Source organism: Astatotilapia calliptera, chromosome 2 (genome assembly GCF_964374335.1).
Source record: "Astatotilapia calliptera chromosome 2, fAstCal68.1, whole genome shotgun sequence".
NCBI classification, from domain to species: Eukaryota; Metazoa; Chordata; class Actinopteri; order Cichliformes; family Cichlidae; genus Astatotilapia; species Astatotilapia calliptera.
In genome coordinates this window covers 8391709-8463797 of record NC_137423.1, presented here as the reverse complement: position 1 = coordinate 8463797, position 72089 = coordinate 8391709, and the positions used below count along the sequence as shown (strand labels likewise).

The following is a 72089-nucleotide window of genomic DNA, read 5'->3' as shown; positions in this document are numbered from 1 at the left end:
TATGCTGCTTGCAGAGTACATACGTGGCATGAGACGTGGAGCGCAGCACTTTTGGGATGAGGTGGCAAGGAGCTCACCCCCCACATTTCATATGATTAATTTTCAGTCATGTGTTGCTGATCATCTGAATTTTTCCACAGTACTGCAAAGACGAATTGTACCATGACTCAGATCTGCATGCAGCTGCATGATCAAACACATCAAGGAGAAAAAGGGGGGAATAAATGGCAAACTTAGAGGAATAGGTGACTTTCAGGATACCCAGCAGAGAGGCTGCAGCCACAAAGAATTACAGCCAGATCCCTTCATAATGGAAATTCTAAATTTCAGAGGAGTGAAGTTTGTGTCCAGATTTCCACTGATGCAGTTGTGACCCCAAAGCATGTAATGAGTCAGGAGAGAGGCTTGCTCAGATGTGTTATGGTCTACCGGCAGCTTCCAAGGCGAAAAAGTGTAACGTGGTTTCCTGGAACACAAGCTGCACCAACAAAGGATGGGCTTAATCCAGAGGTCAGTTTGTAATTAAAGAAATAGTTTCACAGTTTGGCAATAAGCTTATTTTCTTTCAGGCTCAAAGTTGGAGGGGAGGATCAATACCAGTCTTTAGGAAGTGTTGGCTGGTTGCCTGACTTCCTCATCGAGGACAGAAATCAACAGAGTCTCTGTCCCCAGTTAAGAAATAGTTCCACATCACAATGTGCCACTGAGTTTTAAATAGAGATTGTTACCTTTGGTCAGGCTAGTTGCTTTCTTCATTTTCCAGGTTTTTTTGCTAAGGCTTGATCATGATGATAGAAAATGACTTTTTTTTTTATTTAAATTTTTTAGATTATTATTGTAATGGTTATTTGTCATACATGGACTTGCACAAACATATAATTATAAATTAGAGACTTTCTGACAAGTGTATGGACACTTTGGTAATACACAGGCAGGCAGCCTGCCAGCTAAACACAAGTCAAAATATGAAATCTGCCTAAGATCTCTGACTGCCAAAAACATCTGTAGTATAAAGATGAAGGACAGATACGGTGATCATTAAACCTTCGGCCTGATGTCTGACTTGCAGGCTTTGCTGACTGTGTGTCAAGTTTTTTCTCATGCATCTCGTCTAGATTGTAACAGATTAAAACATTTCATTCTGTCTCAGCCACCATAGGATATGATAAATCACTGTTGCACTTTGATCTAAGACAAACGTGTCTAGTTGACATTGTTAAAAGGGGGAACCCTACGCATCCAGGTGCACTGCAAATGTGAAAACTACTGGATATGGGAAAAATGTGCACTGGGAACTGAAATCTGCAGATCAGCAACAATCAGATTTATTAGGCGTAAAAGAAAATGGACAAACTGGCAGTGCTCGGATAGAAATTAGACAACTTTGTCACACATCTGCATTTCCCCCATAAAGCAAGAAAGGACACCATTTCTTGTGATGGTAATGAGGGAAATCATTATTTCTGTCAAAGAATCTGCTGCAGGCCCTGAAAGCAAAAGGGTCAGAGTTACATAGAAGGCAGATTCCAAATGGTCACAACCAAAATGTGAATAAAACCCGATGCTTTGATACCGCTGAGGAAAAATTGTTGGGCTTTCTTTCCTTTTTTCTCACTGGAAAGTTTCAGCTCGCTAAGCTTAAGTGGATACTTTGAAAAGGGTAGCTTACATTATAAAAAGTTCAACTAAGCCTAAAGTTGCATATTTAATCAGAATAATGACGATGGATTTTGCTACAAATCACTTCCACTGAACATTAAAGAAAAATATCTGAAATTTAGCAGGTAAAGCCAACATGTCATGCATTCATGCTAGTACATATTAGCATAGTTCACAGCTGATAATAGGTGTGTATTTTAGACTTTGTTTGCTATTGGCCATTTTATCTCACGTGTTTTTCTGGCCTTCCTCCAAAAGAAAAGAAAAAATGGATGTTGTGTTAAAGTCCCTCTGGTTGCAAAAAGACTGTATAGAAGTATATAAGAAAGCAATCCTGCTGCTCTGACATTAGCAAAGACTGAGTTTATCATCTAATCATTATTTTTTCAATATTATTTTACACAGAATGAGCCTTTCACTGGAGCGTTTCCAAGCTCTAAGTTCCTGAAAGAGGGTTAATGCAAACTCTGAGTTAGTCAGTTATAGGTAATAGGCGCTGTGAACCTAATCTGCTTGCTAGCAGGTTTTTTTGTACTAACTGTGTATCTCGCTGACTCCGCCCTCATACTGCTGAGCCTGTGGCAAAGTTGGACGTGTCGATTTAAAAACACAATTAATTAGCAACTCGTTACATCGTGAGAGGATTATGAGACCCCGATTAGAAGTTTTTTCATTCCCAGATGGGAACCTTATCTGGGAACATTGGTTACCGTTTCTCTTCACAACATTGTTGTTATTTCAGTTATACATTCAAGACTACCAAGACTATGTGAAGTACCCCCTGAAAGTTAACTAGACTATATGAATGCAGCATACTGGACAATCCCTACCGCGACCATCACTGAAACCAACCAGCTGATCTACACCACGGAAACAGTGACACTTGCCTACAATGAACAGCCACACGGAGTAGTACCCTACGTAAAGAAGGAGACTAGAGCCCAAGATCAAGGAGACATGGAGGGAACTGCAGAAAGATATGATGAAGAAAGGGGCACAACATCTGAGATCTCTGTCCAGCAGAACAAAGTTGTAGGAGCAGCATAGACTGTGTGAAGAACCATCAAGATCCCAGGCTTGAAGGAAAAAGATAATAAAAAGAAAGGATAAAGTGAGGAATAGTGTAAGTTTTATAATTGGGACAATTTACGACAGGTTTCTGACTTCATACCATAAACATGAACCTCTTAAGAAAACTTGACAACTTGTTGTTTAATTATACTTTTAACTTTAAAAGTGTTACACATGCAAATTTTGAGATACTGGAAATTTACACAGCTGGAAATGTGTCTGGATCTGTCTGGATACTGGAAACTTACACGTATTCATGTGGCTCTTCACTTAGCAATAGAGGGGAGTTACAACCACAGAAAAGTCTCCAACAATAACTTTTAAATCCCTGGTTTAATTACTTCTCTTTCAAATCATAGCTGAACCTCACAAAGTTATGAACCAACTTGTCAAAAATCCATGAAATTCTGTTCTTGTTTGAGCTAAACTCAAGTGCCCTCACACACACACACACTCCTGTATGTAGGAGGAAGGGCTCTGAATTACCATCCAACAAAATATACAAAAATTCTGTACATTCGCGAATTAATTTCTGAAATCTTTGGGGTCTTTCAGTCAGTACATCTCTCCTCCTTAATGTAAAATTCATTTTTGGAGTGTTTCTTATGCGGCTCCTGCGATTGATAGCAGCTGTTCAGCAATTCATACCATATGTGAGGAGTTTTGTGTAAATATTGTACCACGGGAAGCCTGCTTTACATTTCAATTACTACATTTATACAGTCAGCAAACATGATACCCAGGAAAAATGGCAGAAACCTGACTCTGACTGCCATGAGCGCAATTCATCAGGAATATTTCATCAGATGTTGCCGCGTTGGAGGTCACCACAGTGCCCTGGCACACTTTCAAACAATGAATGGCTATGATTCTGCTCAATGTCCTGCTTCATGTGAGTTCCTCCGCAGACATGGGAGGCTGATGAATTAGATTATTATAGGAAAATCTAGAGGTATGTGTAGCAGAGATAAATATTTCAGTCGATGTACAAAAATGTTTATATGTACTCACTTTTGTTTAAGTCTTTGTCATGGCTAACAGAGTCAAGAAGGACTTGAATGTTATCGGATTTTGCTTCGGAATATAATTCAAGTATCTTTAATTTATCTCTCTTCATTTATATATAGCTTCTATGCACGTGAAACTCACTACTTCCCTGCAGCTTGTGCTAAAACATAACTCATGCCACATTGACTCATGCCCAGCGAATTACAAGCCAGAGTACTCTGAAACACCAGAGCACCTCGAGACATTTGGTGTTCAAATGACTGAGTTTCTTGGAGAGCATTAACTGGATCTACAGTATGCGTTGTGATTCTTGGTTTTGGCTGTTCTTTGCACAAGCTGCCATTTTAAAAACATGGTTTTGTTGTAACTTAGCCTCTTGTTTTTTTAAGAACTGTGTAGTGCTGTAAGAGCTGTGGCAGCAAAACATCAATGACATCATCCTTCAGTTGGTGATAGGTCTGGACTGCTGGCAGGCCAGTGCTGCATCCTGGAGCGTATCTGAGCTACCATAGGGCCAAAGGCAAGGCACACCCTGGACAGGTCACCAATCTGATGCAGTCCATAATCTGTAAATGAAGTTATTTGCTTTTTTTGGGTAGATTGATGAACTTCTGCCCATCTTTATTTCGGAGAAACTCTGCCTTTCAAAGATGCTCTTTTTATACCCAGTTGTGGTACTGTGCTGTGTTGCCATCAAATTAAAAACACGCTATGTCATGAAATGGTAAAATGTCTAGAATGATTTAACAATTGGTATACATGTTCTACTGTGAATAAAATCAGGTTTTATAAGATTTGCAACAGAGACCATTCAGTTTTACTTACATTGTATTCAGTGTCAACTTTTTTTTGGACTTGGGGTTGATAAAGGCGGTAGCCTACTCAATGCACATTTCATGAAGTTGTGGTACTTTGGAACAAAAAAAGCAACATTTTAACTCTTTGTCCATAAATGTACATTAGATCGAGATGGAAAATTATTTTGTAATAAGATACTGGAGCTGTTAAAATAATTTGGGTGGAATATACTGTCTCCCTCTTAAAGTCTAACCAGAGCAGTGAAGGGAAGCCATGTGCACTGCAGCACGACTCTAACATAAACTCCACAGCTCATATCACTTATCAGCTCATTGGTAGGAGCATGTTCCTCCACAGGGGTTGCCCACGTTTTTGTGCAGCCCAGACAATGCTTCCTTGTTGAGCTGCTCGTGCCTGTCAAAATGACTGAAAGCTTTATGAACGCAATCATAATATTTTTAAGTTGCTTTGCAGAAATGTCGTTTTGGCCCTCTTTCAACTTGTGTGGCATAGTTGCCTTTTTTTCATTGCTGTGGAGCTGCTCACTGGTATGGGAAGCCCTTTGGTTGCCTGCGGAGAACATACTGTATCTGCCTGGGTCACAGTGAGGCTGCACTCAGGTCTGGGATATTTTCTGAGGCCACTGGTGATGCAGGGGATAAACATAAAGTTTTTCAAGGCAAAGGAATCTCAAAGCAAGGCTGAAATTTCCATAAAAGCAATAAATTGCAACAGCAAAACAGAGGAATTCCATTATTAATATGTCCACATGCTGGCTTTGGTGCCCATGTTAAATGATTTGTTGTAATGGGATAAACATGACTCGGTGCTGTTTTATGCACAAGACTTGATTCAGAAACAGTCTGTTGTCGTGAACCTCTCAGTAAAGGTTAGCCTGTCTTGCTCGCAGCTTTGATTGATACACCTGCAACTTTATGACCAGCAGACGGATACCGTTTAAAATGCGTATCACTCAGGTTTTGTGTTGTTTTTGTGTTGTTTCCTGAGAGGATTGTGTGTGTCAAAAACGTCAAGAAAAACATGTTTTCATCTCGCAGTTTTGATGGATTAGCTGCACAACGTGTTGCTCTAGTAAGCCATAAAACATACTGTAATGTATTACCACATCCAAAATAAAACACCTGCAACATCTTTTTTTCTGTACTTGCAACATTATTCATATGTGGAAAAAAAGCTCTTATCTGAAGTTGTTGTGTTTTTTAACCTCTCCCTTGAATATAAAACATCCATGGCTGATTATGTGTTAAATGTATTTCAGGGCTTTGAGGCCAGACCACCTCTGAATGATTTCAAACAGCCGGTCTTTTTTAAAATTTTATTTTTACATCCATGAAGCCATCAAGTTCTGTGAGGCTGCATGGCTTTCTCCTGTCGACAGCAAATTCATATTTTGCCTTGTGGATCCTTTGTAGCGATAACGTCAACTCCTCCATTCTGCTATGGGTTTGAGAACTTAACTCGAATCACAGAGGTTTGAAACAGATGATAAAGGGAATGAAGAACAATAAGTTTTGGATCCTTATCAGATTTGCAAGTCAGGGATAGTCCCAGTCCTTCCAAAAGGTGTGTGGGGTACTTCTGGCTCAGTTTTTATTCTAGATGCACAAAAATGTCCACTTCAATAGTCAGGATTTTTTTTTGTTCATATCTGAACTGACAGATATGAAAGTTTGAAAACAAAGTTTACTTTGTACGCTGGTGGAGATGTAGGAAAAGTCAAACACTGGACTTTCACCCAGGAGACCTGGATTGTGCCAGTGTGTATTTTTTATGTTCAATTGTCAGTGAATTAGATTCATATAATACCAGAGCAACTTGTTTACATTTAGAAAGCATCATGGAATTAACAAAAATATGGTCTTTAACATAATTTATAATATGCCAAAAAAGTCTTGCTGGCAGAAAGCTCTAAAAGCATACATCCATATTCAACAAGCTTTTGTTCTTGTTGTCGAGTCCCAGGAAACAGAAACTCGTACTCTTTCTCAGTATTGCTACAATGTTGATGAGAAACCTGGGGTTGTTCATATTTTCTTTACTCAGTGATGTGATGAATAGTAAGATGGCTCAGCTTTTCTGAGCAACAGCAAACTCTTCTTCAAGGCTAAACGAAGTTAGTAATGAGTAAGATTTTCTCTCTAGGTTGCAGTTGCTTTAAGGTACACATTTGTGCGTTTTACCAGGGAGTCTTATTTGAGGCGCTCTTTTTCAGGTGAACAACAGTATCCAAAGTCATACACAATGAAAATGTAAAACTATCAACAAGACCTCTGTTCTGCACTGTGTTTGCATATGGCACTGAAGAAAATAACTGTGGAGGAATTATATGCTTAAATATAGTTACATCACTTTCAGAAAAAAACATCTACTGTAGTGAAATGTATTCCCCACTGCTGTATAATGCATTATTGAAAGTTTAGATTTTCCTGAAAATGATCAGAAAATAGTCTTTTTTTTCTGAGAATATTGCTAAATGTCCAGAGCAAGATACAGAGTGTGATTAAAGTAGTGAGTGAGCTCATTTACATTTTGAGAGAATCTAATAGATTAAATGACATGGTAAGGCCATCATTTTCAGCATCTACATGGATAAATAATAAGAGAGATACTCCAAAAAAGGGCCATGTGGATGATAGATAACAACTGATAAGGATATCTGCTTATTTTTTGTTTTTTAATATATAAAACTGGCATTTTAGTTTTCCAATTAGGGTTTACAAGGCCAAGGGTTAAACTTTCAAACACTAAATCTGTTTATCGCAAGCATGGGTCTTGTCCCTTAGCATCGACTCCTGCTCCCTGTAACAGGGTGACCTTTCACGGCTGGATTTACAGTGAGGCATACCAAGACATGTATAGTAGAACAAGAGGCATTTATTCACCAAAGCGCTTTCAGGACACGACAATCACTCACATGTCCAGCCTTCTCTCCTCACAAACAATCACTCCTTGCAGCCTTACATACTCTCAGCTGTCTCAGGCTAAACCTTTATTCCACTAACAGGTGAGTTCTCAAATCCCAAACTTCCACCACATTATACAATACATCACTTTCAATAAATAAATAAATATAGACGTACATTTTCCATTTTCATATTATTAAATATTTCACACTTTTTCCTTACACCATACCTTTATTATAACCCCCCCCCAAACTCCAAGCACGGAGATTCCCCTCTCTCCCTTAACCCATGGCCTCTCCCTGAACCTTTAAATGGTGTCTGGACTCCCATGTAAACATTTGTCCAAACACCTGGGAAAGGACACGGGAAAGACAGGTGAGCAATCACATCTCAGAGCCACGTCTTTGCACCATCTTTATTTCTAGACACACACATTTGCCCCAGCTCTCCTCAATGGTTAACCTTATTTGCTCTCACTAACAACCTTTCCTCTTCACAGACAACCACCACACTTCTTAATGAGGAGCAACTGTGCTGGACCTGGAACCAATAGGCTACCTACTGATTTTAAAATACACAATGAATATTCAATAAATAAACTCTTCTGTTCAAATGTTCTTCATGCGCAAATCTATGCTCAAGGTGTAATGCTGAATAAAGTGCTAGATAAGGTGCTTTTAATAAAGTACAATGATGCTCCTAGTGTGCTATACAAGTTATAATATAAATAATCCTTGTAAGCGAATCCTCTTCCTTACATTTTATGATGTAAAGCTCCACTTCAGTTATGTTTCCTTGTACTTGATTAACTTCTTCTTCAAATGTTTGTGTGTATCATGTTTGGGAATACACACAAACATTATAAGCATTATAATCTGCTATGCTGTTCTGAGGCATTTGGTAAAATGCCATTTGAACTGAATGCTGTCAACACAAATGTTAGTGAGTCCAATATGTTTGGATACAAGTTTCTTCCTTCATAATACGCCAATAACATGATGCGAATTCTTTTCTATATTTGTTTATGTAAAGAAGATTTTTTAAACCGCTTCATTTTTTTCCTTGATATTGTCAATTGACAGTGAACAAATTTGATGAAAACCAGATAAACTGTGGTGTAATTAAATAGCTAAAGAAGCAAATATGCTTTGTGTGATAAACTGTTGTAAGGCTGACCAGAATGGGAGCACATTTCCTCTGCTAGCCATCTCTCCTATTTTACAAAACTGTGAGCTGTCCTTACATCCCCTGTAATGAGGCCTGTTGCAAAGAGCTCTGAGACAAAAAAAAAAAAAAACTGGTGGGAAAAATTTTAAAAAGTGTTATTGAAGCTAGGAATTTTCACAATACCAACCATTTATGAGATGCAAAGCAATATGTGACAGACATAAGGTAACACAAGTTTTCCTTCCCACTGTCACCAAGAACTTTGTCACAGGGGGTCCTTTGACTGTTTAACTGACTATTGTTATATGGTCTTTAACTTATAATATAAAGAGCGTTGTGGCAACTGTTGTTGTGATTTGGTGCTATATAAATAAAATTGAACTGAACTGAACAGAAAGGTTAATTTCTATTGGTTTTTTTTTTTTTTGGTTTGTTTGTTTTTAGATCTGTGCTAGATGAACTGTTAACATTTGATTCGATTTTTTAAGGAGAATGGCGACTGTTTTTCATTTTTTCCAGAACTTTGGTCAACCTGTGCTACTTTTAAATGTGCTCATAAATAAATGGACTGGATTTGACTTGACTAACTATGCAGTAGCACATCGACTCACCCTAACCAAACCAACCTCCGTGAATTAGAACACTCTGAAATGCACTACTAGCCTCTGACCTGGAGAGGCTAGACACCACCATAAGCACTAATATTATTTACTTGCTGATTAAATATTTTGATCTGCATGAGGGTCTCTGTAGAATTTGACCTTTTGGTTGCTTTTAAAATCCCATCCAGTAATGATTGCAGCATGCAATATACTGCATTTATGTGTGGTCAAAGATGTGCACACTTAATCACAAAAACATTACTTTTGAAAAGCAGCTGTTGAGTGTTTTTCTAAGAATGTTTTTAAAAACTCAATCTGTCCCTTTCATTGATTGCATTTCCATTTACTCTATGACTACAGTTTGTGCCAATCCATCCACAACCTCTTATGTTTTAGTGCACCTCCTCTATCCTGTCTTCAACATGTGGCTGTTCTGTGTTTCTCCTATATTTCTCAATAATGTAACCTTGAACTATGTGTTTGGACATCAATAACAATTGCATTAAAAAAACTGCCAAAATAAAAGGAGCAATTTATCGTATCCAGAGGTCCAGACAAGGTTTTGGAGGCTATGAGTCGTCCTCATGAGAAGAACTTGTAAAACCCTTCAGCCTCCCAGCAACCTCGAGGACGTCAGCTCATAGAGACAACAGCCCACTCTGCACCGACTCGTCGTAACCCAATCGCCCAACAAGGAGAAATGTTTTTGCAGGCCTGCTATCACAGTTGACATTGGCCCCGATCAAAAACCAATTGCACCATGTTACGAGGTTCAAGTAAAGGAAGTGTGTCTCTATTGAACTTGACTTAGAAAACAGGCGCGGGCTGCACAGCAGTAAGTGGGCGGCTTTTTTTTTTTTTTTTTTTAAAAGAAAAGGTGTTGCTGGATCTTCCGACAGCACTTCCATCTTTCTGGTTAGGTTATAAAGTACATATGATGGATTGATCTAGCATGTGTTGCTGCCGTGATCACAAACACAGTTGCTTCGTGCGGCCGGTGAGAACCCTTCAAAATCATTTTTCCTTATCACTGTGTTTTACTTTCCCTGTGAATCCATTGGGAGCATTTGATGACAAGTGCCTGGGTTTTCTGCACACAGACTGCATGTCTTAATACAATGGTATCATGTTACAAATGTATTTATTGAAGCCATTTTCCCAAAGAAACTAGCACTGCAATCCAAAGAAAAGAGCCAAAAGCTACAAAACACATGCTGCGTCTGAACAATTGCTTCAATGTTTAAATAAGTAAAACCTCAAAAAATAAACTGGTCTCCATTAATTGTCATTTTTTTAAGTGCTAGTACAGAAATGACTGTTTTTCTCTTCCTTTACTTCCTTCCCTTCTGTGATGCAGAAAACAAGACCGCTGGGAAAGAAATATAATCGCCCACACCTTTTTGAAAGTCAGAGCTGTATATAACAACTTACAATCCCAGCAGTTTTTTTCTTTTAAATTTGCTGATTTATCCACCATGTGCACGTGCTAGTTCCTGAGACGGCTTTGCATAATATGGTATTTGACAGCCGGATGTGATATGAGGAAAAGGAAATAGGATAAAAAAAAATCCATTTCAGCACTGGACTCTGAACTTGGAGGAACTAATTCTTCTTTTTTTCATCTCCCAATTGCCAGGTGTAAATCTGTAATGGCTCAGGGCCTGACAGGATACGGGGAGGGATGGCAAAGTCTGCATAACTCAAAGTGAGCTCCATTGAGTTGGAGTCCTGAAGTGACTTTTGATATGAAGAGTGTCAGTTATATCTCTCAGCTGCAGATGGATGAGGTCTGCTTTGATAGATGGGACTGCACTGAGTATCTGGACTACTTTTCCAAAAACTCAGGAGAAATAAAGCTCAGGAGTTGAGCGCTATGTGCATTAAAGTCAAAAGTTTTTACTTCTGGCGTATGTTTTAATGTCCACCTGGATTCAATGTGCACCACAGTGAAACTTTTTCACAAAGGCTGCGCTATTGAGATGGTTTAAATAATTGGAGGGGTGGAGGGGAGCTCTGTGTGCGCGTAGATTTTCCAGAACATTTACTTTGACATTCACCCGTTGGAATTCTGATTTATAATCTCAAAATGTATCTCACCAAAGTCTCTTTATTGTATTCTTCATATGAAGCATAAGTATCATGACACATTTTCAATATGAGATGCAGATATTAGCAATTGTTTGTCTGTTGTGGCTGTTGAAATAGTAACTAATTTCTTCTACTACATAGAAAACTGAGCTAATTTAGTTGAATTCACATTGCAGGGGAAAAAGAATAAGGTTTAGTAGGTTTTCGGTACGTGGCTTTAATGAAGTATTCCCAGTGAGAGCCAAAAGTATTAAGGTAAATGCAAGACATTACTTAAGGGGAATCAAACACTGATTTCAAGGTCAGATGATATGCATAATATGCATTTTTCTTAAAGAAAATCTGAGCAGTAGTCCTAATTTATGAGACATTGTGTTCCGCTGGCAGTTGTTTAATACGTAACAGCTCTGTCTCCAATAAGTCAGCTGTCTGCTTTATGACAGCCAAAGTAAAACACATCAAGCCAGTCATGCTGCAGCAGTGACACAAGTGAGTTACTGTTGGGAAACAGCAACACACTTGTAGAGGTAAAACAGAGTTTTTTAAACTCATTCTTGGAGCAAAGCCACCAAACATTTTTAGTGTTTTTATGCAGTTATGGCTCATTTGTTTTCATTTAGATAGGAATCTAGTCTTGTTATTCTAAAATACATCCCCTCACATCTGCCTGTTTTTCTGAGCTTTGTTAGTCTTTAAAACAAATAACTTTAGAGGTGGAAAAATAAAACCCTCTCACTCAGATTTTATTTGAAAGAAGCCATTTTGCTCATTAGGTGGTCCAACACTTTTACAGATGCAGCAATCCGATTTTCTTTTTCCTTTAAAAAAAAAATCAAGTCACAACTGCAAACTCCCCTCATTGGTTGGTTCTGAAACAGCACTGGTCGCAGTAGCCATTCCTTTGAGACATTGGCATTTTCATTTATTTTAGGACAACAATGTATGTCAATTCATTCACAACCTCTTATGTTTTAGTGCAGCTCCTCTATCCAGTCATCAGTGTTTGGTTTTTCAGTGTTTTCCCTACATTTCTCACTAGTGTAACCTTAAACTATTGTATGGAATTACTGTATGGTTCTGAAATACCACTGCTTTCAGACATCTAATCAGAATATCTAGACCTCTCTCTATGAGTTTTGTAATTCTCAATTGTATGAAGTCCTACACCAAAGAATGTTTTTACTATATTTTATTTAGTCCTGTCAAAAAAGTTCACCCCATGATTAAATAGCTTGTAGAACCACCTTTACCAGAAGATTCAGCAACTTGAATCTTTTGTTTTTCATCCAATCTATTGTAGATTTGAATTGTAGAGTCTTTCTTCTCTCAACCTTCCATCACAAGCATTAGTTCTTCAGTCTTTTTCTAATTATACAATCATGTACTTTAACCTCCTAAGACTCGAACTTTTCTATGGCATGCATTTTAAATTTCTCTTTGACATTTGGGCTGATTGGGACCTGATGAATGTAAAAACAAAGAATTACCTGATTTTTTTAACCTAATTTTTGTTTCTAAGAAAAATGAGAGCCACATATAAGGATATTCATTTAAAATTTCGATAGAACAGTAGCAGTATAATGTCCTCGTAAGTGGATATCAGGCCCTTGTAGAGCAAGATTGAGTATTTTGGTCTAAATAATCAAAATGTGATGTCCAAATATGTGGACACCAGGTTCTAGGAGGTTAATATTAACATGCTAACTCTCACTTCTCACCCCAACTGGTCACGGCAGATGGCTGCCCCCTCCCTGAACCTGGTTCTGCTGGAGGTTTCTTCCTGTTAAAAGGGAGTTTTTCCTTCCCACTGTCGCCAAAGTGCTTGCTCATAGAGGGTTATATGATTGTTAGGTTTTTCTCTTTGTGTATTATTTTAGGGTCTACCTTACAATATAAAGTGCTGTTGTTTTGATTTGGAACTGTATAAATAAAACTGAATCGAACTGAATTAACTGAGGCCTGTAGAGGCTGAGATGTAGCTCTTGGATTTTTTGCAATTTCTCTGCAACTACACAGTCTGACGTTGGGGTCAATTTTCTGGGACTTCCGCTCCACGTAAAATTTTTCTTATTGTGTTAACACACACACTCAAATGCTCCAAACCAGCAAACTGTCAAACTCTTACAAGCCTTTAAAGTGAGGGGTGCATGTGATTAGCAGTACCTAGCTGCTACCTACCCTCCTAATTCCCATGAAAACAGGGAGGATCTACAGTACTTAGTTTTTCACACAACTGTGCATAAACCCTGAGGGCCAAATTACATATTGTACATACACATCATGGGTAATAAATGTAAGGGCTTCTTTGAAATGGGATGTGCCCATAAAGTGAAACAGTTTTCATCAGGACTGCCAAGAAAACCATGACAATACAGCAGAATGAGTAAACCTGCAGTCTTAAATAAGGCTAATTAAATGGAACGTAGTCATATGTTATTAAACACACGCCTTTCCTGTTTTGGTGGATGAATTAAGCTTTTCTTCTTAGAAGGTTTACATACAGTATTTAATCTGAGCACAGTTGGAATCTTTCAACCTGACCTTTGCCATGATAACATCCACACAGTAGCTGAAGATAAAATACCAAAAAAGATGGCCTTTAAATTGCCTTTTCTCCACAGCTAGAGTAATATTTCAACTCAGCACAAACATATTTTTGGTGACACAGCTGTTAATTTTTGTCATTTATACTGAAAAGGCTCATAGGAATTGCTACAGATTGCAACTTGTGCAAAAATGTCAAACATCATTGATTAATCGAACTTCTTCTATAACCCTGGACTACTAATGTCATTACCCCTATGATGAAATAATAATGGTGTTGCTATTAAGTGATCCAAGAAGCAAGGAAATCAATAGCAAAATAACTAGATTTCTTTTCCTGTTTTGGAAGCCACTTCGTAAACAAATTTCTGCAAAATGGCCCAGGTTTGTCTCCCAAGATGCAATGCTTTCAGCAATGTGTGATGGTATCATAGCCAAGCACTTTCACATGGCAGCTGCTGCAATTATTTCCAAATGGGTGTGGGGTTTTCCGGCTTTATCCCCCTTTTCCATACTTGTTTAACTGCACTTTTTTTCTAAAGGAAAACCAAACACTGATTATGAAGCCAGTTGAGGTCATTAGATAACAGGAGTTCCTCTCTTTCTAGTTTTTAATTTTACTCGGGTTGTATAGCTACACCCCTCTGCATGATCTTGCAGAGTTCAGCTGAGAAGTCAAGGCTGAGCCTGGAAGCAGAGCAGGAGTCTGGTAAAAATATCAAACAACCATTGAGCTGGAAAGAAGTGTTTTGTTCCCGACACCGGTGTGATGGTGTTTGCTTAATCTCCAATCAATGCACTACCAGAATGGACCCTTTTTATTGATGGCCAAACCCTTGTGAGGCACACGCAGGGGATCTGGCATACAGATGACATCATCAAAGCTGTGTGTGCATTTTTGTTCCTCTCTGAAAATAAATTTAACTGCTAAAGCTGGTTATTTCACAGCTGAACAGTGGAGCTCCTGGCTGTTTTGTTTTGGGTGGTTCTCAGAATCGCCTGCCAGATGTATCCGTATGTACAACAATCCAGAGGATATGTGGCCAATTCAGGCTGCCGTAGGGCTCCCAGCGAAATAACAAGAACCAAATGTTTATGAGATATTTCTATCTTTGACAAAGTTCCACTTGAACGTGTCTCGGTGATCAATTGATCGGCCATTTGTCACAGGGCAAAGACTATGGACAAAGTAAACAGCCTTTGTTGAAAGATATGTGCTCATTGCGGAACATCTGTGAAGCATTGCACTCGTGACCATCTTAACATCCCCACATTTTAACAAACTCCTTCTGAACTGCTTCATATGTTCAAACGTTCTCTCACTTTTTGTATTGTTCAGACCAAAAATAAACTGGCATAAATATCAAATCTGTGGGTTTCTACGAAGCAATTGCGTGTTTTCAGCTCAAATTTGTAGAAAAAAAATTAGCCCAGTGCTCCGTGAGGCATCTAAAGACTTCTATCAAGTCCAGTGCCATTCAGACGAGTGGAAGGGCAGCAGCTACAGTCTGTAGTCATCGGAGCTTTCCTTGTTCGACTGAAATTACGTTTCATCTCATTTTGTTTGCTCAGAGCTGCACAGGAACAGACTTGATGGTGTGGAGGAACACTTGGGAAATGTGGGTCAGTCCAACTCACTGAACACCACCCAGACAGCCCATGAAACAAATCCAAAATGAACAGCACTTTGCATGAGGCTGAAATGGATATACACAAGGCACTACCTATACGCTTCATAAAAATTTTTAAGAAAACAGGTCTGTGACCTTTCCTGTGAAACTGAATTCCTAAATGCTAAAATCTTCAGTCAGTTAATCTTTAGCAGTCTGCTGCATTCATCAAGTTTGATTAGAAATAAAACCCTGAAACGTTTAAATCCGTCTTCAGCAGAATCTGTGTTACAACTTGTATTTCCTGAAGTGATAACTTCTGCCATTTAAACATCTCTAACTCTGAGACTAGCAATGCTTTTCTCATATGAGGTAAATAGTGTATCTTTCAAGTTAGGTAATTTTTATGGTAAAACATCTGATTGACAAAACTTCTGCAGGTGTTACTAACCCAACTGTCTTGATGTAAAATCTAGTTGCAGAAGGCTACAAGACACTGTAAATGACAGATGCTAAACAACCACTCCTGTTGGTAATTTTATTCAAATTGTTATTAAAGGTGTAGTACGTAAAACTAGTATGTTTTAACATGACAGGAAAAGTGTTGAATCCACATCTGTCAGAAAAAACACGTCCTCCATCCTGTGGAATCCAAACAGATGGAGCAGGACACCCTGGTCTTTTTGGCATTGCTTGCTGCTCCCAATGCAGTTGCCGTTTTTAACTCACTCCTGGGAAGTCCCGTTCTGACCACTTTCCCCTTCTGCTTTTGTGATGGGTACTGGATCTCCTCCAGTGTCAAAACAGCAACCCAACAATTTGATTTTCTTTTTGGGAAAGAGGACAAAGCCCCAGGAAGACAAAATTGGCAGGTGGGGTCAGCTGGGTAGGAGAAACTTGTTGTGCTGTGTGTTCTTCCTCAGACACCTCAAAACAATACAACTGGGGGACAAGCTGACAGTGCACAATACCAAATGAAAGAAAAGAAAATGTTTACGAGCTGAAAACTTCTGTCAGTGGGTTGAATCCAGCAACACAGCTCTGATGGGAATGTCTTCTACATGAACGTTGGGTCAGTTTATCACTGCCTTTTAAGAACCATGACAAAATGCATATCTTCAAGTGATCAGAACAAGACTTTCAGGTAATGATTAAAAACCTGCAGCAGTGGTGAAGCGGTTCTTTGACTTTCATCAATAGGGCTTTTAGGTATTCGCGTTAAGTCGTGGCCAGGGCTCTTGGTGAGGCTGTAAAGCTAATAGGTGAGGCCAGCACCTGCAGAGAAGGGAAACAAAGTAGAGCAAGCCTAAATATACATTGATGGGATTGGCCATTTCGTGCCTTGGCTCCCCTGTGTTACTGTCTGCTTTTCTTCAGTAACTGTGGTTTTAGCTTTCAGCTATGTGCTCTCTCACGGTACACAACTGAGAGGCAACACTTTTGGGGAGAAGCATTGCGACCACTTTTATTATAATTTAGAGGATTTAAGAGGTCTGAGACACTTTTATATTGAATTAGTGTATGAGTTATATGTCCCCATGACAAAAATTAAATGTTTCAGGGCTTTGTTAGTGTGAATAGATTGTGCAAAATGTTTTAGGGCAATTCCCTTAACCCCTTGCCTTAAGCATTTACATCTGAACAATATTAATCACCACTTTTCCTCAGAAACTCATCAAACCTACCCAATTGGGTCGCATTAGTTTGACAGTCACTTAATCCTGTCAGCGCTCTCCAAACCTGCTATAATCCCTGTTTAATCAACTGATCTGTGCCCTTCCCCAGTCATCAGTGACAGGATTATCATTTAGGGAGACACATCTGTGGCCAATTCAACATGCTTGCTGTTATGAGAATGACCCTGTGAGATGATACGAGAGATAAAATCCGCCGCAATGAAGTCTCCTTCGAACATAATCCTCTCAGATCGGAACCACCAAGACGTATCACATATCCGCTAATCATTTTCTAAATTGTTTACTGAGAATACTTCTTGTCTGGAAGACAGCAAGCCTGCAGGGAGAAGCAGCTTTCTCTGCATTACAGTCTGGGGTTGGGGTCACGCGGGGCAAGCGATTCACGCTTTAAATACTGAATGTTATACCGTGAAAGGACACAAATGTATTAGGTTATGGGGTTGTTAATGGAAAGAATTATTGCATTGACGTTTTTGGTTCACTGAGCCAATGTCGTACAGAAAACCTGCCTTTTATCAAGTGTCTGTTGAAGTGCAGCTATACTGCGGCATATTCCTGCGAGTCCAGTACATTTGACGAATAAACAAACCATGACTGGAAAGATTCAGTCATCTCGGAGACACAACAGCTAAGGCAGCGATTCATCTCCCTCAATAATATTCATTACAAATCTGCCTCTCTCAAAATGTTTTCCTGGTTTTTCGGTATTTGTCACTTAGCAGCTTTAAGTACAAACAAATGACTGCAAGTTATGTGACGATAACATTCTCCTGAACAACCTTTCAGTTGGCAACTTGTACATTCTGTAGGTTTATTTTGGGTTTTGCTCAGAACTACTACAAACTGCAGAGCAGGCTGTAGTTTAGTCAACATTGATGCCGTATATTTTACAGTGGAATAAAGAATCTGCCAACGACAGCAGCTGCACAAATGTATCTGCTAGAAATGTGACATAGCATCATTGCAATGAAGTGATTGATTTCCAGGATACAAGCAGCTTGGACCAATCCATTTTCTCCACCTCACTGAACTCATTGCAAACAGAGAGAAACAATATTTCAAAGTATAAATATCAAAAAGGTCAAAGATTGAACTCTGACAGTTATCTCTCTCTATTGGTTTTAATTTTCTGCCGTCATGCCTTAAAGCTATTACGGTTGCTCTTGCCAAAACAGACACGGGACTCGATGCATTCATGTGCTGTGCTCTCACGTCGCCCACATCACAGTATCTCAAATGGAGCACGACTCGTCTCCTGGCTTCTCCCCATCGTTTCGTACAACATCTGGCACTGTGGGCTGGCTCCAAACTCTGGTGGAGGTCTGTCACTGCATGCTGTAACACATCTCTGAGAGGACCCTCCACAAGATGAAGACTGACTGCGCTGGCAGGTCTGCATCAGAGCAGCGCGCGATGTTCGTCACGCATCAACATCTGTCCACAACTCGGCGGGATGCAAAAAGGCCCCGTTTCATTTTCTACAGCGAGGGGCTTGTGCTCTGTAGTGTTTCAGTGCATGGTGGGGAATGGGTGCACCCGTGCCTGAAGACGATGATACACTGCAGCATGGAAAGATTATGCGTCTGTGGTAACATTTTGGTATGAGAACAGTTGTGATTCATGCTTATTTTGCACACGTTTTGGCCGGACTACTGTAGCACTAAAAATTCATATTGGTTCAATCTTGTATATCCTTTCCTTTCCTTCTGTGAGAAGTCTTCAGCAGTGGAAAAGTAAAGCATACAAAGTTATTCATGAGACATCACCACTGAGTGATGCAGAAGTTTCTCTCTATGCTCTCTATGTTAATTAAGTCTGCCAAAGCAGGGTATACACAATTATTTTACCACATATGATACATGTTGGGATGCGGCAGAAAAGCTACTGTAAAAAAAGGGTTTCTGGACTGTCAAACAGTAGTTTGTTGTATGATTAAGCACAATATTTCTGAGTTCACTGATGTTGTGGTGCACTATCGCATTTTTCAGTTTCAGTTACTTGTCTTACCAACTACAAGTCCAGGGTCAAAACACGTATCCATCAAACATTCTGGTCTTTAATTAATCCCTCTTTATTTATTAAAAATAACATATTTGGGTTGTTGAGGTTTTTCAGTCATTAATATTTAACCTCTGAGTGCTAGGAATTGTGAAAAGCACCGTTTTTAAAAACCTTTGTAGCAAAAGATTCAGAAAATAATCAGAGAAAAATGTCTCAGCAATTGCAGTTATACATATTTTTAAAAAGCACACTTGGTAGGAAATTCTTAACATTAGGCACCTTGTCGAAAGCAGAGAAAACCATATGGAAAAATAAAGACGGCAAACGTTATGGTTACCAAAGAAAAAAAAATCTTCTTCAAATTTGGTAAAAATCTGTGGTTTGGATAAAAATCTACATATGGAGGACTAGAGTCCCCCTTTGCAGTAAAATATTTATTTCTCCCCTGACTTGGAGTCTTGTGTTCATGACAGCAGAAAAAAGTAGTAAAGTCTGGTCTTAAGAGTCCCGTTCGCCTCATTCCAGCCCAATTTGTTCCCCTTCTAGATGTAAATCATGCAACTTAAGTGTAAATCATGTCTGCTGCCTGAAATGATGCCCGGTCTTTGATGCTGATTTCCAAAGTGCAACATCCTCAGCCACTAGGTTGCTTCTAGGCGATGAAATTAGATGAAGAACAATACAACAGCAATTTAACAATGGTGGAAACTATGCTTTCGATATATTAAAACATACAAATATTGAGCCAGATAATTGTGCTAAGAAGACATGAAAAGAAATGCTGGAGAAGTTTGTTTGAAACTTGCAAACAAGCCTGATGCTTCTTGTGCAATCAGAGATGACGTTTGGAAATTAAAATACATAAATGGGAACTTATCCATATAGTAAGAGCCACATTACTGCTTTGAGTTTGCCGGTTTTCTAAGTTAAGAGTGGATGGGTGCATGAGGGCATTTGCTGAATAGGCACTGGCATGGTAACCATCCATGTGCATTTCAGTTAAAACTGAAATAAATACCTTCACTGCTCTGTTTGAACCTTTAAAAACCTTAATCACATTCACTTTGAATAAGTTGGCATCATGCATTGCCAGACTGAACTGTGTATTTATAGCTTTGCTTCACTGGTGCATAGGAGTTCAGAAACATTAAACTTTTCAAGCTCCGACATTGTGAGAAAGTGATGATAGTTTTTCAGTATTGTAAGCAGGATATTTACAGGGTATGGTTGTCAAAAAATTGATACTCGGATACTAACTGATTCTAAAAATTACTATTGGATTAAATACTTCTTTGCCACAGTGCAGTCGTTGCTTCTTCCAGTTGACACATGGCCTCACAGCATAGCTCCAGACAGGCAGGCACACAGCCTTCACTAAAGTTCCAGAACAAAGCTGAGAAAAGTCTACGAGCAACCAGACAGAAACAGTGGCAACCCTCCATAGCCACTCAAATTAATTAAGCAACAAAGATATAGTGACAAGTTGCAAGCAGCACAGAAACAGGGCTGTAGCTGAATACATAAAACAGTAGCCTAATCTTTATTTTAAAAAATCATACTTTTTTCCCCCAGTGGCACTGAAAACGTTTTCCTGGATATTAATGTTGAAATTTTAGTATTGTGACAACCCTACGGGCAAATCAATTTTCTCTTATTGCAATATTTCAGCAATGCCACTACCAATCAAGTCAAGTGGTGAAAATATTGTGGTTTGAGGTACTTGCTTTGTAGCCTATTACTCGACATTACAGTGAAGAAAAAGTTGATCATTGCCGTGGTTATTAGCTTGCTTTTGTTGCGACTTTTGCACCAACCAACCAACACCAAAGGTCAGGCACATCCACCATTAAGCACTGAAGCAACACACACATTTGAATCATTCCCAACTCTACTCAGTGTATGAAAATATTCTTTTTTTATGGATACCTGGACTCTAGCTGGACTTGTAACATCTGGGAAAGCAGCTACGAATTTTGTTTGCTTTGGGGAACTAAAGTTGCATTTGGATCTGTAAGTGGCTATTACATCAGAAAACAACCACGCTGGCCATTACTCTGATCCACGAGATCATCTTCTATCAGCACCATCCTAACCAAAGCTTTACTGAAGTCTGCTTTATCCTTTCTGACACTTACTGCCTCTCAGATATGAATTAACACCTCCATCATTTCTCTGTTTCTGGTGCAGCGGGCCTGTGAAATGCATTGTGGTTTGGGTTCTGGAGGGCTGTAATATGTCAAAACCAGGTGCTACACATCTTAATGCAAGATGGCCAATTGTAAGCATTCCATTGCAGACCATCGCTCAAAATCTCCGTCCTGGCAATGGAACTATTCAAACTGAAAGGAGTTATTTATGAAGGAGGAAAGTGACATATATTAGGCCAGACATGTCTTTATCTTTAAAATATCCTGACTGGTGAGCAGATATGGGTGCATATCGCAAGCTGTTACAGAAATTTAATACCGAATCCTGATGAATGCGTCTTTAATGTGGTTGATGGCTCCTGCAGACAAAACCAAAAGAAAGAACTTTGACTTGCATCTTTCTCCGGGTGTACGTCTGGCAGAAGGAGCAGTGGGGCAGCACTATCATGCAAGTGGAAACTTCTCCGCATGCAAAGATAAGAAAAGGAGGGGGGAGGGAGAGGAGGCATGGGGGAGAGGGGGTGGGGGGTTGCAGCTGGAAGACATTATGTGTACCAGTCATCCTCACTGGAAAAGAAATGACAAGGAAGAAAAAGAAGAAACAAGAAAATAAGAGACAACTTTCAGATATCCTCAGATGTTATTTATTAAAAAGAAGAAGCCCCCAGCCACCCCTCCCTCTCCTTGTTATTGGATGTATGCTTGCCTTGAGACTGAACTGTGCTGGATTCGGTTCTTTTTATAAGGTGCTTTGACATAATAAAGATTTGACAAATGCTTTCCGTCACAATCACCGTTTTCTTCGCATTAATTACTGCGTGTGGTACGGACGGTGAATGAACCTGCAGGATTTCAGACCCTTCAGGAAATCTTCAGTCATTCATAATAAAGATGACCCTGTGCTACAATCAGAAGCATCAGGAAAAAATGGTACTATTATACCGCCATGTAGATGAAACACATTTCAAATGTTTGCCTGTTTTCTTTGTCTTTTCATGACTACAGTTATTAGTACTCTTCGCGATTCCTTTCATCTTAGTATATATATTATACCTTAATATGTCATCTGATTAAAGGGTTACAGAACAAAGTGATGGAAGGGAAAAGACTGCAGGACCCCATTTACACCTGGCATCATGGAAGTTGGGTCTCATCCAGGGTATACATGCAAGGCATGGCAACTGGAATTTACTGTCATGGTACTTTCTAGTCTGTTCTAGTCATTCTTAGACAAAAACATAAACAACTGTGCCACAGAAGATCGAAGGTCTCCTTAGGGCCTCCATTACCCTTTAATTTCCACCAATTTGCAAAATATTTACACCAGGCCACTGTAGATGATCCAAAAATGAGTTTTGTGAAGAACTGCATGTGAAAGTAATGGTTGTAGAATATTTGACATACATGACTCTCTTATTATATTCAGATTTGTTGGTTTGCAGACAATGGTTGCAGCATATTGTGAGAAAGTGGTCATAAGTAGTGTCCTTCTGACACTGTGAATTTTTGCCACAGGCTGTTTTTGACCACCACTTCCCAAATTTGTCTTTTCCCCCTTGATCTTACTTTGTGTGGTAAATCCATGAATACACGGAATCTGGGTGCTGTAGTCTTTGCATAATTCGACATGCCCCAATCTTGACAGTTTGACATTTGTGGAGCCTAAGATTTCATTGAATTTGCATACAATAAAATTAGTCAGTGTCTCTGAGCATGTAATGCCTAAATTGACCAATGCTTTCAAGTTTAAAATGTATTTCTTTGTTTGCTGAAAAAAAACCCAAAGAAAAACACAACTCAAAAATACAAAGAGATAGAAACTTTGTCCATTCAGTCGATAGTCCAGACAGACTTTTGGCAAAGGTATTTGAGTTCCCCCATCTTGCAGCTGCTTTAGTAAAGTGAAGCATTGGCCAACAATAGAAAACTGTGGTTGTGGGTAGGTTTCCTTGCATGAAAGGATGTAATTATATGAATATGAAGTATGGACTTTGCTGAAAAAGAGGAAAAGTCTCACTTTTAGAGTAAAAGCAAAATTCAAAGAAAGGCTGTATCTGTTCATGGAGTACAAATAGAAAACTGGAAGAAAACAAACTAACCAAAATTCGCCTAGAACTGAAGTGGAATAAGATGACACTGAGGTAGTTACTCAAGATGGTAGGAAAGAAAATGCCAGAGTAAACTACAACGATGAGTCATAGACTCGTTTGTCCATTATTTCACAGCAGAAATGAACTGTCTGAATTCTTCATTTACACCCACAAAGGCTTTTTATCCCACCGCGAAAGTGCAGATTACCAACCCCAGTAACAAATCTGAACTTGTCAGCACGTCTTCCCTTCCACAGTCCTATGGAAAGCTCAACGTTTCCACACTTCTCTCTGCATGTGAAGCTTGTACTGTACAGATGTACCCTCAGCACACCGGGAGGGGAAGTACAGCCGCGCAGCAATGGAAGCAAGTGCGGGTGTGTCCGAGGTCTGCTGTGGAAGCTCATGTGCGGTAACATTTTAGAAGTTGAAGGCTTGTTTGCGGTGTAGACACCAGCTTCATTTCCTCTCACGTTTGCCAGCACACACTTGAAATCACACTCATTAGATGTGGGAAAAGACCTCATGTGAAACCCCCACTCAGCTTTTATGCCGTGAATCTGAAATGTTTTCATTCAAAATATCGGCCAAAGTATATCTTAATACTGTTAGCACATTACATTGGTAATATTACTTTGAAACTTTTCAGTGCATTTTGATTGTAATAGACCATTTCCTTTTTACATGACTTTTCTAGTAGCTTTCAGTGGTGTTCACAAGTTCTTTACTTTGAAGGTTTGCCTTTTGTATCTGGAAAAGCGGTGAGAGTGCCTATACTAGTGCACAATTAATGTGCAGCAGGACCAAAATAACAGCTTAAAAAGGCTAAAATATGTCCATGAATCATGAGAGGAACTCCACGTTTATATAGATGTACACCTTGTCTCTATGTCTCTGTTTGGAATGAACCCCCCCATTGTTCCCCGCACATGACTTATTGAATGATATGTAAGTCCATAATTAGATGATCACATAGCAAAGAGCCAGTTTTGTCATCACCTACTTGACTGAACCAGTGGGTCTGAGTTTAGCTCCATTAGATCATCCATTGGAAGAGCGCCATCCTTTCAGTGTAGTGTCATAAATACAGAGGTGATGGTGGGAATGAGGAATTGTGGTGCAAGGGGCAGCTGCACCTCTCTATAGTATTTATGGCAGCAAACACAGAGGACACATGTAGATAAATTCAAAAACACATCATAACAATCCCGTGAAGGCTGCGGCTTATAGAGCTTGGTACGTCTGCTGCCAATTTTTTTACCGCCCTGCTTCGAGGGGACCAAGAAGGGGTCAGCATTTCAAGAAGCTCTTCGAAAAGTCTGTGGGATAAGGTACATTTGGGAATCTGCTTTATGACAGTATTGTAAGCATAGTATGGGTTTTATGACAGCTGAGGTCATGTACTTCTGTTATGAGTATGAAGGCTTATTTTATGCCAGAGACCACATTCTCTCTGAACGTATAGATATGTATCATGCCAAAAAAAGGTATGATGTCCAAATAGCAGTAGGGGCAGGAGAACTCATTAGCACATCAGTCCAACTGATATCTTTCTGGACAAAACGTTTCAGCCACGCAGTTTCATCCTTTGTGCACTAAAAGAAAGAGTATTTGTGTAAGCAGGGGTTTCTTCTTTAAACTATGTTTTAGCTTTTGTTTGCTCATAAAAAAGACATTTTGTGGAGATGAAATGGTCATAGGGAATTAACAAAAAAAACAAATATATTTAATAATTAATTGTAATAATGAATCAAGTTTTTACTGGGTAAAGTGAGAATGGGAATGAAAAATTAGTGTGATTAGGCATATTCATTGTGTCTTTGGTGGTTTTTGTACCCTCCGTGGTTTAGGCTAATTTTGTTACATCTTGAAAAGGCTTCTCTGGATTGGGTATGGGGAGTCTAGCGGCCAGATCTGTGAATACAGTGGATTTTAGCATCTTTTCCTCTTATTATTTGTTTTTGTAGCCTGAAACGGCGTCAGACAGCAACCTCGTGGATGCTGTTTTCAGGTGACGGTTCTATAAACACGTTTTAAAGCAGATGCTAAGCTTCAAACAGCTACAGGCTGCTAACTGGAGTTTAAGTTGCAAGATAGCCTTTTACTGTTTATTTCTCAGAGGACTTCTAATAACATTATTCCTTGAAATTTGATGCTCCAAACATGAATTGCAGCCACAATGTGCATTATGATGTGAATGTTCATAAGTGCAAGAGTGCAAGAGTTACTCCTGCAGAGTTGTACAAATCAAACCGCATGGTGTTTGGTAACACATGCTATCTGAAATCTGTAAAGCTTCAGACCTGAAGAACCTGACACATGCTGGCTTTGTTAAGAAGCAAACAGGACAAGCTCTTGATCTAAATGCCACATATTTTGCTGTGGGTCGGCCACTGGCTTCATGCAAAATTATGTGCATTTTGCACAGCTGTCATTCAGTGAGCATATTTTATAAGCTAGTCTGACATAGCAGTTTGTAAACTCTTTGGTCTGGATCAACCCACTTCCTGTTGTTTGCCTCAGCCAGACTTGACAAATGGATCGTGCTCTAGAATTATATCGTTTTACTGTCATTATGTGTAAAATATTGGGTACAAAAGCTTGCAAATGTGCTATAGTGGGTATTTAGAGATACATCGGGCCTGCACAAAACATGTCATCTGAGTGCAGAGAGTCAACCAAGATGGTCAAATTATTGCAAGACAAGGCTAGACAGAGTTCTTTCAAAATACTGTTATAGAGGCACTCGAAATGTGAAACATCCATCCGCAGAGGAGTAATCTGACCAGCTGATGAACCACCATGCGGTTTCAGAGTTTTGGTTTTTAAACAACAGATATTCAAAGGGTTGTTATGCAATTTGGGGCACACAAAATAAATCAATCAACCATGTCATGTGAATAAAACTGACCAAATCCTTACAGTTGAGTGCCACTTTTGGGTCCTGACATTAATGTGAATGCTATTGTTACACATATAATTAGCTCATATAACTAATCAACCCTCGTCCACCCCTGGATGTCCCACAACAGAATTCACAGCCAAACGACCCAAAGAATACACCGCCATATCCAATCCCAGACACCTCAGACACATTGACTTTCTGTGTCCATGCGCTGATGAATCAGAGCTTTTTTTGTGTGTGTTGCCAACCAGTATATTTATTCAGTGTTCCCAGAATAGCTGAGTTTAGACCCATTTTGGGGGTGCTTAAAGCATATATTTTCCTAACTTCTCTACTGACAACAGTACAGGATAGAACAAAAACAGGTCCGTCATCAATAATAAGACTTTAGTTGCTGTGGCAGAAAGGAGATAAAGAGGTAATTTCATGACACAAATCAGTAATGTCGATTAAAAACACACTTCAACTTAAATACATCGAAAGTTCAAGCTTTTTTGATAATGAGGAGACATTGCTGTGACTTATTTTTATTTGTTCTGTTTGCCAGCAAAGGAGCTGATGTGCGTTATTATTTTAGTTTGTTAACAATTTTTATTCTGACTGAATTAGGTTTCAGTGTTTGTTTACAGTATACCTCCAGATCCAGCAAGTCGAAATTATGTTATCTGTCTATGTCCAGCAGCAGCCTGTATTCAGTTTGAATATTGCAATAAAACGATATGGACCAGTTTGTGTTTTTTATTCACTTCAACATTTAAATTCACCAAAAAGTTTTGGTGAATGATGCTACTTTCAGCGCTTGATGGTTTGGTGGGCTATCTCTATGTGATTAAAAGTCTGAAATAATGTTGTGAGTGTTTCTCATCTTATCTGCTTTTTCACAAATGAGCCTTTGTCTTAAAGGTGCCACCTTAAAACAGATTAGATTGAAATCTCAGATTATTCACTCTGAATTATTCTTAGACACTACTATAGGACATTCAATTAATTGGGTTGTTTTTGAAGGTAACATTGTAATGTTTATCCAGTTGAACTGAGGTTTGCAAATGTGAAAACAGTTGATGACATTTGGAAACAGCATATTCCATTAATATTGATTTCAAGGCACTGCATGCATGACATTGTGATTAGGAGCTGAGCCCGTGTAAAAGCTTGAACTTAGAATCGCCCCTGGTTCTGAGAAAAGGATTTCTTATGACTTAATGTGTTTTGTTTTTCTTTGTTTATTTTTCTCTTCTAAGTGAAGCTTTGCCACAAAATGTTGTAGACATGTTCACAACTCATGACTTTAGTTCTCCCTTAACTTTCCCCAGCATCACAGTTTTGATGCCCATTAAGTATATAATTTACTTTAGTGAAACCTTCACTCCTTCCTCGCTCCATCAGGTCAACAATCTGTTCTTTGAGCAATGAAAAAATGCCGACTGTATTCCCAATGATTTCTATACTTTGTGTTTGTACTTTTAGCTCTACAAGACTCAACATACAGTACCCACTAAACATCAGCGGGCCCTCTGTGGCTAAAAGTGGACTCTCAGGGCTGGCAGCATAGCTATGGATCATTATTTTCCCATGTTCACAAGTAATGGACACATCAATTTAAAACTCAAGCTAGAGTAACTGGATCTGGTTTAGTTGCTCTCATAATAAATCCCCCATCAAAAGTTTGTCTCTGTCTGCAGCACACCCTGTGTAAGCATGTGTACCAAACAAAGAACCAAGCACAGTCCGCCTGCATTTTGTTGTGGAGGGCTCAATGACGCTCACTCATCGTGTCTATAAACCATCGTGCTTTTGTTTGACACACAGTGCTGGGAAACTCAACTTCCCAGCCCTTGAAATAGGATTGCCCAACAGGATTATTTCATCACCAATTTATTGCCATCTAATCCCAGAGATTTCTGTCTTGGCATGGTGCCTTTCTCAAACAAACAAGCAGACAGAACAGGGCGGACATGGGGTACAAGTCCTTAATCATCTGCTCCCCCGCTGAGTCATCTTGTGAAAAATGGGGGGCTTCCTCCCTTTTTTTTTCAGCACTTTTTACTTCTTTTGATTTATTTGAAGGACAATTCTGGAGCAGTGAGTCTGTAATTAGGGAATTGTCTTTGAGGTTTTGAATAGAATAGCAAAAGGATGCCGTCACAGCTTATTCAACCAGCTTCGTGTTCAAAACCATTACTAACAGCATAGAACACTGCATGTGGTTAAAAGGCCACATTTCTGAACCTCATCACAGTGTCTTCCTAAATGGACGGAGCTGCAGCTGTCAGGAGATGAATGGTGCCAGAGCATTCAGTTTAATTCTATTTAAATATCACAACTTCAAAGTAGCAGTCATCTGAAGGAGCTTCCTATGGTAAAAGATAAGGACCCAACTATGTCAGAGGTAGAACCTTAATGATCTAAAAATACCTCACAGTATGTGTAAGGATCAAACTTTTTTCCAGCATGGCACCAATATCTTGGGTTTGGGTATCTGCTGATACCATCACCAGTGTTAAAATAATCTGTATTCCTCACTGTGGCCTAAAGACTGTAAATCATCCCTTCATTCTTCAAATATTGTTTTCCTACTTCCTACTAAGTGTTACAGCAAACATAAGAAGAGTGCAAGTGGGAGAGCATGCCACCGAGAAGATCAGCACTAGTTATAGTCTGCAAGCTTGTTAGCATCACAAGCATGAAATGCTGCCAAATTGCTGGCCCCTTGCTGTTAGCTTCCTCCATGCTACGTTAGCACTCTACCTGGTACACTGTTGTTGACTTCTGTCCTAGCAAGCAGAGAACAGTGTTGAATTTAATTAAGTGGATTGGACCCGTATATATAACCAGTATCCAATCCAGATATCAAATTAATGAAGCCCCACCTATGAGCAAAGACTTGGTGATAACTCCCATCAAATAAGAATAGTCCAACAGAACAGGCTCAATGAGGGGCAGCCATCTGCAGTGACGGACTGAGGGGGCAGGAGAAAGACATGATAAAAGAGAAGGGCATAAAGTGATGAAAAACAGGGTGTAATGCAAATTATGGGAGAGAGAGAGCAGATGAAAAATAAATAAATAAATAAGGACATACAGTATTGAAGTTTGGGGGAGTTGAGGAGAAATGCTCTTTGTTCCCCCAGCAGACTGAGGCTAGAGCACCATCACTAATAGTTGGTTCAGGATCACCTAGATCTAAAATGGGCATTCATTACAACATTAATAACTTATAAGGGAAACAGAGTTAAATGGGCTACTATTGGCAATAGTAACACGGTTCAAATATGTGTTAATATCAAGATGCAATAAATAAAAATGTTTTGAAGTGTACTGGTGTATATAGAGTATGTTGCTGTCATGGTCCTGGGTCGTTGACCCAGCGTTTTGTGTTTCATTTTTGATTCATCTTATTTTTTGTGTTAATTCTTATTTTGTATTAGTGCTTAGGGTTTGGTTCTTGTGTTTAGTGCTTTAGTGTTCTCCCTCCTGTGCTCTGTTCGTGTCCCTGAGTTTGTCTTGGTGAATTTCCTGTTTTACTTTGAAAGTCTGTGTCTGTTATTACTGTGTCAGCTTGTGTCTTCCTGTCATCTTGTGAATTGGGATCAGCTGTGCTCCCCTCCTGTGTGCCATTACCTGATTACCTTGTGTGTGTATATTTAGTGGGTGTCAGTCTGTGCTCCTTGTCAGTTCGTCTGTGTTATTCTTCCCCTTGCTGCGGCTCTCTGCCCTGCCTTCTACGTGTCATGTCTGTGTATCTCCCACTGTCCTTATGTTTCCAGGTTTGTTTGTTAGTTTTTCCCAGTTTAGGTTTATGTTCAGTTCTGCTCTCACCTTAGCTATTGTTCACTGTAAATGAAAACTCACTCGCACCTCCGCCGCTGTCTGTTACTTGGGTCCTCATTCACTCCACCACACGACTGCTGCCCCAGCCGTGACAGTTACATAATTCTCCCCAGTTTGTTATAAATGGGATGGCCTTTCCTTAAACTGAACAAAAGTTAGATGTTAGGGTGACCCAATAGTTCCAGTGAATGAAATTCTCTCAGCTCTCAGATCAAGCTGTAATGGAGGAAAACACCCTGGTAGTCTCATGCAGGTTTGTTTACAGAAGAAAATGCTAGGTAGAAACCTCAGTTGATTGATGACGATAACCCATATTTATAAGTGGAGTCACTCTAGGACGCTATGATTTTAAGGCTATTTTGAAGAAGAGACACAAAGTTACTTTTGCTTTATTAACAGTCAAACAATATGAAAGCTCTGTGCTGTAGTTATTATGGACAAATCCTAGTAAACAAAACTATAACAGGAGTGAGAAAGCTTTACTGGTCCCTGGTGCTGGGCACTACTTATTGCCCAGACTAATAAGCACATAAGGGTGATCCAACAAATTCAGGCTGATGAGTCCTCTGTAAATAACAACTCCAATGCCACATTTGACTTTGGGGCTAACAACTGTGTCTGACAGAATCCAGACTGAGAGGAGAAAGTTGGAATGAAGGGACTTCACGAGGAGTAGCCAGGCAATAAAATCAGAGTGTATGTATTTGTTGGCTAACCTTGATTCAGTCTCATACCCATTACATACAACAGAAGGGCTCTCCAGGGGTCAAGTCAGCAAAAGCACAGTACACAATGTTTGGTTAAAAAATACAAAATGCATAAAATCAGTTGGAAGCTGAAACAATAATTTGGGTTAATTTGACTGAAAAACCTTCTAAATTAACATGCTGGATGCCACTCAAGTAATTGCCATCCAAGCATAAGATATTTTTGGCACTTGCAGGATTCTTTAATGTGTGTTATTTGTATTTCTGTTTATTGTGTTCATGCAACTGTCCCATTAGAGACTCTAATAAATGGAACTTTGAGCTAATTTTTCCCAGTTTACTCATTACTGTGGCAACAAATACTAAAGCCAATATTTTTTAAACTAAAGGTCCATATTTCATTTTTGTTCCCAGGGGCTGCTGTGAATGATTAACGGGGTCCTTACCAAGTAAGATGTACATCATTTGCAAAGTCTGACTGTGCCCTTCAGCAAAGTTGATGATGATCATGGCTGTTTAGCTGCAATATGGCAATAGTTTGGTAAACTACTGCGCTGAGAATGAAAATACAAAGGAATCAATCCATGCTTTTTGGAGTACAAACAAAAAGATGAAAAAAGATCAGAATAAAATATTAAATGGCCTAGATTTCTGCTCACACCACTGTGAGCAGAGCTTTCTGTATCCTCTCCAACGATCACTTTTTAAATGTTTTTCCACAACATTTTCCTCATCATTTCACAGATTTTCCACCTTTATCCCTCTTTGAGGAAATAATCCGTAGGAGACGAGGAATTCCCAGACAGTAAAAGTATCCCAAGAAACATGAGACACTTAAGCTCACATCTGCATCCCCATATAACCCAGCATCCTCGAGTCCATACAGTAGCTTGTATATCATGCAGGTTTTATGGACCTGACCCCATTGTGGGTGGGTCAACGGTATCCAGTTAGGGCAGTGATAAACTTCACAGCCAAAGGCACAAAGTTTGCTGCTCAGTTTGGTGGCCTGTGAGACATTACTTATCAGTGCTCTGGTGAATAACAAACCTTGTCTTTTAATGTGGTTTGTGTGATCATGCCAAGCTGCACAAAGCAGCCGTTCAACCCACAGCAAAGTGTGGTTTCAGAGGAATCCCTTTACCCCCTACCCTTAAGCCTACCCTCAAACCCCCTCCCCTCCTGGATGAGCTGCCTCACAATTTCTTGGGGTCCTGCAGATGTGGAGTTAGTAACTGGCACAAGCTACAGTATACAACTTTGCGGGCTGCGAAGCCTCACTGTGGCAATCAGGGGTACATTGGACTGGACTGCAGACTCTAAGTGGGCTGCTGCCAGTGCTTTGAACTGTGAAAATAAATACTGAATAGAGCTACGTTGTGCTAGCCAGGCCTCGAGTCCTATACTCATCTGTCTTGGTGTACACATCAGTGGGAGTGTTTGCCTTGGACTAAGGCCACCGCATGTGGTAGCTGCAAGATTTTTTTTGCCCTGGATCACACTTTAATAAAACTGGCTGCTGAATATGAGGGGCAAGAATTCAGACTCATTTTGCACATGTGATAACTTTCCCTGCTCTGTGCCCTTGTTGAGGATGATATCTGCACAAAACAGTATCTCTCGTGTCTGGTAGAGCGGTTTGTTTCAGAGCTGAAAGAGAGATCACCGGGGTGAGAGGAAGTGGGCCACTCAGAGGAAGGAGGCGAACGAAGCACCTGGGATAGGTTGCTTTGGATGTTTGGACGTTGAAGGGGAACTTGTCTGGTGGCCAACTCTGCATTTCTTTACAGAAATGGACTGACAGTCCTGTGCTGTCCCCTGCACATTAGTTTTAAAGAGTGAGAACAGGAGACTGGATGTCAGAATAAAGCATTCGCAGTGTTTCAGAAGACTTATAGGTCCCCCGCTGCTATATATTTCTTTATCTGCTGCATTGTAAAGCAGAGCCAACAATCATGCCATACTGCAAAGCAGCATGAATGAAGGGATTTAAATCTAACAAGGAGTTGTGTAGGTTTTGGGTTTAACAAGTTACAAAGAGGATTACAGGGTATGCCATGCATACTTTGCAACAAATACCCTACTCTTAGTTTTGACTGGATTTTCACTCTGCAGTCAAACATTAGTTTATTCTATGTGGTAGCTCTCCACAGGCTGGGGAACTCTAACATTTCATATTAAGTGCATACCCTGAGCTTCTATTAAGATTTTGATTTATGATGGTGTATCTTTGGCCACATTTCATTCATCTAAGTGAATTTACTGAGCACGCATGCACTTTTTAATTCCACTTCAATATGCTGAAAGATATGTACTGTCTTCTTTAGCTAGAACAACCACACGCTTCTGCTGCCGGCTACTAAATATCTTTGATGGAGCAATTGGAGTAATCCTCAACTCAAGTCTTCACAACTGGCTGCATTTGGGTTTGGTGCAGCTGCATATGCTGGGAGTTCATTTGGTAAAATTTCGATACTTGGTGTCAAATAGTAGTACTTATCGTGTGATTTTCTTTCCAACTCAGCTATTTTTTTTGCCTCATAAATCAGCTTTTTTTCCTTGTGGAAACATCGCAAAACCTTTTAACTCCTTAGCATAATGCTTTAATTGTAGAAGTAGCCATTGGGGAATTTTTATACATCTGAACTAAAAATACTAAAAATGAAAAATGCTCTATTATCCCATTTTAGGTAGTTATTGTGGTCTAACTATAAAATCAAACTGTCACAATAGTCATCCCTACATGCATGAATGCCACTTTCAAAGTGAGGCACAAACTTGTACCCATTTTTTTGAAGGACATGGACATTTTTAAGTCTAGTTCGGAGAATTTTTATTTTGCGTGTTTCCATTTCACAACAGATGCCATTCAAACTGCTTCTGCAAAAGCATGCTCTCAAGGAGCTCAAATGTCACAGGTGGATTCTGCCTTCACCATCGAGTTCAATCTAACACTGATAGAAAACAGATTAGATTTTAATAAGAGTTACCAGTCGAGGCCGTTGTGACAATTTTTGGTACACAGATGTTGCAGGGTGTTTTGATAAATTTCCCTCTTTTTGCATTGTTGCAGATATTACGATCCGGAATAAGATTATTGCAGTTGGCATTTGTTTTTCCACATCTGTCTGGAACCAACATTTTCCTGTCTAGAGCCATGTGCCATCTCCTGCAGCAGATGGAAACTGAAATATGTTGGATAGAAGTGGCAAAGTATGGGAAGCCACTCCATCGTTCTGAGAAACAGGTGTGGCAATAGTTTTACAAGAGTCTCTGTATATACATTTGGAGGAGGATCGTAAGTGCTTCTTGTGTCTGCTGTAAAAAGAATTCATGGCAGACCATCACAAAGAGACAAAATGCTCATATCTCTGACATGAAGGTATTATGATAGGGATAAAAGTACCAGATGTTAATAATAAATCTAGATAATGTCAACCGTGTATCAGGAGGGGGAATTCATAAGACTGGTTTTGCTGTATTCCTTAGAGGCATCCAATAAGAAAGTTACCATGTGCAAAAGACATTATTACAAATGCTAATGCTGAAGCAATCACAAAAATGGTTTATCAAGGTAACCAAACATTTTGTGCAGATGTCTGTCCAGTGTGAATATAAATACACCGTTGTCTTAGCATGAGTACCTCAAGTACCCATCCATCAATGACCTCCCCCAGCCACCATCTCCAACTTTTCCAAGGGGGACCCTGGGACATTTCCAAGTCAGCCAAGAGACATATCATCTTGTCCCGGGTCTACTCCAAGTTGGATATACTCTAAACACCTCACCTAGGAGGTGCTTTCTATAATACAGAGCATAGTGTCTCTACTATGAGCTTCTTGCTCTGTCTCCAAATTGAGGAGGAAGCCAGTTTTGAAGCTAGTACCTGAAACCTTAGTATTTCAGTCATTACCATTAGCTTAGCTTTGGAGATATAAATGTATAGATGCAGATGTACAGCTATAATTTTAATGGATTCACAGTATGAATTTTATTGTTAGACTGACATGGAAGGTGGCTAAAGCTCAGGAGGTAGAGTAAGTCATCTACTAAGTGGAAGGTTGGTTTTTGATCCCTGGCTGCTCTAGTCTTCGTGATGCTAACTCCAAGTTCTTCTCTGATTCATCCATCAGAGTATGAATGTGTGTAAATGTTAGATAGAAAGGAACTTCAGCATGAAAAAGGTGCTTGTATGAGTCATGTTGTATAAAGCGATCCGAGTGCTCAGGTGGAGCAATAACCTCTATATACGAGTCCTTTTGTCATCTATCACAGGAAACTAGCACTTTTGAGTCATAATAACAAAGTCCTGGGTTTGATTCCAGGCTGCTGCCTTTCTGTGTGGAGTTTGCAGTCTCCCCCCATGTCAGTTGGATCCCTCTGAACACTCTGGCTTCCTTTCACAGTCTAGACTCATGCACGGGGTTAAGTTGATAGGCGACTAAATTGACTATAGGTATCATAATGAGTGAATGAATGTCCATCTCTCTGTTTTAAGCCCGCAGCAGTCTGACAACTTGTTCGGGGGGGTACCCTGTCTCTCACCATATGGCATTTTGGATAATCTATAGCTCTACCAACCCTGAAACTGATGAATCAAAGTATGCCAAGAAGATTATTAAAATGTCTTTCTTCTTTGTTGCTTTTTTCCCAACCCTCAGCAAATGCAATATGGCCAATCCATATCATGGAGACAAAAAATCAATGCACAAATCAGTTTAAAAAAACGCACACGGCACATTTTCTTTCTGTGAGTGTGTAGCTAACAATACAAGAATAGGAAGACACATTCTGGCAACAGATACTTTAGTTTGAACCCTTATCAAATTGGAAAAAAAATCTTCTATGTCAGTAAACAGTAGAATTCCACAATCATGTCAGTTTATAGTGCAATCTAGAGCAGGTTTACACTTGCATGTATTGGCTGGCTCAGTGAATTGCTTTACCCTTCTTGCCACATGACTCTAGATTGTTTTCCTGCCTCTGTGTTGGCAGACATTGGACTAGCTGAAGTGAATAATATTGTTGCCATTTACTCTGTTTTACATTGTTAAAAGCTCCCATTTGAGGTCTTAAGTTCTGGTCTTCTTTATGATAAAACTTCAACCCAACTATGTTAGGTATTTCTGACATAAGAGCTCCACATATTGGTGTTTCCCTAGATTTAAACCTCATATCAGAGGATAAAAGAAGCTGCTATACTGAAGAAGAGAAGGCCATTGTGGTTTTCATACTCAGTGACTACGTACCTTTATTGGGGACACACTATGTGGTTCAGTACAAACACTGATGACTGGAGGAGGCTAGGGGCCGAGAAACCCGATTCTGGAATAACAGTAGTTTACCAAACCCTCGTGTATGTTTAGAATTGAATCAGTGAGCAGCTGTTCCCGTGTTGAGTGATTTCTCTTAAGCAGACCGTGGTTGTTTGCATGCCCAGTACAAAGTGCCAGGCAGCGTTGGCTGAACTTACTGCAGCTAACCCTCTGCCACGCACGTGTCTTTGATTCCTATGCAAGGCTTGAAGAGCAACATCTTCTTGACATTGCAGATGTTTGTCATTAATAGCACATGTTTGTCGTCTTATTTCTTTTCCATCTTGTATCCTAACAGCTCTTGAACTACCATTTTTTTAATCACTTACGTTTCCTCAGTTTCTTGGAGGAACATCTGAGAAAGATTGATGATTTACTGCCTTGTTTGAAAGAAGCTCACACGAAAAGTGGGGTATAATTTTGTCCTTGTGTGAAAGTTATGCTTCTCCCTATGATGCCTGAAGCCCATGTTACAAATTACTGTTTTTCAGCTTTTGCTTCAACAATTAATTACAATGACAAATAGTTTAGGATGTGAGGAGGCCTTTATGACACTGCCTAAACAGTTCTTGAGAGGCTCAGCTTGATTCTTTTTTTTTTTTTTTTTTTTTGCCTAATTGCTTCATTTCCATGTTTGCCTTTGCTCAGCTGTAAACAGTATACCACACCAGGTAGGACTTTTCAGATGTTTATGCAAGCTTGACCCGCTGTTTTGTATTCATACAATTTGAAATTCTCATCCTTTGGCTGAAAGATTTTTGCTATTCATAATAGAGATGGACTATATTTTTCCTATTATTATGATTCTACTGGTTGTGTTTACAGTTCGGTTTCTTTTTTTTTTGCATGATTGGGATGAGGTATGGCCACTTGAGAGAACGGCAATCTTAGAAACTCGCACACTGTCTGCTTCAGTCATTGTCGGGGAGTTGATCCACACGACTGTATTTAGTGTAATGAAAACAGTGCAAAAGTACAGCACACACATTCATTCAGGCTGAAGTTAGACATTTTCCAGAGGAAGGAAATCATACAAAAGATTCAAAACACGTGCTTTCTTGAGCTGGTCTACAGAGAAAGGCTGAAACATGGGCAGTTGAAGTGGTTTTGATGAATTGTAACCAGTTGCCTAAAGGGTGTGAGTAACCGTAAATGACTGAATGGTCTGTGAAGTGGACAAAATTTAGGGTATTTAGGGTAACAAACCTGTGCTTGGATATAAGCAAGCACACCCTGGCACTAAAGATACCAACAAGTCCTTTAATCATCAATTTAAGAATGGAATTCATCAAAGGGTGAATCAACACCACGTTTTTTCAGTCCAGAACCAAGAAACGGTTATTACTGATCGCTTGTTGACTGCTTGCAGATAATGCTCTAAAGCAGAGCTTCCCAAAGTGTGGGGCCCGCCCCCTAGGGGGCGCGCAGAGCCATTGCAGGGGGGGGCGCAGTATGAAAAGGGGGAAAAAAAGAAGAACGCTTGGACACTGCTAGCATAATGGACAGGTTTTTGACGGAGCTCCCACACAAACGCAAACCAACTTCATTCTGGTTTCACCTGCGCAAGTGCCAAGGTAGGTTTTCCCTGCATCGGGAGCACACGCTGGGCTGTTTAAATCACGGGCAAACAGTATCCCACATTCTTGATTTTTAGTTCACTAACACTTGTTGTAATAACTAACTACTCCTGACATTTTGGAGATGTACTTCTTTATACAGTAAAGTTACAACGGGATACAAATAACATCAGGCCGTTCCTGCCACGATTTGTTCCCTCGGTTCAAATCAAACAGTATCCCACCGCTGTTTATGTTTTTGAACCCATTTTGCACAGAGAGGCATTTTTTGCAAAATGTATTGATAGCAATGTTGAATATTAATATTCAGTTACACAGGAAAAAATAACTACAAGTAAAATAATTACACCGTGACGCCTCTGTCACGGACGAGAATGCGGTGGACTCAAGAGCAGACTCAATTTGCTTAGAACTGTGTATAATTTATTGAAAAGAACAAAACGTGAACGGAACTGGGTTTAACAAAAACCATACGCAGAAAACTAAAGGAAATCCGTGGGCGGAGAAACCGGCATAGAGCACGGGGAGACTTCTAACAGGAACTTCTGTAAACACAGGGGAGAAATGTTACTGAATGGGAAACAAACGAGTAAGGGACAAAGGTACGGAGTGCCAGTGAATAGTCTTGGGCTTACTTGGTGACCCTAGTCATTTAACGGGGAAAAGGCTGCCAGGGGTGTATTCCAAAGAGGGTCAAGAGTGGAGAGTCCGGTCCAGATTTCGAAGAGATGGAGAATACAGACTGAAGGGCAGGCTGAGGAGAAGTGGAGTATATAATCCTCGGGTTCCGAGCAGATGGGAGGACAGGATGGAGACCAAAAACAGCACTACTGGTGAGTGCGATGGGTGGAGAATCTGAAGAATACAGGAAACAAAAACATATTAACCCAAGGTCCAGATATACAGAGTCAGAGCTCAGAGGAGGCCGAGTTTACCACAGATGGTAGCAGGACGAACTGGCGAGGAGTGGCAGGCCGTGCTGGCTTAAAAACCCTCTAGGTGGAGCCCCGGAGATTGACAACAGGTGATGAGCTGGCCAACTCCACTCCCAGGGACAAATGACAGGAACCTTCACCACGCCCAACCAGACACTCCCACAGCATATGACAGCCTCTGCCTTTCTAAATGGAGGGACAGTAACTGCGTGTGTGTATGTAAGCGTGTAAAACCTGAAGATTGTCAGATTAATAGTATTTTGTCTCTATCTGCCATTCTGCAATTCATCTCATGTAAACAATAACGTGGCGCACAGCGTGACGTAAAAAAGGCACATACCTTTGATGTTGCGTGACGAACTCTGTATTTCTCGTCCACACGTAAACGCAAAAAAGGAGTTAAAAAAAAAAATCTCTGTTTTTGGTGATTCGAAACGCCGTTTACGTGTGGATGAAAGGCCCAAACGTATAGAAACAGCTGCGTTTTCAAAAATACCCGTGTAGGTGTGGACATAGCGTAAAAGAGTAAGTAGTGTATTTTATTACTACCTGTAATTTATTGAAGATTACTTGTATTTGCTTAATTGTTTCGCAAATGTTTGAGGTGTGAAATAAACCGCAATGGAGTTTGAAAACAAAATATGGGGCAAATATTTTTCTTGTAAAACAAAGGCGGGCCCAGCAAAAAACAGTTTGGGAACCACTGCTCTAAAGCAAGCCTACATTCTTACTAAAGACATGAAGGTCAACAAAAAAGTGCACTAACTCCGGACTGTACATAGTATAACTTGGCTGATGTATAAACTGCTTTGCCAATAGTGATGTTATGAATCCCTGGGGAATAAAATCAACATCAATCCACTGAGCAGAACAGCTGATGAGAGACATTGGGCTGACAGTGATGATCAGTGGATGCAAACATCCTGCCACAGGCTGTTACTGTGCTTATTCAAGAAGTTATGCACCTTTGATAAGACAGCTTGTGGTGAATGCATTTGAATCTCACACTTCTGCACTTCAGCAAGCTCCGAAGATAATCAACTGACGTGTTCTCACTTCTCCAGTGTTTCCTATGTTGGGAGACATCACACTTATTTTAATCTGTTGTTTCAGGTCTTTACTAATTGTTTGGTAACGCTCATTATATTAAACGAGCCTCTGTCAGTTACCTTATGCTCATTTCTATTCTGGGACCTAAAGTAGCTTTGCATGAGTCACACCTCTTGTGCAAAGCTGCCTATCATGCAGACCTTCAGTTCAGCGTCTGCCTGAAACAGGAACTATTTAGTCAGAGGCACCTCAGCTGATGAACCACCATGTCCTGTCATGCCTGTTAAGGATTTTAAACAAGGTGTAACAAGTTTCTCATTCTTAATTGGAAAAGACGACTTCTTATATAAATCTGTTCATGTTGGAGCTGAAACGTGATCTGGAATATGAAGCAAAGATAAGAAGGACATCTCAGTAAATACTACGCTGTTAACGTGCTTAACTGACTTAATCTCTAAATCACTGGATATGTAAAAACTGTCTCTCTCTGTTAGTATGTGTGAGGATTTCCTAAAAGAGGAAAATGTCAGCAGTCATCAAATACCAATGAAAACAAAGTTGTTGCTCTGTTATTCTGCTGGTGTGACCCAGTAGCTTAGTGGTTAGGACTCATGTCTCATGGGTGCAGATGCCAGGAGTAGTGATTCCCCTATTCTGATTCCTAGCTGGCTTGAGTATTTGCTGCCACTGCCTTATTTTACTATATTTCCCATCTCGCCTCATTTAATCTCAGCCCCATTTCATATGTAATGGGGCAAAATAGGAAATATTAGACCTTCTCCTCCACCAGCTCAACAAACGTGAAGCTAACGAGAAGCTAACTTAATGCTAAAACAAAGTGGCATCAGCTGCACTGTAGCTTAGAAGCGCCACGGTTACAAACACATACATATATTCTTTATATTTATATTCATTTCTTTTTTTGTTCATGTGGTCTTGAAGAAGAAGAAGAAGAAAACTTCTATTATTTCTGCGTTTTATCTTGCCATCACATTGTTTTTCACAGTGAAAACATTAAAATCCAAGCAGCTCCTTTTCTGGGACATAACACAGCACACAACTTCACGCTTTAAAGATCTACCTCCAACAGGGGCACTACAAAGATAGCCACTGTTTGAAAGAGCCTTTCTCCTCGTTGCCAAACAAAGCAACACAGTCAATTTTCCAGCTTTGGAAAAAGGATTAAGTCTTGTTCCTTCACAAGATTCCATCTCTTGCCTTGAACTGGTAACGGTAAGAAGGGGAAAAACAGAAGAAAACTTGGCCAAACGCTGCCCCACTGTAAGGTCACATTCAGCAGCGGAACCAGAGGAGGCTGTAAATCAGTGGGTTCGTAGTAATGCTACGGCGTTTGTGACACTCCCTTTTAAAACTATATGAAGACAGTTGAGGTGTGCAGAGACTTCTCCCAGGTGCTTCAGATTTCATGACTAGACACAACATTGCACTCCTGACACTGAACTGCACCAACACAGGCAGGATATAATTGCTGTTTACATTATTGTTGCCAGCTCTCTCTACTAGAAACCAGGTCAGTGGAATTTAGGTCAATTTTGTCCTATGTGTAAGACACTTAAAGAGTAAAGTACTCAATTTCCTGTTTATACAAACTTATGCGGAGAACTTCAATCTCCCCACAAAACCTCTGTTTTCTTGGAAACCACTTTTTTTTCACTTCCTGTCACTCTAAGCAGTTCGGTCCTCGGCTGCCGCCTGAGTAGCGGCAGCAGTCACCGGATTATTATCTTGTATCTCTTTCAAATTAAATTCTCTGAAAGGAACCATCTGACAAATTAAGCTGGAAGCAGCTGGCATTGTGATGAGAACACTGGCTTCCTGCCCCTGTTGGTTTGAATGGGTTTCCTCTACCAGCAGTGGGTGGGCGGTCCTGCTGCTAATAACGCAAAGAGGGGCTAGGGGTGAGAGAAGGTCAACCAGACTCTGAGGAAATGAGGCTCTCGAGAAATAACTGGAAAATACGTTTTCCAAAAGGAGGGGGAATTGAAGCCAAACTATTGTTTCATACACTGTTTGTCTCTCTTTTCTGTCCCCCCCCCTTCTGTTTTTGGATAAGGGAACCATCTCGCACTGCTCCTTTGTACCTCAGAGCTTGAATCCGCAATGCTTTTCCAAAAGCTCAGCACACTGCTGCACCTCACACTCTCAGGGATGTTAGAACAACATTTGGGGAGCCATATCTGCCGCCATGCGTGAGCCCTGTGCTGTAGGTCGCCAAAGCCTGCTGTGAATCAGAGGCTTGATCAGGTAGTTATGTTGGCTTAACTAAATTAAAAGCAAAATATACTCTTGGAGAGAGTAAATGGCTTTATCTGAAGCCAAACCAGCCGTGATCCCATGAACTCATTATTCACAAAACGCACGGCTGCCTGCATGCAATGCCACAAGGACACGCGCGCTGTGCTCTGCTCTGCATGTGTGTGGCACCCTCTTTGTACAAAAATAAAGCTTCTAGCTGCTCTGTTGAATAGGAGTTGTGTGCTCATGCACACTAGAGATTTCCTGTGGTCTAGTCTAGCGATATTGTGGGTCCCGGATAAAACACGATCAGGAGGCCCTTACAATGAAACATGTGAGATCTTGGCACGCCAGCTTAGGCCCAGAGAATTGTGTCAAAAACAAAACACGGCTTCGGCAAAGGAGGCCAATAAAGACGGAGCATTACGCTAGTCAGTGGACAGTAGAGATGCATCATGTGCGATGGAAAACACCTGATGCATGCAGGCTCCCTCGAGCGGGGCTAAAGCAGAGGACGGGGCCAGGGTCAACAGGTGGATGCAAAAGCACTCTAGAACCTGCCATCGAGGCAAATGCTTTTTCTCCTCTGATTGCTTCCCATCTTGAAAGAGTCACTTCTGGTTCTCATTCCACCTGAGTAGTTTAACTCTTCCACGCGTGCCTTGTGCAAAGAGGGCCCCACACAGATTTAGTTAATGGCTCTTTTTCTAGTCCCTGTGAAATTAGGGCTTATTTGGTTTCAAAGACGCAGAATTAGTCTGCGGTTCCATGAATGAAGAAAAGAAAAGATGGAGCTTAACCCTTTCCTGTGCAGGTGTGTTACATGAAACAGAATGTCTCTGGTCGTCTCACGCTGAAGGGGCAGGTTTCTGCATTATACATTTATATACAGCTGCCTATTTTTAGAGGTTTGACTGAAATGCATTTACCCTTTCTGTTGACAAACTGGTATGGTTATTCAGTGAAAGATAGCATTGGCACACAGTTTATTGACACTTAAAATAGACGGCTCTGCACCACGTCTGAGGAAATACATCACTAAAGTAACTGGCTTGCCCTGCTGCCAATATATGGACCAATTTAGAGCCTGAGTTTGTTGTAGAATATCAATCAAAACTACAAAAAACTCTGATTTATCATCATAAACGTTAGTTTAAAGTTCAAATTTATTCTTACTCAGATTTTATAAAATCTTAACAGTAAAAACTATTTGGACGACTTTCTGTGAGACTCGTATTTATTTTTGTACCACTGACTTTCTTACAAAGTTCAATGAAAACATCAATACCCTTCTCATATCTGTTTATTGAAGACTGTAAATTGAGTGTAACGGCATCTCAGAATCAGGCCAAAAGCTAACATGTCTGCCAGCACCTTGAAAGCGTACTATTACATTACTGTGTATCTTGACTGTTTAATCTCTGCAATCAGTAGAGTCTGCGGGAAGCCACTGCTTGCCTGCACAAAATAGCCGGCACATAACGCCACCTTCAAACTACAGCCAATTGCTTCTTTTAGCCTAAAAACTGGAAAAAAGTGCAAAGTTTTTAGAACAGCATTACAACTATGATGCCATGTGATCAATTTTCTATTTAGCTAGATATTTAAATAAAAAAATAAACATCAAAGCTTCTCAAACACCAAGTTAAATGACGATTAATCTAATTTGTTGTCTGTTGAAAAAAACAATGCTCATATTAATGCATTACTGCAGCCAGTATCTGACAATGACTTGCACATGCACATACAAAGAAACATGCAAAATAATGTTCCAATCCAAGTAACCAGACCCTTCAAGAAACCATACCATTTGTTTTATAATTGCGGGTTTCCCTCAGCAGTCCCATGAATACTTATCTCAGACTCTAACAGTAATGGAGAATCATGTAAGATGTGATTGATGAACAGCACAGGAGGCATCTCATACCATAGACTTCACCGACTCACCATCTTTGGATGTGGCACTGTCTCAGTGGAACCGCAAGCAAACACAACGTGTGATTTAATGTAAAAAGAGTGGAGGTCAGAGGACATGCCGCATGCATATGGGATTTTTCCTCCTCTAAGTTCAATCCCCAAAGCAATATAAAACAAACCTGCTGAAATGTTAACTGCACATGACTTCTGTACACAGAGTTGGTTGAGCAGCCACAGTATGCTACTGTTCTGCATGGCAGCATGGCCCTGTGGGAACACTGCACCGCTGGGAGTTTTTCAGATCGTCCAAACTACATTTCCTCTGTGCTGGGTCAGTCAAGCATGAGCTGATGGAGTTTTGTGGTGGGTTTTGTTATTACTACTGTTATTAATCTGGGCTTTGAAATGAAAAATGATGTTGAGGATGAAAAGGCACACGTTTACTTTGTTATGCTGCGCGTCCAACGTATCAACATTCACTGTAGATTGGGCATTTTATGGGCAACAAAGAGTTTGTTGAGTTTGCCGTTTTTGGTTCCATTTAGGCTTTTATATGAAGAGTTTGAATCAGTGCTCGATGATTCAACTGTAAAAATACAAAATGTAAAATACACTGCCCTGACCAAAAAATCCATCCAGAGTTGCATTAATTTTCCACCAGGATCTTTACTACAGTAATATTGGGAGAATGACACCACTGCATAAATTCATCCCCAGTACATTCCAGAGATTCTACGCTGGGGTTTAGTCCGTGTGTGAACCACTCTTTCGCAGTTTGAGCCAAATGACTCCTGACATTTTCATTTTGGAATATATTCCTGCCATCTTCGTCTGTGAAGGTTCTCAGTCATCCAGGTCATCGTAGTCTAAGGAGCTTGAAAAGAAAAGTGACTGGACTTCTTTAAGTTGCTTGAAGACGTTTTACCTCTCCTCACCTCCCCTATACATGCAATCATTGCAATAAACAAAAATAACTGATCGTAACTAGGTAGGTAGTTGACCTTTGGCCTCGTATGATGTTGCTGAACCTAGACCTGAGCACCACCAGATCACAACACTGCCCCCACTAGGCATGGTGAGTCTGTCGCTTCATCCTCTTGACTTCTTCACCTGATGCACCCACCATTTTGGAACAGGGTAAATCTGGGCTTGTTAGATCACATGACCTTCCTTCCCACTTTCGCCAAAGTGCTTGCTCATAGGGGGTATTATGATTGTTGAGTTTTTCTCAGTGTGTATCATTGTAGGTTCTACTTTAAATTATAAAGTGCTTTGAGGTGCCTGTTGTGATTTGGTGCTGTATAAATAAAACTGAATTGAACTGAACTTCAGTCCTTTTCTGGGTTTGACATAGGGTGATAATTTAACCCTTCTGAATGACCACAGGATGCACCTTCTGGCATGGTTTTGTCAGAAATGAGAAGTTACTCGCTGTATCAGGTTTAAATAACATGCTGAAACATTAATCGCTGCATTAATCAGCCGAGAGAAAACTGTTACCTATTTGCTTACTGACTTTTTTGGCAGGGCAGTGTCTAAACATGTGAGTCTGTTGATGACGTTTGTTTTATTTTCACTGGATATATTAGGACTTCAATTATCTAAAAGCACACTGTTTGTTTCTAGAATATGATTTTTATTATAATTAAGGTGAATTAAATTACTTTCCTTTGCATTCATATTCTTTTTGTTATCTTGGTATTAGGAAAAAAAACTTCAAACTCATTTTACTGATTAATAATATTGCTGTGTTCAGTATCAATGAGATAAGTAAACAGTCAGTCATTGTTATCTGCTTTTAAATTCCATCTCTCTAATCTCTATAAATTGCTGCCTTGGCCAGGATTGTGACTAAAGCCTATATGCTGTTTTGTAAATATTTTTCTAGGCTTAGAAGCAGTTCAGCTCTGCCAAATGAGTTTCACAAATCTAGGATAGAATGAGAACTTTTCCAAGCTCCAAACAACACTACTGAGCCACAATAATGCAAAGTCAATGAATTACCTCGTATTACCCCAGATGACACCAACAGAACCCAAATGGAGGAGTTGCATGTCAGGAGCAGCTGCCGGTTTGGAGAAAGACACCTGTGTGGATTAAGCTCTGGTGTCCGGTTGAGTTTCATTCTCCCAATGGCCTCGAGCCTAGACTGATAAATGATGCCCGGCTCTCTCAGCGCATAACTTACTGACACACATCTCACAGACATGCTGCTCTGATTTCACAGTGGAAGCGGCCCGGATAAACCTGGATCCAAAATAGAACAGTTAGGTCATGTTCCACATCTACTGGGAATAAAGCAGGACTGTCGTAGTTAAGAATGGACTTGCCAAAAGTTTGGACCTTAAAAAAAAAATAAAACCAATAAAGCAAATAAGGCACTATTAATCATAAAGTGTTGGCAACTGTTCTGAATGAGTTAACAAAAAGTGTGTGAAAATCTCTTGCATTTTTCAAGCCAAGCGGTCATTTTTTCCAGTTCCGCAAATGTGATCACTTACAGCTTTATTTCCGATATTAAAAACCATGTGATTCTGAATGTTCGTCTACACAAGCAGAGGAACAAAGAGTGGGCTAAAGCTCAACTTTCAGGTATAGCATGGGGCTTTTGTCCCCCCCTAACTCTTTCCAGGCCGTATCTATCATTAAAATACAACCTGATGCCATATTCAAAATGTTGCAGAACATTCAGTGGAGAGGCCACCTACAGCTCTAGTATGAAACAATGATTTCAATGATTTGTTCTGTTTTATCTCAGTTCCAATAAATGTGGTTCTATGAAAGTTGATATTTTTAAGAATAGGTTTAATAACTTCAGCTATAATTTTGTGTCTAGTTAAGTAAGAATGCTACGTTTTGCTGGAACTCCCTTGGACCTCCAAGGATAAGGAGATTTGATATTTAAAAATCAATTTTTATTTATTTATTCATTTATTTTTAATCATTTTGGCCTCATTAAATTTCACATAATACTCTAGGGCTTAAGACATTTACATGTAACAGATTAAACCATTTACAACAAAATAGATCAGGAACCTTTCAAAAAGCATCCCTAAAATTAAACAACCGTTCCAGGGATTGAACAAATCTGTCTAATGATGCTTTTTAAGTGTTATTTGTGTGTTGGGTTATTCTAATTTATTTACATTATGTGTTGTAAAAATTCTAAACTCTCTTCTAAACTCGTTTACTTGGCATTAAACTGCTGTGACTAACTCAAAAATAATGGTTAAGTTAGAGGCTAGAGCTAGTGAATTTTAGGTATTAAGAACAGAATATTATTAGATTCAAAAGAACCAAAAAGAAAAAAAAACATCTTTTAGCAGCTCAGCATTTTTAAACCATTTTCCTTTTTAATTAAATACATGACAATGGAGAGCAACAGGAAATATGGAAACAAAGAATGGGGTTTACGTGACACTAGAGCCACTGACTAGGCTTCAAGCTAGATTGTTATGGTTCCCTGCCATGTGTTTGAAACCACTGGGCCACCAGGACTCCGCTTTTGATGGTTTTGTTTGTGGAATGAAACAATGTTTGTCTTTGATGAGTTTGTGCCGTGGCACCAATAATAAGTAATAAACCATGAGGGTGGCATCTTTACGTGATCCACCCAAGAAAAGCTGGAAAAAAAGAATAAAAACACAATACTCACACATAGTTTTGGGAGAAGTCTAAAAATAAGGTTTATGTGGCTGCTTAAACAAATCATCACATCTTATTGATTTTTTTTTAGCCTTACATGAGTGTATTAAATGTTCCAATTCAAGCCACTAATTACAACATGCCTAACTAGCTCTTTGATAAGGAAGTTCCTTACATCAACTTTACCAGTGAAATAGTCAACATTCAGTACATTTTTTACACAGAACGTTAAACACTGTCTGAGGAAAAAAAAACTGTATATGCATTTAAGACCTATTGAAAAAAATCAATCCTCAATCGTATTCTCTAACTAAATTGTATTTTAAATGTATTTAATGTATTTTAAATTGTATTTCAAACTGCTGTGGTGAAGAGAGAGCTGAGCCAATAGGTGAAGCTTTCAATTTCCAAGTCCCTCAGTTTTAGAAAAGAGATTTTAGATATTATTAGAGTCACAATTTTAAAAGGCTAAAATGAGCTTCCTCTTTAGGGTGGCTCAGACATCCAGGAGGTTCAGGCTTCTGGTTATGATGCCTTCTAGATGCCTCCCTTTGGGGATTTTCCAGGTAGACCAAACTGGGAGGATGTGGGGTAAGACTCAAAACTGGCTCGAGAAATTAAACATCTAATCTGTGTTTGGAAAGCCCGGATCCTTAAGGAGGAACTGGAAAGTGTTGCTGGGGAGAAGGATTTCTGAAATACTCCGCTTAGCCTGCTGCAACTGCAGCTTGACTTCAGATAAGCAGAAGATAATGCATGGATGGACACCAGTGCCATTTTGCACGATCCATACCATTGCAACACTGAGTAACACATTGCTGAGTATCACTGATGTTAGCAGTGCTAGCACCAGCAGCCATTTTTCCTTGCAGTTAAACATGCCTGGTACAATTACTCATTGCTTGCTCAAAACATATAGGCACGGAGAAGAAACTAAACCTCCTGAATCTGCATATAGGACACAAGCAGTGAAAGAGAATTTTTTTAAATCACTATTTTCTGTTGCCTACATTGTAGAGGGTGACTTTGCCTCCACACCTAAACAGTAAAACGAGTACAGCCAAGGGTTACAGAGGGATACAGCAGGTCGGAAAACCATAAGATCTGTGCAGTGGCTCAGAGTGGGGAAAAGAGTCACAATTCACAATAACTTCTGTTGTGAGCTTCAGTAAGTTTTCTCAGTGTATAGGCTGTGATCAGCTGTGATATCAGCAGTTTCACGAGCCATCATGGCTGATGTCTATGCCCTTCAGTGACACCATACTGTTTATATTGTCTTTACATCAGATAGGATAACGTTGGAACTTGAATTAACCTAAGCATCATCAGCTTAAATGCAGATATATGTCCACTACTGCTAATGCAAACTAATGCAAAACTACCCAGTATTTTCAGGCAGCATTTGAATAACACAAAGTTAGTAAAGCTTTATTTGTTTTGCAGGACATTTCACAAAATGAAAACGCATAATTTATCAAAAATAAAATCCCATGTAACCTTTAAATCTGCAGTTTATCAAGTGTCACTCTTTGCCTTTAAATCTAACCTCTCGTCTTCCTCTCTCTGTTCTCGCGCTCTTTTCTCTCCCTGTGAAATACAGCAGCTGGACCTTTACCGACAAACTGCTCAAAAACAGTTTGTGTGTTTGCTGATGTTTGTTCAGCTGATAGAAACGTTGAATTTGAAATTACCTGCCACTTAAAAAAACATCCCTTCATGCTTCCTCCCCTTCTGTAGCACTAGCTAGATTCTGAAGTAGCGCAAACATAAATTATGGACACCTGCGCTCCTTCCAGCTTAAACCCTATAAATGATACTTTAAAACCACAAGAAGTAAAAAGTAGAGATATTTTTTTTAAGGAGTAAAAGTGAAAAGTTAAAAATAAATACACAAGTAAAGTACAGATGCCTAAAAATTTTAGGTACTTCCCACCTCTGTATATGGTAGGGCTAGTGGTTGTGCAACATTAATACACTGATAATAAAACATGCATAAAATTTCAAGCTTAGCTGAAAAAAATACATGCACACCTTATTAGTTTTTAAACCATCAGCGTGTGACTATTTCTTAAATTAAAGAGTTGTAAGTTGTAAAACTGACACATCCCATCATCCCATCGCCACCAGCATGCCATGGCAGATTTAAAAACCTGCGACACTAAATTAAGCTTGCAAAGGCTATTGGTTAAAATGATTTTTGATCCAAAATGGAGAGAGGGCTGGAGAGAGCATCAGGCACAATTTAAGGCCAAGTTTTACCACAAGGACATCCCAGTAAAGGCAGGAATGCAGCTATGAAAGAGCCAGTAATCTAGCAATATGAAGATATGCTGTTCAACCCTTTAAATAATTTTGCTGCCAACCAATAATTTACTGACCTGTCACCAAGTTATCAAGGAGATTTCACAGTGCTGACTTGCACGAACCCCCCCAAGTATTGTTGGATTTCCTCTCGAAACACACTATGCATAAGGTTTACTTTAAAGTTAACCACATTTGTCTCACTTGAGTTTGTCCCACTATTACTTTCATGTTATAAAAATGTGCTGCTGTCACAATCTGTAATCCACAAACTGTGGAAGAAAACAGTCATTGCTTTACATTTATTTTTCCACTATGCAACAACTTTCCTCCACTCTGGCCTTAAAAACGGTAAGCATGGACTTCTTTGTAGTGCTAACTGGCATTGAGGGCTCCTGCCGCAAACACAATCCAGCCAGCGACAAAGTAGTAAAGCATGAAAAAGTCAGGCGGGGTAAAAGTCTGTCACTAAGATTACCTGACTGACTGAATTAAAGTGAAGAGGGTTAAGTAAACAGTTAAAGATGACACATGGGTGCTATGTGAACAGTTCTCTCTCCTGGCTCCGTCCAGGGCTGATATACTGTAAAAGGAGAAACGTGAGACGGTGTGTGTCTGCAGCGGTAGCAAACAACACAACATAAATCAAGTCTGTGATGATGTCATTAGATTCCTGTGAGAGTAGCAACATTAAAACTTGCACAGCATGAACGCAGCCCTGAGAGTATATTCCCTGTGCAATGTCTTAATTTTATGTTTGTAATGTGAAAAGACAGAAAACCATCCTCGAGGCTTCTGGTCCGGCAGGATCCACCATTCCAGGATCCAGTGAGAGCACATCTGTTTCACATGCAGAGCTAAGACTGTGGCAAATCCTGGCTTATTTCGATTTGAAATTAAATTTATAAGCCATGTTTATATTCAAAATGTTTATGCTATGGGCTTGAATAAAACTTGAGTTCTGCAAAATCTTCAAATAAATGACTACAAAAAACAGCTGTGATGTGCCTGCCTACCTACTGTACACTGGGCTTCATTTACACATTGGGAAGATATTTTTGTAAAAAACCAACTGAATCCCTGGACTATATTTGTCCCGCAGTTTTATCTGCATTACATCAGCTACAGTAATTTCTAAAGTATGGCAGGCTATCCAAGTTTTAAAATTGGGGCATCCATTTTAAATTCAATAGAGTTTGTTATCTTGAGGCACAAACATTTCGTTGGATGTAGTCATCTTGGTTTTCAGCGAGACACACAGCTTTTATCTGCAACAAAATACAATGCATAATGATATATGTATAGTGCTCTGCACTGAACCGTGAACCATGTGGCTTGTGTGGTATGTCAGGATTATTGTCAACAAATTCCACAAAAAGCCAAAACCACGAGTGTATTCATCCAGCTGTGCATTAACATTCCCACCCTGTATGTGGAATTCAGTCCCAAAAGTAAAATGAAAAAGTTTGATGCAGTCAGACTGAACCCCTAACTCCTTCCAGCTCCATAGTGCAAAGCCGGCGTGATGTCCGATTGCAACAGTTTGCAACAATGTGAGAAATGCACAGGTATAGTCTTGTGAATTCACAGCTCCATACTGTTTTTACGCTGCCTTCTTACCTAAACCAGGTCATTTCCAACAGTGAGAAAGCACATGATGTAAAATATGTCCTGCTGGATGCTGTATACCACTGAAAAAGTCACTGGGTTGAGTTTAAACAAGTTAAAAAATGAAATGAGTAAAATGAACTTGATAATCAACAGGATGTTAGCGTTTTTTCTGCATTTACAGATTGAAATGAGTAAAAAAAAGTCTGTCTTTAACTTTACAACATTTAACTTTTTTCTAGAGGACAGTCTCCTTCCAAGAGCACTGAAAAGAATTCAAAACTGTCCACATTTGACAGACAGGCAGAGCTTCACATGTACACTCACTGACCACATCATCAGCCAGACCTCACTAGTACCGGGTTCAGAACTGGTGCAGAGATTTTTAATAAGGTCCTCACAGATTTTGGTTCATATTGACATGATAGTATCGTCAGTGTTGGGAAGGTTGCTTTTAAAATGTATTCCATTACAGAATACAGATTACATGCCCTAAAATGTATTCTGTAACGTATTCCGTTACGTTACTCAATGAGAGTAACGTATTCTGAATACTTTGGATTACTTAACATATTATCATGCATTTTACAACTACATGAATGTACTATTGCTGTGTGATTTATTACTATTACTGAAGGTCCACGGCTCCGAACCGTAGTAAAGGGACCTCTGACTAATACGGGTTCCGTGTCGGGCTCGTAGCCGAAAAATAGCTTTACTTTGTTGTGTGGGTCAACTCTGCTTGCGAGAGACAGAGAGAGGCGTTGAAAGGCTGCTCCAAGGGAATTTTAGAACTTAAGTAAGTTTCGGAGGAAAGCGCGAACAAAGCGTACAGTCGAGTTTTAATAGCTTACTTACAACTTGGCTCGTCATGTACTCTTGTTGGCTGCAGTGGTTATTATTATATTTACATGCTTCCAGCTCCCATTTCTGCTCGATGATAACTCTGATACTTTTCGACTCTCCTTTTTCTCCCACCTCGTGCTCACAAACACATAACGAGTATGGCAGTCCATTCTCCCTGCAGCACGGACTACACTGCCCATGATGCTACATTCTTTAGAGCTATACCTGTAGCATTCTGCCTATTAGCTTAGCACAACAACAACAACAAAAAGGCACTCTCTCACCCAGGAAACACGCAGAGCGAGAGCGTTCACCCTGTAACCATGGCAACCGCAACGCTGCCGCCTGGAACTACAGAACGTAGCTGTCAAACAAAACCCAAACAGTCCTGACCCAACAAATAAACTGTATTCTAAATACCACCTTTTTAAACGGTACCTGTAACGGAATACAGTTACTCATATTTTGTATTTTAAATACGTAACGGCGGTACATGTATTCCGTTACTCCCCAACACTGAGTATCATAGTCGTTGCAGATTTCCTGGCTGCACATCCTTGATGTGAATTTGAGAAGGTATAAAGTTGTACTTATTAAAGTGTAGCACATTAAAAATGTGTATTAATGAGTGTATGAAGAATGTATGAAGCTGTCCGTATTTCTGGTAACAAAGAAGCAACCCAGTGCCACTCTGGAGTTCATCCATGCTCACTTTTCAGAAAAGTCAAGTTTGAATAAGCAGGCAATAGTTTGGAGGCATTTATTGCTTGTTTTTGTGTGACTTGTTGATAATAAAAAACATGCGGACGGTCATCATATTTATTTTCAAGCTGATGTTAAAACTCAGATTTAATAGACAGGTGTTGTGGTAACCCACCAATCTAAGCAGCTTCCTCTTCCGTGCTGCAGGCTGTCTAGTGTCACAGCACAGTAACCAAGCCGCTGCATGTGAATAATTCAGATATGAGTCATCCTCTCCTTTTCTCACAATTACCAATTAGGAGAAGAAAGGGTCCTAAAACGCATCGTTTATAAGTTCCAGTAGTGCAGACATTAATTTTTGCCCAAGTAAAGCTGTCTGCTTGAGTTAGACATCAGGGTACAGTTCAGAGGATGACAGCAGCAGGAGGGCTCGTGCCACCGCAGAGCGTTGCCTTTTGAAAGGATTTGAAACAGTTCAGATGACACGGAGGGGGCAGGAAGTACAATAGTGATGGCAATGCTCTTCAACACTGTAATCCTATTGTCAAGTTCAAGGATTAAAGTCCTTTCATTGTGTTCATTATTTTTTATGTGTGTATGAGTGCATGTGGAGGGTGGTCAGAGGTGTGTGTGTATGTTGGGGGGGGTCGTCTTAACGGTTGATCCGAGAAAAAGGCCCCCAGTAAATTATAGGTCAGTCCCTTTGAACCTTTGATGGCACCTGCTGCTGTATTGCAGGTTTTTATGTTGCACCAACAAAACTCTGAAAACAGAAACAGGAAAGAGCAGAGATACCCAAAATAGTTGACAAGGACCAGAATTGACCCTGCAGGAAATTCTTCATTTCCTTCCAATAGGGGGGTCCAGAGAAGGATGAGGCATTTCAAATATTTTGTTTTGTTTTCCTTTGACATAAACTCACACTTTAAAACACTTTGCAGTGCATAATTCACCCATCTACACGCACAGGTGTCTGCACAGCTTCTAAGTAAGGTGCCATTAACAACTTCAGATGGATGTCTTGCTCCCAAGCCCTTGAGCCTGCGATCATGTAAAGGAAAAACAACAAGCAAGCAACCTTGGGTCTTATCAGAAGAATAATATGCACAGGCCTTTCTCAAGAGGTCAGTGAGGAGTTACCAATGACACCAATCAGCCCAAAGTAAGAAAGCAGTCGGTGAGCGTGAGCGTCAGAAAAACAGAATATCATCAGGATGACATTTTAGTTCAGGTCAAGATGTGAGAGAAAAATATATTAGTTTCTATTTTCTAAAAATAGTATATTCACCAGGTAATTGCAGAGATTTGACGAAGTGTTAGCAAAAACAGACAGACTGCCTGGACAGTCGGATAAATTCAAGTTATCTGAGACCTGAAAGTAGCCAAGAAACGTTTTACACTGATCGCATTGTTTAAACCGCCGCAGGATGTTCTAAGCTCATTTTCAAACAGAGATTGAGAAGGTGTTAATGCATCCATCCCTCTTATTTACATACTTAGGAACTCAGTAATCTCTCAGTGGAAGTGGCTTCTCTAGAGTCTGTGGCAGGCGTTCACTCTGCTGTCTTATTAAAGTGACAAAATGTCTGGAGCTGCTTTTTTTCTTTTTCAGATTTATATTGTCACTTTGCCTTTATTGATGGTACAGTGCAGAGAGTGGACAGGAAACCAGAGGAAAGAGTGTCGGGGGAAATGACACTCAGGAAATTGTCTGGGGCAAAACTGAACCCAGGCCCCTGCACAAGCCTACAGGGTAAGGGTTCCCAGCACATCTTGGTGAGCTATAGGTGCGCTCTGAGTTGGTTTAGCATCAAAAGTAGTTAAAAATGGCCAATTATACCCTGGACCCCAGGGGGTTAGACTTTTTTTTTTTTTTTAAGTAAACCAATAGTTACTTTTCAAGTAATTAATTTGTTTTAGAATCTTGTAACTCAGTTACGTTTTTGAAGTAGTAACTAATAACTATAATTAATTACTTTTTCAAGGTAACTTGCCCAACACTGATTATACCACATTTAGTTTTTCTCCAGATGTGACACGCTTGAAATGAATAGAGTTTAAGCAGATGCCTGTTGTAAAGTAATTTTTAGCAACTTGGATATAAAGAGTAAAACACTTAAGTAACATGGCTGCTCTGGATAACATTCCGAATTAGAGCTCCATTAGCTAAGCTATTAAAGATACAATAACCAACTATAGACGGCCATGGTTGTTATGTCCTCTTATTTGCTAAAACTCTGTTATACATTTCTGAACATGCAAGTCATCTACAGTTTTGCCAAACCAATACATTATGAGCCTCAGTGATCCAGTGGTGAATCCAGCCTGGAGCCAGTAAGATTGGAAGGCACTGCCAAAAAAGGGAAAAGAGCAGTCATTGTAAGCTGTGAGTTTAAGCAGGTGGAATAAAAACTCCTATTAATTTCAATAACTCTCTGGAACACATTAGAGTAAAGAATTTTTCTATTTCACAGAACATATTGATACTGTAATAAAAGCCATTGTTTCGGGGGCCAAGTAGCCAAAATAGCTTATTATTAAGTGATTCCACGGGACTAGGAAATGATTGCCCTCTCTGTGCTGCAGTCAACTCAGCATGATGAACATCACACAGATGAAAGAGGGGGGGAGTGTTTTGGTCCTCACATGAACAGGTGGGAACATTAACTGCAGTTGGCAGGTTGTGCTAACAAGCTGGAGGGTGTTTGGAGGCTTTTTGAGATGTGTGTGCCTGCACTGTGGCTAATTAATCACAGAGCACTGACACAGTTAAAATGAGGCAAATGGCTGTGCTTCTCCAGGAACAGAGGAATAAATGGGTGTGTGCTCTGTAATTGATTCCTCATTTTCACAGACTTCAAACGCAAACGAGAGTTTTAATCAGATTACAGTTCTGGATGATTCCAAAAGAATCGGCCAAATTAAGAAATATTAAACTTACTCCTGGAGGAGCGCGGATTCTCTTCCTGACAATGTTGGGAATATAATGACCTTATGCTAATAATGCCGGTAAAAAAAGGAGAGAGATAAAAGATCCCCCTCAGGGTTTTGAGAAGTGCTGTTTTGGGTTAGATCTTCTTTTATGTCTTTGGGTTTGTTTTACATTTATTCAAAAAGCAAGCAAACTTTTGGAAACTGGAATGCTCTGGCTGAGCTGTATAAAACTGCAAGAAGGAACGCAAAGAGAGGACGACCTCGTAGCACTTATTGAATTCCCACTTTATTACTTGGTTTACATAGTTTTAAATGTCCGCCATGGCAAACATCTGCCATCCATTCAAACTATTTAGTTAACAGTGATTTAAGGCTAAACAAAAGCAAAGGAGATTGGATGTCACAGTTAGTCTTGGATGTATGTAGTATGTCATGAGTAAGTACTTTTATTTAGATAGAAAGGATTTTGCAAAAGTGACCAGATAGTTTATGATGATATAAGATGAAGCTTGTTTGTCACAGTTACACTGTTTACATGACTTTTTAATATCCCACCAGTTTGTTTATAGTGATTGGGTTTCAATTACCCAGCTGAGTTTTTATAGAGGAACCCCTCTGCTCATGCTGGACTCCAGCGTCCACTTGTACAGTCTTTATTTTTTGGAAATCCCAGTGGGGGCTTGGCCTAGATGAATCCACATTATCATCCTTATTAAAAATAGTCTTTTTGTATTTCAGTTCAAAAACTTTCCCGCTTCAAGGGTATGATTAATGATTAAGAGGAAAAACCTCTCATCTTTGAAGCTCTTAGAGACATCAAAGCTCTTCAGCTTATTGTTAGACTAGGTTTATGTCCTAAAGCACAGCTAACACTTAACTGCATTAAAGAGAGTTTCATTGAACATGAGGCAAAGAAGAAATCTGGCAAGTGACCTGTAAGCTGTCAAGAACGTATTTCATCCACGTGTATTTATGCTATGTATGTATATTCAGTTGGGTTTAAATGGAGTGTAATATGGATGTTAGCATATAAATGTTTATAGTCAGATATACAGTTCAGTATTTCATAAGATTTTCCCTTGTGGCTGGTTAATGTTAAGACTGTTCTTAACCTAAAATACAGGCCAGGACCTGTGCATACATCATACTGTCTGTCAGATATACATTTTTTTTAAAAAGTTGCAATGTTACATTTGCTAAATGTTGTACTCAATGACCTCAAAGCCAATAAACTTAAATTCGTCTGGTGCTGTATTATTTTATAAACTTGATCAAGTGTAGCGGATTAATCAATAAACAAGGATAAATATGTATCAGAAAATTAACACTACACATACACTTTTCCTGTATAAATAAAGTACTGACAGGATTCAACTACCAGAAAACCTCTCAACTTGTCAAACAGCTGGGAGGTTTTGGAAAAACACTGAGAACAGGGAACTCTGTCACACTAGTTTTGTTTTTCTGAGATATATAAATATATATATGAATATATGAATGAATATATTTTTATAAATTGACATTGATCAAACGGTCATTGGTGTGCTTCTTTTCAGTTTTCTACAATGTGGCAGGTTACTTGTATGTCACCCAAATATAATAACGCTCGTCTAAGTGTCCTTTTGTCACAGATTTTAAATCTGGCATATTATTTTTTCTTCATCTGTTTTCTTCATCCATTTTACTTATTCTACAAATAAATTACTACTAATCTCAGTTTGAAAGTTCAGTTGCTCACCCTTTCTTGTTATGTTGACCAGGATGTTGTTGTTGGGCTCAGACACCTCTTCAGAGAGGCTCTTCTCCTGCAGTCAGACAGATTGTAGCTAATGACAGAACAAGGACAGCTAAGCAGAGCATAAAGCAGGTAGAGAATACACAAACGCAATGTTTCACAACACTAACAACTTTGAGGTAAATATGCAAGAATATATGTAATACAACACTCATCTCTAGCACTGCAGCATTTTCCCCTCATGTTACAAGTGATGTGTTGTTTATGAACGAGCGGGCTTTAAATCAGATTTTTTGCTCTCATGAGCACCTCTGCTGAATATCCCCTGCTAGCAGGGGCCGGATTTTATTTTGATGGGCAAACCATGTACCCAGTTAAGTGCCAAGACAGATTAGGATCATACAATTATGCTAAACAAGGAGGGAGGGGCAGACGCTCAGAAACACTCACTGTTAACGTTCGGTTAGGACGCAACCTTGTCCGGAAAAAGTGAAGAAATGAGAGAAAACTGAAGCAGTATGAGCAACTAGCTGCATGATATCAATGACATTAGAGCCTGCAAAGCTGAGTGCAGAATGGAAAATGAAAATATCTGCCAGACCAGGGTCAACAACAGATCTTCAAAGACATCCTTGTAGATGCCAACCACTTACCCGCTTAATCTGGAACAGAGTCCAGTTTTGGGTCAAGTGCTGCAGCATCACCTGTCCTGCTGATAACTGCAGGTCAACCACGACCTTCTGATACTCAAAGGAAAAATGATGCCAGCCAAACAGTAAGAAGGATGAAAAGCTAGCTAAAATGGTAGCCAGTGACCTTTAGCCACTTTCCATAGTGGAGGAAAAAAATGTCAAACCAGGGGTTTTACTCCATTCATGTTCACCCTACTAGTGGTAAATGCATAAAAATAAGGTTTTTATAAAACCACAAAATAAGAAAAGAAAAAACTCACCAACACAAAACTGTCATATTTGCTAAATTAGGCTAAAAGTTGGCGGCCTTATGAGAGCTGGCTCTTATGAATCCCAAAGTGCCGAATCTTTGAAAAGAAGCGGGTCTCCTGTCACTACATGTTAAAACGGTGCTCTTGAACTTGTTTTAGTTTGACGGGAGAACCTAAACGCTACAACATAGCCATGAGTGACAGTAATAAAGGTTGTTAAAACAGACATAGAGGAGAAGAGCACTTTGTGGTCATCAACCAAATAGTGCCACAGCTCAAAAGTACTTTTGTTGCGACATACTGGTATATTTACACATGCTTATTCTGAATTATTTCAACTGAATATTGCAGGCATTATTCCTTTGCTTTCACAGCCACCCAGGCTCTTGGCTACAGTTTAATATGGTTAACCTGAACTCAGTTTCACTGCTGACCTTTAGCAACTGAGGCACAGCAAACCTCCTGAAAATTTAGACCACTGCATTTATTTAATCTCATACACAGCTGTTTTTATCCAAACCCACGATAAGTTAACAGCAGACTCCGCTAAGCGTTTCTCTCGTTTCCACTTGGTGCCCAGAAGCATTCACACCGACACTGGAATGTGTTTTTATTCCAAAATAAAGAATCAAACATAGGTCTCTTCCTGATAAAACTGACACTGGTACACAGTAAAATTCGGAGTGTTAAAATAACACTTAAAGAGTTAAATTTAACACTGGTCCCGAGTCTATTTGGTCCTATTCGGAATTGGTGTTAAATCAACTCTTTGTATAGTGTTACAATTTTAGAGTAAAATTAACTCTAAATAGAGTAAAAATTTAACACTGAGTAACACCGCAGAGTGTTAAATGAACCTAACACTACTAGTAGTGTCATATTATTTACTCTATTATAGTGATAAATTAACTCTATTTGAGTAAAATTCCACTGATTTTTAACACTGAATTGAGTTATTTCAAGTTAACACTGGGGGTTCAAATAACTCTGATGAGAGTTGATGTTACTCTATACTATGTTATTCATACACTTTTTCTTGTGAAAAATTAGCTCTCATAGAGTAAAATTTTAAATTAATTTTACACCAAGTAGTGTTACTAAAACTCTTCCTCTTCCAGCATGAAAACCTGGTTTCTAATAATGCTTTAAAATATAAAACAAGTAAGCAAAAACCACAACTAGATAATACGTTTAACGGCTTTATTTTGATGTCAGGCTCAAAATATTAAAACATCTCATGTAGTGTACATAAAACACTACATACACAAAACAGTCATAAAACACTTTAAAACAATGAATTTAGTTCGGCATAAAATGACAATATGGAACCACATACAGGGAGGAATCAGAAGTGCCATACTTCATTTGAAGATCAAATGGTTTGAAGTAACACAGCTCTTTTATGTTCAACACCTTCAGCACCATATTGGGGTGCATTCTGACCTTAAATGCATGATAATGGTCATCAAAACACAGGGTTTCCATCAGTTTTCCACAGAGCAATACAATGTCATCTTTCACAACAATACTTTTGATCTTATAAAACACTGGAATCTCAGACACTACCTCTGTACAGATGATAAAGTCAGTGCGGTACTCTGTACCATGATGTTTTATCCACTTAGCTGAAAAAACACTGGTAGACAACGCAGCTCCAAATTTTAAAGCAATTTCTGGACCTTCTTTCAGCTCTCCAAGTGTCACCATCTTTCCTGGTCCTAAAGCAAATCTTTCGAGGCTAAAAGACTCCCAATACATGGCCATACAACTTTGGTGTTTCTTGGCCAATGTCATTGTAATGTTTTTAAAGCTTTTTAATTGCTTCTTAAAGAAGTTATGTTTGGCTTCGTAACGCATGCACCACATGTGCAGAATTGGGCCAATATTTCGTATACTGCGAGGGTAATGTATCATGAAGTGATGCTTTGGTAGGAGACTGAGTGTAGGAAATAACTGCTTAAAGAGCTGATGATGATCAATAATTAAATGTTTGAGGTAGATGGTCATACCTTCTGACAGCACTGGTGAAAACACAATATTGACAATTTGTAGAAGCAGAAGTAGAAGATGCCAGTAGCTATCACCCACCTGTACCAAATCGCCAAACATCAAAGGTACATTACGCAATAAACACCAAGATTGAATTGCATTTAGTCCTAAATCATTACTGCCATCAAACAACTTTACCCTTGGTGGGCGATTTCGCTGCTGATTGAAGCCATAGTCAAAGGCATGTATTCTACCAGCAAGTTGTTCAGCACTTAGGAAGTTCTCCTGAATGTACTGCAGCACAAGTTTCACCTCTAACTGAGCAACTCCCTCCAAAATGTCATGCATGATATCTACAGAAAAATTGTTGGCTGTGTTGAAATATTTAAGTGAATTCAAGAGACAAGTGCGTTTCACACCACATACATGAGGTAGCGTAGGATCTCTTTGTACACTTTCACAGTGCTGCTTATGCATATCAAGAGTTCTTAGTGCAACACCAGAATCATCTTCACAGAACACACTTTGAAAACAATCCTTCTCAAGCAGACAAAAACGACAACAATATCGAGCTGCAAATGACTCCACGAACCCAAACAGACTATGCAAGCCAAGATTGTCCCCAGTGACCTGGATTACAGTGCCATGAACCAAGTGTTTAAACATGGGAAGTTTCAGTCCCTCTGTCTCAAGAACTTTCAGATCATTGACAAGTGGCTCAAGGATTGAATTAAAGCCATAACGCTTTGAGTCTTGTGCATGAAAAAGAGCACACAAATGAATATTGACCAACAACGAATTAAAGATTGGAGGAAAATTCCTTAGTGTAAAGTATATTGCACCTAATTTATGTACACCCTTTTTAGAGCCCAGGGGATTTGCAGTTTCAAAGTCATCATAAAACAGTTGAATTTGTAAGGCATCTTTTTCTGCAGAAAATAGGGGACATCTTTTAACATAGGCAGCATCGATTAAGTCTGCATACACACCTTCTCTGAACATATTCCTCGACTTGAACATGTCGACAACATGGTGGTTTTGAAAGATAGTTTTCAGTGTTTCCAAAATAGGAACATATGCAAACCTATCGGTTACAATGACTTGATCAAAAGTCCCTGTGATCTTGTTTCTTCTACTGTCAAATCTTGTGCCAAGCACCATTTCAACAGGTTCAACAGTTGCCCATTTTTGTTTAAAGTGCCTATTTCGTTTAGCTTCTGAATTTAACAGTGTAAATGGATTTTCAAAGTTTTTGAATGACTGCTCTAATTTCTTTTTACTTGTAGTGTCCTGTGAAGGTAAGCTCTGTAAAGCTGCATCTTTAGCCTGAGTATGAATCTCAAAAAACACTTCCTCCATTGAGGAGACAAAACTATTCACAGTAGATTGGCTTAATCCAGCTGCCCTGAGCTGTGCAACAGTAGAGGCACACATATCCAAAGTGCTCTTATTTGAACTTTTCAACATTTCAGATGTTGTGGGTGTTTCTTCTACATTAGTTGACACCACCTCCCCTGTAGTGCTAACTTCTTTAACTGCCACATCAGGCTGTAAATTAACATCAGTGTCAGCCTGTTGGTCGAAATAGTTAAGGTGTTTGGTATTTAAATGTTTTCTAAAACCTGAAAAAGTGCCAAACACACAGCCACAGTCACGCTGGGCACATTTAAGGCGAAGATTTCTTCCAGGTAAGTAACCATGGACTAACCGTAAATGCCTAACAAGCATGTTTGAACCAGTAAACTCAGCCTGACAGACAAAACACTTCATGATGGAGAATTAACCTTCAAGCCCTAACGAAGCAACCTTGTCCTTATTTCAGCAACTCTGGGACTTTCTTTGATTTTGCCAACATCTATATTGTACACTGTGGTTTGGATGAACGTGTACATGTTGTGAAGCATGGTGTTGTAAGATGTGCTAAACACAAAATGTGCTTTAAACAGTTCATCAAAAGCACCAAGTGAAGAGGTAGACTTGCATGGTATGGCATTCTTGTCAAGAATAATGAAGAACTGGTGGATGTCATGCTTTTTCACCCCAACAGGCAGGAGGTAGGGTTGAGTGCTGGTAGTGATGGCATCAAGGTGCTCTTGGATATTTGTTCCAGTCTGAAAAGACAAATACAGACAGACAATAAGAATCAAGTGTTTCTTAAACTGGTAATTCATACCATAAAAATAGAAAAGAAACAAACCTTCTTGAAGACCACAAGATGCCTTTCTGCTTGAGAAGCTGACACCTTTCCTGGTCTCTTCCGACCCTGACCAGATGGTGGAATCAAATGTAATAGCAATAGAATCGCTGCGAGGTCACTGTCCCAGCCTGAAAAAAATATTTGTTTTTAATAAAGTTGAATCATCCTCATCAATAACAAATTTCAATGCATCTGCATTGACAAAATGTTTGAGTAGACCCAAAATACAAAAGGACAGCTGTTCTGTGACAAACATTATATATCCTGTGAATGTTCTAATTAAAGAAATAACAGCTCACCAATGTCAGCATTAACTTCAGTGGCATCCTCAGGAGAGTCAGCTGCCAGCAAGAGTTCTTCCAGGTCACTGGTAGAAGGAAGCTTCCTGCCTTGTTGGATAATCTTTCTTTTGAATGTTGTTGGCCACCTCTCCAGCAACCTGCCTGATACATCTTCACCAAACATCAGTACAAAATCCTGTTCGATCTGTAACAGGGATAGAGAACAGAGAATTATATCTGCTATCTGCAAAAAATAAAATGTGTTTACATTGTCAATGTAATGAAAAATATTCACCAAGCCTTTGATATCTTTGAAACGTGGAAACACAGACAGTATGTTGCTTGACAGCAGGGGGTCAAGGACCATGTTGTGTCGATAAACAAATGTCAACTTCATCTTCTTCTTGACTGTGTCTTCATCAGCTGAATGTTTCATCAGAGCGATTGCTTCCTTGCACTCATCCTCACTCAGCACGTTCTCTGTAACAAACTGCAACTCTCGTCTGACAGTTGGTCCACCACACTGATCTTCACCCGATGATCCATCTCCTGGTGCTAGACAATATGAAATACAACTTTATCAAAACTAATAATAACATTTGATAACCATTATTAATACAGAACCACAATTTGGAACTGTATTATATGATTCCACTGAATTATAAGTGTTACCTCCAGATGTTAATCGCCTCTCTTTAGCAGTGCATCTCTGTATGGTTTTAATCCTCCAGGCCAAGTACCCAGTGCCACTCTCGCCATCATAATAATGTTCCTTCTCGCCATCATAATAATGTTCCTTGGAGAGTGAGACATACAGACATTTTGTTTATTAATTTATCAGTAAGTTATGTGACCATGAACAGTTGATGAGGACATAAATTTTGGCAGGATTTAAAATTTTGATTTTAGTTGTATCAGTTATTGCTGTTAGCTACTTACATAGCCATTTTTTGAGTACGGGTCACTGAGGTAAGGGAAAAAGGTTACAATTCCTCTGGCATACATTTCTTTTACCTGCCGTGGTGGTGATGTACTGCAAGATCAAAAGGAAAAGAACTAGTCAGCTTCCCTGGAATTAATAGAGATTTAAAATAATTTGAAAATGATAGTAAAAATCACAGGGCCAGAAATAAATTACCCATTTTTTTCTGTCATGTCAGCTACCAGTATGTTGACCATTTTTCTTCTGGTTTCATCCACCAGGGACTTGGTCCGATTGTACTCATTTATTATACGTTCTCCACCAGGTTTGCTTGTGAGAATGGATTCCACCAACTGGAAAACACAATAAAAATATTCTACAGGTTGATATAACCACCGCAGTTCAGAACACTTAAACTACAAACAAAAAAGACACTATTAGAAGAATGTGGAAATCATTTAACTCTTACTTGCTTAGCTTCTGCATCCAGCTTCTGACGTTTCCTCAAAGGGCTGTCTGAAAGGATGACCATATCCTGTGAATCTGATGAATGTGGCGATGATAACTGGAACCGCTCAGGAGACACTTCTGCAACAGATGTTTCCAGACCTTAAAAATAGGAGCAAAAACAAATCAGTTTACATCGTCCCTCCATAGACTCATTTTATACACTCTTTGATTAAACGATGTAATAATGACACTAAAAAAAGACATCCAATGAAACACAAATCACTCAAACAAACCTGTTTCATATTTGATGGTTAGTACCCCGGTTGAGGGATCTGTTACTATATCCTCAAAAACATCCTCATCCAACTCAGTCCCTGAACTATCAAAAACTTTCACTCCTTCTGTTACGGCTGGCGCACCAAACTTTGCAAATGCTGGAAACAAGCACACAAGTTTGTGTAAACAAAAAGACATGACATTTAATGTTTTGTAGCTTAAAATGAAGATCATTTCAAGATACTCTTTCAAAAATGAGTCAGATAAACAAAGGCTAAATTATTAAGCGCCACTAACATGCTTGATAAGTGGTAGATTAAAAGGAGTGACACTCACATTATGCAGTTTTCCCCCCACTAAATATACATTCATAACTAAGATGCTTCCAAAACACAGATCATTTTCAATTAATCATAAAATGCAGTTTGAAGAGACTAAATAACAAAAAGAACTTAAAGCCCCTTGTACACCTTTTTAATACAATGTTGGTTTCTTACCGGCAATCAAAAACTCCTTAAGGCTTGGCTCAGATACTCTAACGAATTTCTGCACACCTCCGAGTTTTGCTTTAAGCAGCATGCTTCCTGTAGACCGTAATTTCTTATAGTCAGTGCTCTTCATTGAACTACAGTAAACAGAAAATGTGAATATTAAAACAGTCCCATAAATCAGAATCAGAATCAGAAAGGGGTTTATTGCCAAATGTTGAGCAGGTTTACAACATTAGGAAATTGCTGCGGTGCTTCAGTGCAAACATGCTGTCATAAATAGCACTTAAATAGACATGAAAAAATAAAAGTAGGAATAAGAATTAAAAGTGCTACGTAGAAAGATATATACATGAGTGCAGGTGGTGATCAGTGCCAAACATGGAATGATGCAGTGACACAGCGTAGGGTCATGTGTTAGTGGCGGGGACAGTCATATGGTTATTGTTCATGTGTCCAACAGCAGAGGGGAAGAAACTGTTCTTATGGCGAGAGGTTCTGGTGCGAATGGACCGGAGCCTCCTGCCTGAGGGGAGCAGGTCAAACAGACTGTGTCCGGGGTGAGAAGGGTCAGCTGAGATCCGGGCTGCACGCCCCAGTGTCCTGGAGGTGTACAGGTCCTGCAAAGATGGGAGTCTGCAGCCAATCACCTTCTCAGCAGAGCGCACAACACGCTGCAGTCTCTGTTTGTCCCTGATAGTGGCTCCAGCGTACCACACGGTGATGGAGGAGGTGAGGATGGACTCGATGATTGCAGTGTAGAACTGCATCATCGTCCGTGTTGGCAGGTTGAATTTCTTCAGCTGCCTCAGGAAGTACATCCTCTGCTGGGCTTTCTTGATGACGGAGGTGATGGTGGGCTCCCACTTCAGGTCCTGGGTGATGGTGATACCCAGGAAGCGGAATGAGTCCACAGAGGTGATGGGGGTGTCAGTCAGGATGATGGGGGGGGAGTGGAGCTGTGTGCTTCCTGAAGTCCACAATAATCTCCACTGTCTTCTGGGCATTCAGCACCAGGTTGTTGTGGCTGCACCAGGACACCAGACGTTCAACCTCCCTCCTGTAGGCAGACTCATCCCCGTCCGAGATGAGCCCAATAACGGTGGTGTCATCTGCAAACTTGATTAGCTTGACAGACTGGTGGGTGGAGGTGCAGCAGTTGGTGTACAGGGAGAAGAGCAGAGGAGAAAGAACACAGCCCTGAGGGGAGCCGGTGCTGATGGTCCGGGAGTCCGAGACATTCTTCATGCTACATGCTGCTTCCTGTCCGTCAGGAAGTCAGTGATCCACCGGCAGATGGGATCATGCACATTCATCTGGGAAAGCTTGCCTCGGAGATGGTCTGGAAGGATGGTGTTGAAGGCAGAGCTGAAGTCCACAAACAGGATCCTGGCGTAGGTTCCTGGGGAGTCCAGATGCTGCAGGATGAAGTGTAGGGCCATGTTGATGGCGTCGTCTACAGACCTGTTGGCTCTATATGCAAACTGCAGGGGGTCCAGGAGGGGGGCCGTGAGGGTCTTGAGATGGGAGAGAACTAGGCGCTCAAATGACTTCATGACCACAGATGTCAGAGCCACGGGTCTGTAGTCATTTAGTCCAGTGATCCTAGGTTTCTTGGGGACAGGGATTATGGTAGAGGACTTGAAGCAGGCAGGCACATGACATGCCTGCAGTGAGGAGTTGAAAATGCCAGAAAACACTGGGGCCAGCTCGTTTGCACAGTGTCTGAGGGTGGCAGGAGACACGCCGTCTGGGCCGGGAGCTTTCCGAGCATTCAGGTTCTTAAACTGCTTCCTCACATCTGCTTCATGAATATGAAGAGTTGTGGTGGGAGGAGGTGGTGTGAAATCCTCTTTTGTGTGGGGTGAGGAGGGGGGTGTTGTAGGTGAACAGTTTGAAGGTGGTGATGGCTCTATGGAGGGGGGAGAGGTGGGGGAATTAGTGTCCAAAGTGCCTCTATTGTTGGGGCCGTTGGAGGTGTGAAGGCTGCCTGATGGCTCGTCAAAACGGCAGTAGAAGTCGTTAAGGGTGTTGGCCAAGAGCAAGTCATCAGTGGAGTGGGGGGTTTTAGGCTTGTAGTTGGTGATATTCCTAAAACCTTTCCACACAGAGGCCGAGTCATTCTCTGAGATCTGCTGCTGCATCTTCTCAGAGTGCTGGTGTTTAGCAATGTCCACTTCTTTAGTGAACCTGTACTTGGCCTCTCTGTAGCAGTCCCTGTCTCCGCTTCTGAACGCCTTTCTCTTTTCCAGCCACAGCTTTTTGAGTTTAGGAGTAAACCAGGGTTTGTCATTGTTATAACTCACCCTGGTGCGTGATGGCACAATGCTGTCCTCACAGAAGTGGATATAGGAGGTGACAGTGTCCGTAAACTCGTCCAAGCTGTTAGAAGCAGCCTTCAATGTGTCCCAGTCTGTGGTCTCCAAACACGTGCGAAGCTCCTCCACAGCCTCGTTGCTCCACAGTTTTTTAGTCCTCACGACAGGTTTGGAGAGCTTCAGCCTCTGTCTGTACGCGGGGATTAGGTGGATCATGACGTGGTCAGAAAGTCCGAGTGAAGCGCGGGGCACCGCGCGATAGGCCCCGCTGATCGTGCTGTAACAGTGGTCTAATGTCCTCTTGGCTAAACAAGGCTAAACAGCCTTGCAATGTGATTTCTTACACTATATGTTACTTTTATGTCAGTGTAACAAGGTGTCAAGATATAATCCTTAATACAAAACTAAAATAATAACTACTACTTTTTACCATTTGTCTGACCTAACTTAGCACTAGGGAGTCAGTATTTTGTTCATCTTTAGTTTAACATACTGAACAGTCTGGTAACCAAAATGGAAAAAGCAGCAGGGTAACTTTTGTCAATACCATCAACTCACAATAAATACAAACGCTGTCATCTTAAATTCAAACTACTAAAAAAAAGCATTAAAAACTGAATCCTGGACATTTTGGATATTTTATCAAGCTTATAACACCTGCTGACAGTTACTGGTTGTAATCCTGTAACCGTAAAATCGCTGAAGACAGCCGAGTTAAAATAAGACAATAACCTTACTGAAAACGACCTCTATATCTGGTACCTAGGTATCAAAAAAAAGAAAAAAAGAAAGATGTAACATTTAGTGTAAAATTTTAATTAGTTAATGCTTGAGTTAGGTAATTTAAAATTTAACGATAACTAGCGAATTGCCCACGCACTGAGGTTAGCCAAAATGCTAGTTAGCTAGCTAATGTTAATATGTAGATCCCAACACATGGAGGGTTTCATTTAATGGAATTTCGAACATGCTAGAACACAACACAATCACCACTACACACTGAAATAAATTTTGATAACAAGCCTTACAGTCCAACACGGATATCAGTCAACTTTTTTAGCTAATTAACAACCTTACATTAGCATACAGACAGTGTCACATTTGCTTCTGGTACAAAATGAAATATATAATAAACATGGACAAAAGGAATGTAACCTTATTTTAACGTGCTACCTGTGCTTAAAATGTCGAATTGTTGGTTTAATAAGTAAATATGAACAACTTACCCTGCAACTGATGTGAAGAAAATGGCGTCGTGAAAAATCCTCTTGGTTTGAAAACCAGTCTGTGGTGGGAGGAGCTTTCTAGAGTAACGTTGACACTGCCTCTTTTAACTCCAGGAATCATCACCCACACTGGGGGGCGTTTTGCTCCAGCTGTTGTTATAATGACTCTATTAGAGTAAATACACTTTAACACTGCTGATTTAACACTGGGAAATTTACTGTGTAGGGAATACTTGCTGGCAGACAAACATATGGAGAACTAAGGTTCTTTAATAAAATCCCTCATCAACAAGTAGCTGTCTTTGAATAACTTAGCAAAACACTTTACTCCACAACCACAATTTAATCTCCACAATCTCTACATTCATCTCATCACCTGTATCTGTGATAAATTTTAAAAACATACCAAACTACCAAGCCCACAGCAATTTACATATTTACATACAGAATTCTTGATTTTATCAATAGTGCACATTTCTAAACAATTCTCTTGATGGAAATTGCTAAACTCAGTACTAGCACAAATTAGTACAATGTTTGTGTGTGTTTTTTAAAGGTTGCCATGGCAAAAAAAAAAGGCAGAGGTTTAAAAGGAGAACTGAGAAAACCAAATTTATTCACCACTGCAGATGACCCATTACCAAAATAAAACACAGTCTGTATCACAGAAGCCATTTGTCCTCATCTGGACTTGGGGTATCAACAGTCCTCAGTCCAAGTAAACTAAGTTAGGACAATATTTAACCAGGAAGCATATTGTCATAAATCTTCTGACAATACCAACTGGGGACTTGCACCCAAAGAATCTACCAGTTACACTGCCCACTCTTACGAACTGCAAAGATATTTCCGCCAAACAGACAATACATCAAAGAAAATGGTTTGGTTTTCAGCTTAACATACAATTTACATTATATGAGCAAAAACACTGGGCCATGCCATGAAGCTCCTAGAACACAGATTTTGTCCTGACGCTAATACCAAAGAAGGTTTTACGACTGAGTCAGAGTCACGGTGTTGGTGACTTTTATCCACTATCTGCCTCAGCAGTAAAGGACCAGACTTTAATGTTATGCAATCTGTGATGATCTTGGAGGTGAAGAAATTTCACAACCAAATTGCTGCAGCACTGGAATCCTGTTACAGTAGAATGTTCAAATTCACAAATGTTAATAAAGGCAGACTGGCGCTTGACTTACACCTATTGCAATGGGACTGAAAACAGAGGTGGAGTGAAATACTTACCATAACATAGTTCACTCAACCCTCTAAATACAATGATTAAACACTGCCAACAATAACAACAAATGGAAAGGTTAATCACCTTCTGAAATGGAATAACACAGCTTGAAAGGCATCTTTCTATCACTACACAAACAAATCACACACTGAACACTTTAAGTAATAACTGAGGCCTGTTACTGGCCTTAACTGGCTCCTTAAATAGGCTAAACCCCTCCTATAACAAATGATTAATGTTCAACATATAAACGAATTAAAACAGAATGAAGATGAACTCTATAAAAACCTGACAGGAGCACCCTGGCACCCCAACACTGCCGGTTACACTAACAAATCAAGCTGAAGATGTTTGTGGAAACAAACGTTTGAGAAAAGCTGTAAAAGATCACAAAATCTGACCATTTTTTGCATTGTGTAAAAGTCATAAAATGACATAACTAGGTTGTGCACATATGAATAGGTATGTTCTTACTTGTCCTTTTCTTAGCATTTGAATGGGAAAGGTTAAAAAATAAGTTGTGTATTTCTTAGACTCTAAGACAAAACAATGTTTTATTGGAAAAAGGAAACATTAAACAGGATTCAGAAAGGCAATTCAAAGGTTAAAACCATTACAATAGTGTGTGTGCATGATACTGTCTGAGAGCTGACATCAGGGATGCTTTCATCATGATTAATAAACATACAACTACACTCTACACATTTTTCCACACACAAACACATAGACTGTATATCAAGCAAAGTAATACCACCTTGGGGTCAAAGGGGTTTGATCCAATTATAGCCTAGCTTGAGATCACTTCCACATCTAACATAAAATGTGGCTGCAGCCTGGTTACGATCATATCTTACTTGTTTTCCAGCATCATGAACCAATCTAAACCAAGCTGGGGAATGTTCCCCAGGAATGACAATTAAATGAACAAAGAGCAACCTGTGCAATGAACCAAAACAAATGGGAAGAGTGAGCAGTTGCCAAAATCTATAACTGTGGAGCAGCATTTTATGTATGCATCCATGCAAAAAAAGAGAAATAAATAAAAAGAGAGATTGTGCGTTGACCTTGTATTGTGCAGTCTGAAGTGATGCGGGGGTGATTTCAAACAGATGCCGGACAGACACCTGTATCCTTCCCCAGGTCACCAAGCGATGTGACAACCCTCGTCTCGTTTTGCACCCAATATTGTTGAGTCCTTAATGAAATAATCCAAATGGGATTAGTATGGAGGTCTTTGAAGTCTCATTTTCTTTGCCTCCGGTGGAATATCGGGACACGGTGCTTCTTTTGATCAGTGCAATCAGAATCAACTTCGGAGTGGTCCCCGCTGTGTCGGATCCAGTCCAGGAACAGAAGCTTCCGCATGGCTTCATCTCTGCTGGGAGAGCCAAGGGATTCCCTTATTTGCCACAAATAACGTTATGAGCTCATAATTATAAACTGTTCAGCTGTTGTTGCAGCGTATGAGGTAATATGTCTTTTTATGAACAGATTACTTTAATTAATTTAACTGAGGTAAAACTTGTTCATGCAGCATGAGCAGTGGATGTAAAACAACAACTTGTTTCCTCATCTCCCGGGGTGCAACGGGGTGTGTATTTGCCCGGACATCTGAGCTAATTAGCGCTTTCTTCCGGGGTGGGGGGAGGCTCACATTCGCAATCTATAGCTTGATTCACAAACTTCACCTCTGGGGCTGTCGTTCGTGAGAACCGGCATTTCAAACTTGTTTTGAGGCAAGTTCAAAGTTATTGTGGGAGGATGGTCCTTTGTGTCGCCTTTAATCACTTTGCAGCGACTGAAAGGAGTGAAAAGCATCACCATGACAAACTCAGTCATCTGTGAAAATAAACGCTGGTGTGCATTCTCTATAATAAACAAGTAGCCACATGTTATGACGCAGTAAGGTGTTTGCATAGCGTGTGAGATGATTCATTTGTTACTGAACAGTGTCATTTAGAAATGAAAGAAAAGCCTTAAAAAACAGTATCACAGTATATATTTACTATTCATTTACACTTTACTTCAAATTCTAAATCTAAATAATGAAAAATATTACATGCTTCATCCCAGGTTAGAAGAAAATGT

The 72089-nt window shown here is 39.8% G+C and overlaps 1 protein-coding gene and 1 long non-coding RNA gene across 3 annotated transcripts; both read right to left on the bottom strand.

Moving 5' to 3' along the window:
• Positions 1-38143: 38143 nt before the first annotated feature.
• LOC145430285 (uncharacterized) lies at positions 38144-39003 on the bottom strand. Its single transcript, XR_013910754.1, has 2 exons — positions 38678-39003; positions 38144-38597 (listed from the first exon to the last, which is right to left on the bottom strand). It is a non-coding gene; the product is annotated as an uncharacterized LOC145430285 (long non-coding RNA).
• Positions 39004-59807: 20804 nt separating this feature from the next.
• On the bottom strand, positions 59808-66455 carry LOC145430284 (uncharacterized). Of its 2 annotated transcripts, none has more exons than XM_080305065.1 (10): positions 65227-66455; positions 64747-64887; positions 64473-64612; positions 64220-64356; positions 64021-64114; positions 63754-63877; positions 63377-63636; positions 63100-63286; positions 62801-62928; positions 59808-62714 (listed from the first exon to the last, which is right to left on the bottom strand). In XM_080305065.1, exons 1-10 carry the CDS (start codon positions 65348-65350, stop codon positions 62397-62399), a joined length of 1653 nt encoding a protein of 550 aa, XP_080161191.1. In that variant the 5' UTR covers positions 65351-66455; the 3' UTR covers positions 59808-62396. The 2 variants fall into 2 exon arrangements, with proteins under 2 accessions (XP_080161191.1, XP_080161195.1); XM_080305069.1 differs by having other exon boundaries at positions 63754-63853.
• Positions 66456-72089: the final 5634 nt, after the last annotated feature.

What these genes read in the sequence shown, in the direction of transcription:
- LOC145430284 (XM_080305065.1), bottom strand. Translation starts at nt 65,350, where the DNA reads ATGAAGAGCACTGACTATAAGAAATTACGGTCTACAGGAAGCATGCTG. An exon ending in AACCATCAAATATGAAACAG is followed by an intron (nt 64,613 to 64,746) that starts GTTTGTTTGAGT and finishes CCTATTTTTAAG; the next exon opens with GTCTGGAAACATCTGTTGCA. An exon ending in TCAAAGATATCAAAGGCTTG is followed by an intron (nt 63,287 to 63,376) that starts GTGAATATTTTT and finishes TCCCTGTTACAG; the next exon opens with ATCGAACAGGATTTTGTACT.